General features: G+C 46.8%; 2 protein-coding genes across 2 annotated transcripts; one reads left to right on the top strand and one right to left on the bottom strand.

Annotated features, from left to right (window-relative positions):
• Window positions 1-33,113: 33,113 nt before the first annotated feature.
• Window positions 33,114-39,650, top strand: ADA2B (ADA2 2B). Its single transcript, XM_087329539.1, has 14 exons — window positions 33,114-33,255; window positions 33,865-33,920; window positions 34,001-34,173; window positions 34,393-34,458; window positions 34,586-34,711; window positions 34,791-34,866; window positions 34,963-35,035; window positions 35,816-35,871; window positions 36,652-36,789; window positions 36,873-37,107; window positions 37,698-37,917; window positions 38,202-38,295; window positions 38,397-38,470; window positions 38,828-39,650. Exons 1-14 carry the CDS (start codon window positions 33,212-33,214, stop codon window positions 39,047-39,049), a joined length of 1,653 nt encoding a protein of 550 aa, XP_087185665.1. The 5' UTR covers window positions 33,114-33,211; the 3' UTR covers window positions 39,050-39,650.
• A 5,116-nt stretch (window positions 39,651-44,766) lies between these two features.
• On the bottom strand, window positions 44,767-46,853 carry LOC147856524 (F-box/kelch-repeat protein At5g15710-like). The gene has a single exon (XM_087329761.1). The coding sequence runs from the start codon at window positions 46,820-46,822 to the stop codon at window positions 44,957-44,959; it is 1,866 nt and encodes a 621-aa protein (XP_087185887.1). The 5' UTR covers window positions 46,823-46,853; the 3' UTR covers window positions 44,767-44,956.
• Between the last annotated feature and the right edge of the window lie 25,236 nt (window positions 46,854-72,089).

Below are 72,089 nucleotides of genomic sequence, written 5' to 3'. Positions count from 1 at the left end.
TGAAATAACGAAACTTAAAGTAGACAACACGAACCTTCAGAAACAAGTTAAGGACCTTGAGACATTTAGGGAAGATGGTGAAATATCTTCCCTAGAGGATATTAAGGACGAGATAAAAAAGGTTAAGGAAAAGGTTAAAAGCAATATGGAATTAGCAAAAACTGGGTGGGTTGATGTGGTAAAACGTAATATTAAAAAGGAACTAAAGGATGAAAATATTGTAAACACTACTATTACCCATTCCTTTGGGTGAACACCTTCGATAGATCTGCGTCTATCGGTCTTCAAGGGTGTGGTACGTGAAGGCTCGTAACAGAGGCGTCGAGAGAGATACAGGGCTCAGAGAGAAAACACTAGCGAGGTCTTGATAGACGTGGCGGCGTAAAACGCATAGGTATGGATCAAAGCACACACTCATGCAGCAAAAATAGGCACAAATCAGATATATTACTATGACAGAAAAGATTACAGAACACAGCCTATGGTCGGTGACCTTACGAGTTTATCTAATTACGAATGACTAAGCTAGTGCTTCTGCCCATAGTTTTCTTCTCCCCCTTCTCTGAGGTACTGGTCCTCGTTTAAATAACTTTTCCCCTAATACACAGCCGAGCCGTCGATGGCCTGTGATACTTGGACTCGGCGTTTGCTAATTTCCTAATTTTACATTTCTGTCCTCTGGACAACACCTGGCACGCCCGTGGGACAGGACCTTGTCCGTCGGACCCATGACTTACAAAATACTAACAATATTACAAAAATTGCCTTTTAGGCGTGATCCTCGTTTCATTCCTCCTTTAAGATGTCGAGGATGCTTTTGGGGTTCGGGGTGGTGGCAGGGTGGTCTGGTTGGACTGTCGGTGCGGGGGGTTGAGTTTGGTCCAGGGGTGGCATATCTTCTCGAACGTCCGCCTCAGGTGCAACCGATTCTTCTGGTGGGGGTGTGGGTTCGTGGGCGCGGACCTCTACTTCGACAGGCTCTGGTACTGTGTGGGCGTCCATGGGATGTCTGTTGGCCGGGGCAAGTTCCTCTTGTGCCGTGTCCGTGATCTCCTTGCTGGGAGGTTCTTCTTTCTGCTCTGTGGCCGTTGGAGGGCTGGTGGGGATGGCTGCGAGTCGTTCTCGTTCGAAGGCTTCTGCTTCCAGGCGAAACAACATCTGACCGTCATTGAAGTCCTCCATTATTTGCTCGATTGCTGCGGTGTGAGATTTTGCTAAGGACTGGTAATCCTCGGTTAAATCTGCACGCAGATTTTGTATGCTGGCTTCGTCCATTTTGTAGAAGCCGCGGCCCTCCTTCCGTCGGTTCTCGGCGTCAGCGCGTAAAATATGCAATTCGGCAGCTTGGGCTGCCCATTCGTCTCCTGCGCGACTTAATGTTTCCTCGACCTTTTTGGTAAGGTGCTGGCGCTGTTTCTCGATCAGTATTCAGATGCGTGTCTCATCCATGCCGGGCTGTGCTCGGATCGCTTCTAATTCCTATTTTAAGCCGTCGACCTCGGCCTAAATCTTCTGTGTTTTGAGCTCATAGATGGCCTGAGTGTTCTTTGCATCCGCGGTTACGAGCTGGAGAGCCTGCTCGTAACGCTTGGTGAGTTCTTCAGTGGCCTGCTCCCGTTCTTTCTGACACGTGGCCCGGATTTGTTCCCGTTCGACGATTCTCTCTTCTTGTAGGGCGAAGTAGGAATCCGATAAGGCGTCTTTTTGCTCCGAAAGTAGCTTGCATTTGATGAAAAACTCGTCAGCCATCTCTTTAAGGGTCGTACGCTGACTCTACAGCTCAACATTCTCCGCGTTCATCCTCTCCTCCCGTTGGCGATTTCTTTCCTCCTGCCGCTGGTTCCAGTCTTTTGCATTGTCGAGCACGGCCTGTAGGTCTAGAACCTCCTTCTCTTTCTTCACCACTGTGGCGGCGTATTCCTCCAACTTGCTTTTGAGTTCGGCTTCCTTGCCCGCGGCTTGCGCTTGTACCCGGCCCAGTGCTTCATTCTGCTCGTGTATCCTTTGGTCGGCCTGGGCTCTTATCTCGGCCATCTACTTGCAAGCTTCTTCTTTTAGACGAGCCATCGCCTCTTGATGCCGTTGTTCGTGTCTCTCGGTTCGCCGTTGTTCTTCTTTAAGCTCCGCACGGTAATCCTGGAGCGGGGGTTCTGTCTAGGTTGCCACCTCCTTGGGTGCACGAGGTGGTGGTATCTCAGTCTTCTCCGTGGGTGTGGGCGCCTCGGTTGTTGTGCAGGCATCGACCATTTGTAACGAGTCCAGTTGTGTACTGGCCTGCACCTTCAAGATTGAGTCGGTGATGGTGCTTGCATCCATCATTATTATGCGTGGAGGCGCTGGGAGGGCCTCGGTGGTCGTTACCGGAAAGCTCAAGAGTTGTTGTTCCGGCTGGTTTTGCTCCCAGGCTGCCAGCTTCTGGTTCGCAGCGTGCCATAGTTCTGTGGCCATCTTAGCCTGTTTTTGGGCTATTTTTATCTTTCAGGCCATGTCTTTGGCTGCCCGCGTAGTGCGATCCAGGTCCCGATAAGCCTCGATAAGGGCTGTGTTCAACTCGGGGACCTCCATGAGGAGAGCGGCCTGTTTTGCCTGCTTCTTCCTCCTGATCTTTTGTAAAGCCCTTTCCTCCTGGGGCTCAATTTCTCCTATTAGCGCGCGTTGAATCATTTTTGTTTCGGCGTGCTCCTCCGCCATTCGAGCGGTTGCCGCGACTTGGGCTCTGGCGAGGAAGTCGACCAGCTCGAATGACGTACCGAGGCGTAGGAGCGCACTAAATTCGTAAGCCTCCACGGGGAGGTCCTTATACCCGAGGACTTCATCCTCCGAGATCTGTGTTGTCTGCCCATGCTCGATCGTTCCCTGGTTCAGCGATGCCTCCTCAGGGGTGATGGCCAGGTTGCTCTGTCTGACCACTAAGGCTTGCTCCTGTTGTGGCTCTTTTTGTTCTTCCGAGGACTCGCGGTTGAGTCGTCTTCTCTTGCTTGGCTGTGTTTGGGGTTCCAGGGCCGGTAGTGTCATTTCCTCCGCCTGCTTCCTTTTCTGGGGTCGTGGTGGTGCAGCCTGCTGTGTGTTGGGGCGTGGGCTAGGTCTTGGGGACGTTACCGAGGGGCACGACGTTGGCTGTCGAATGGTGACGTCATCGGCCGTGTTGTCTTCCGCGGCTACCTCCTCCCCCCATTCTTGGCAGGTCTCGGAAACTACCCTTTTTTGTTGGGTTTGGGCGGGTGGTGGTGCAGATGCGGTTTTTTGGTCGGCGGCAGGGGGTGAAGGCGATGTGGGCTCCTCCCATGCTTCGTGGCTGATGGTCACGAATTTCTCTCTCTGCCTTCATGGTGGTGGTGGGGACGTGAGTGTGCGAGGGGAAGGAAGCGAAGAGGGTGGGTATAAAACCATCAAAAAGTGGGTAAGAACAGACAACATCTTCTTACCAGACTGAAATGAAGCTAAGGCGGCGCAGAGTCCCTCGCCTGTGATGATTCCCCAATCGATTCTGTTTCCTTCATACGCGTTGATGATGATGGCTGCCTTGTTCTGCGGCATGCTCGTTGGGTTCGTATGCACGAACGCATATTCCATTAATATACGAGCAATCTCCCCGAAAGCTTTGTTGGGACCGCCATACGTGCGATATGCCTTCCTTGTGGCTGAGTACTCACCGAAGTACGCCTTCATCTTTGATGCCAGGGGTATGTCGACCTCATGGTCCCCTCCCCGTTGCAGATCCAAAACAGCCCGAAGCACGTTGTTGGTGATGGCTTCGGGACTTACACGTTTAGCCACAGTTTGGGCATCTGGGTGCGCGGGGGCATCGATGATCTTCAGGTAACCGCCCATTCCTCGTTCTTGGAGCCAGGCGCGGGTTTCTGTTGAGGTGGTAAGAGGCATGGTGGAGATGGAGACGGGGTTCGACTGTGTGGAAGCGTGAAGCAAAGTGATGAGGCGAGGGTGAGCCACAGGAGGAACAACAGGAAGGGGAAGTCCAACAGAGAGGTTATGAGAGCGAAAGAGGGCTTGAGAGCAAGAGCGCTTAGCGTGATGAGGGCGAGACGGGGTTTCTGATCTTGAGCGAGATGGAGATGGGGAGCGATAATGGTCTGTGCTGCGTTTTGGAAACAGTTTTAGTAACTTTTTCCTAGGATTTTGTGCCTGAAGCGAATCCTGAAGATTCTGAGTCGTGGGTGCCATAATAAGTGACTAGCACCACGTGTCCTGAAGGTGAGTGGGGTGCTTCTAGTGCTTTGCATGTGTGAACAACTTAAATAGGTACTAACTGAGTGGTGCTCCTAAAATTGTGGGTGCTTAGGTGGGTGGTGTAGGTGTAGCTAATCAGTGGCTAAACTATGGTTAATCCTACCTACTACTACTTTTATTAATTTCAAGAAGGTGGGTGAGTCCTTATTCACGGGGACACGTGGCGTCCTTCGTGGTGATCTCCCGAGTCTTGTTTGTGCTGTGTGGCTCGGTAAACGGGTTGGGTGGTGTAGTCCCTCGATATGGTTGAAGTAGAAAACCATTGGCCCAGCTTTTGACCGTGTCGCCGGTGAGTGTGCCGAGCTGGAACGTCCCGTTGAACTCGTCGATAATTCAGAATGGACCGGTCCACCGAAATCTTAATTTTCCCGGCATTGACCCGAGTCGTGTTTGGAAAAGAAGAACTGGTTTGCCGATGGTGAGCTCCTTCTCCAGCCCATGTCGATGTCGATCCACGAAAGCCTTGCGTTGCCGTTGGCGTTGTTCGAGCTGGGCCATACTCTCTATCCTATCTTCCCCGAGTTTGAGGAGTTGTTCCAGTCGGTATTGCTCGGATTCGGCCTCGGGGAGCCGTGCTTTGACTTGAACTCGGAGGCTCGGGACTTGGAACTCGACGGGCATTACGGCTTCTAACCCGAACGCCATTCGAAAGGGGGTCGATTGGATGCTTGTTTTGAAAGTCGTACGATACGCCCACAACGCGCTCTGGAGTTTGTCATCCCAATCGGTCCTGTTTTCATTGACGATCTTCTTCAGTATGGTTTGGAGGATTTTATTGGTCGATTCTGCCAAGCCGTTCGCCTGCGGGTAGTATGGTGTGCTTTTCTTGTGCACCACCGCGTAGTGGTGTGTAAGCTCACGTATTATATGATTGATGAAGTGCCCACCTTGGTCACTAACGAGCTCAATTGGACATCAATAACGGCACCAGAGGTGCTCGTTCACAAATTTAGCCGTGGATGCCGCTGTGTTATCTCGAAGTGTCTTAGCCTCGACCCATTTGGTGCAGTAATCTGTGGCAACGATAATATACCTATTCCCTGTTCGGGCCGCGGGTGGTTTGAAAGGGCCTACACAATCCAAACCCCATTTTTGAAATGGGTCCAACGGAAGAATCGGCTGGTGTGGCATCCGTGACTGTTCCATTGGTTGCCCCAGACGTTGGCACAAATTGCACTGCTGGCAAAACTCGTGAGCGTCTTTCTTCGTTGTCGGCCACCATAATCCACTTTGCCAAACTTTCCTTGCCATGGAATCCCCGACGTAGTGTCCCCCGACTACTCCCTGGTGGGCTTCCTGAAGAACGGTGTTCTTGTCGAATTGCCGAATCGCTCGACGCCATATGCCGTCCGAGCCTTTGTGGTAGAGAATGTCCGAGACGAGGCAAAAATTCCGGCTATGCACTGCTAGGCGTTTTCTCGTGTCAAGGGTCATGTGCTCGGGAGGTACACCGGTAGTGAGAAAATGGGTCATCTCCGTGATCCATTCATCTCCGTTATCGTCTGGTACCGTGGTCAGGTTAAATAGGCTGGCGTCCGGTAGCTCGTCGTACGTTGTTTTTGCCGGTTCTCCTGACTCAAGACGGCTCAAGTAGTCAGCGACGGCATGTTGTACCCCGGGTCGATGCTGAATCTGAAAATCAAACTCTTGTAGTAGGAGCATCCACCAAGCCAACCGTCCGGTGAGGGCTTATTTATTGACAAATAAAGAAGGGCCGAGTGATCCACGTGAAAGGTAAATTTTCGGCCCAAGAGATAATGCCGAAATTTATTGATGTTATAAATCATACCGAGGGCCTCCCGCTCGGTGGTGGAGTAATTCTTTTCCGCGGTCGAGAGCTATCGGCTGGCGTAGTACACGGCCCTATACCAATTCGGGGGTGTGCATTGCATTAGGGCACTTCCGATGGCGATGTCTGAAGCATCTACGAAGACATGAAACGGTTTGGACCAAACCGGAGACTGGACCACCGGGGCATGTGACAACATTCATTTCAGGGTCTGATAGGCCGTGTCCTCGACTGACGTCCATTGGAAAGGAAGGCGATGGACTGCCGCGTGTAAGGGTGTCACGAAATCGGCCAGGTGTCGTATCATTCGGCTGTGCCACCGGATCTGTCCCAAAAAACGGCTTAGTGCCTTAACGTTCGAGGGTGCGGTGGCATTCAGGATTGCCTTTACTTTATCTGGGTCCATAGCGATGCCTTCTTGACTGACAATGTGGCAGAGAAGGTTGCCGCTGGTGACTAAGAACGCGCATTTCGCCGGGTTTAAACTCAATCGAGCTTGGCGACATCGGTCCAGGCAGAGTCGTAACTGGTTCATGTGTTCCTGTCGATGGCCATACACGGCGAAATCATCGAGAAAGACTTGCATGAATGCCGGGATGTAGTCATGAAAGATTTCGGTGATGATGCGCTGGAACGTAGCCGGCGCCGTTTTTAGACCGAACATCATAACTTCTGCTACAAAAACACCCCATTCCGTGACGAAAGCGGTTTTCTCCTGATCCTCCGGGTGCATTCTTATCTGGTTATAGCCGCTGAACCCGTCGAGGAAATTGTAGCATTCGTGGCCGGCTACCGTGTCGAGGACGCTATCCGTGAATGGGAGAGGGAAACCGTCGGTGACTGTTGCCGCGTTAAGCTTCCGATAGTCGACGCAGACGCGGATTTTTCCGTTCTTTTTTGGGACTACTATGATCGGGCTCAACCATGTAGCCCATTTAACAGGGCGAATGAAGCCCACTCGGAGTAGTTTGTCAATTTCCTCTTTGACTTTAGCGGCGTAGTTGGGGTTCATCCTGTAGCGCCTCTGCTGAACCGGCCGAGTGTCGGGTAAGATGTGAATTTGATGTTGGTAGTATTGAGGATCCAACCCCTTCATATCGGTGTAAGACCAAGCGAAAACATCCTTGTAGTCGGTGAGTAATTTTACGAGGCATGCCTGTTCGCCGGTTGGTAGATTATTGGCAATTTGTACCGTACGGGGATTCTCGTCCGAACCGAGGTTTATTGTTTCCAGGGTTGATTCTTTCACTCGTTGTGAAATGGCGATTTCGCGTTCGAAAGCCTCCCTAGCATGACGTAGCTCGGCAACTGTGGTTGCATCTGGTTCATCCTGGGGTGGTGACTCCTCCGTGACTTCCTCGTTTTTAGATGGCTCGATGGTTGGTAAGGCATTGATTTCGAAGAGAGGGATGATCGTGGGGTGATCCTCTAGGAAGTCATCGACCTCCTCATCGGCCAACTCGTCGAGCATATGGACCCCTTCCGCGTATAATGGCAAAGTGTTGAGGGCGACGGGGACTCGTTCTTCAGTGATGATTCGGATTTTTGTCTTTCCTCTTCGGAACGAGATCATATTGCATTGCCAATGTTGCTTGATATTCGCTGTACACAACCATGGTCGACCTAGTAACATTGGGTAGGTGCCTTGTGTCTCCAGTCGTAGCATGACGGCCGAGATCGTGAACATGTGGCCTCCGAGTGTGAAGTCGAGATGGCGGATTAAACCAATGGGGCGAACGGAGCGGGTGTCGGCCATCCGAAGCCAAAAGGGGCATGGCTCCCATTGATTCAAGCCTAGGTTGAGACACGTTGACTCGCTAATAACGTTTACGCCGGATCCGCCGTCGATGATGCATCCGTGCAAGTCTTGTCCCTTAATGATGATTCGCACAGTTGGGTTCTGAGAATCCATGAGTGGTGGACCGGTTCTTGCTTCGGTGAGGTGTACTGGTGGTGTCACGGCCTTAGTATTGGCTTGGAGTGCCGCCAGGGTGTCTCGAAATCTCGGCATGAGTGGTAGCAGTTTATGTAGGGGCAACGATGTCGTGAAGAAAACCGTCCCTAGGCGCAAACCGTGTATAGTGTGTGTGAACCGGCCCTTACACGTGGGCACGTCCCTTGTCGTAAAGTAGATAGGTAGGCGCAAGGGTTAAATCCTAGGTAGCAATATTCTAAAGGGGAAATCGAGGAGTATCTTTGTCCGAAAGGACAGGGAATTAATGTGATGTAAATGGGTGAAACGGCCTCCCTCCTTGAGCTATAAAAGAGAGGGAGACGAGGGGGAGAGGGGCATCGCGCACTAGAGGGGACGAAGTGCTGTCGGACTGGGACCGAGCTCTTCTCCTCTGTCGTTCCCCATAGCTTTCTTTACGCAGGTTCTCGAGAGGCTGATTCTGCTTCGTGGAACGCCTATGTGCTTCCGGCAGAATCCCATCTTGCTCCTCTGTGTGCGTGGGTGATCAAGTGTCGACACCCGTCTCGCCGACCTGATCGGCTGTAACCGTTCGAGTCATCTGCATACATATACTTTTATACGCGTTCTTATACTCTATCTCCTGCCCGACTTGCGTCTCTTGTGTTGGTTGGGTTGCGTTCCCGCACGCTTCTTTGTCTATCCGTGTGTGAGCGTGTCTCTCTCTCTCTCTCTCTCTCTCCTTTCGCTTCCTCACCTATTCCTCGGTCCAAGACCCTAGTGGTCCCGCCTCGTTCTCCACGCACGCGCGTAGCAATGCGACATATTTGGTGAACCCGACGTGAACAGGCGGCAGAGGAGTAGAAGATAAGGGGGTCGAACCTTGCAGAAGCCATGGCTTCGGCTGTAGACCGTATAGTGAGTGCGCGCGAAGGCACCGGCGCCCTTGATAGGGCTATCGAGGCGGTTGTCTGTACAATCGGCCGGTTTAGTGGAAAGGATGCCACGAGCTACTTGGCGTCCTACCGGGTTGAGATGGTAATGAGGGACATTCCGGAAGAGAGGCATCTAGCCGGATTCCCTCGAGTGGCGATGCCGGGTATCCATACGGAGGTGCTCGAGGTACGGGCCGAGAGCCGGATCTGGGAGGAGTTCGAAGGTCGGCTCCTCGAAAGATACGGGCTCGAAGATGCGCTTCGACTTTCGAAGCGGGACTTCATGGAGTGGGTGGAGACCCCCCACAAAGGAAGGAACACGTCAGTGCTCCTTCGGGAGTTTGAGGAACGCTTCGCGCGCCTCTCGGGGCTTGACCGGACCGTTCTGGACACAAGCTGTGTCCTATTGTTTGTTAAGTCGGTTGACGAGCGGGATCGAGAGCAGGTAGGCCTCCTATTGGAGACTGATGACGGGCTGACGGCCGACTGGGCCGTGGTGAAAAGGGTCTGTGGCCGTTTCGACAAATGGCGGGAATGGGTTGACAAAGGATCGACGGGGGCGGGCTCTGTCGCAGCAAAGAAGCTCGAACCAACACCACCAACGCGAAGGGAAGAGACCCGAGATTGGCTCGAGACCGGGTCGGCTTCAACCGACGTGGTCAAGGGCTCGTCTGGGGGAGCAGCTCTGGAGGAGCTGACACGGATGGTAAGGGATCTCCAGATCGCCCAGGCACGGAGGGATGGTGGCGAACAGGCCCGTGACCAACGACCTCTGGCTGAAAACAGGTGCATGTGGTGTGATGCGGTTGGGCACATCCGAAAGGACTGCGGGGACTTCGCCGAGGCGATGAGAAGCAACGTGGTGTACCTGTGGAACGGTCAGGTGCACGTCAGCGAGACCCGGAGGGCCCTGAACCTGAACGTCGGGCGAGGGGGTATGAAAAGGCTGATGGAGGAGGCGGCGGCTCGTCACGCGGAGACCGTCCACTACTCGGCATCAGCTGGTATTCGGGTCGGAGGAGGCGAGGCCCCAAAGACGAACAAAGCCGGGTTCTGACTGACGATGCTGGAAGGCGTCGCCGGCGCACGGCTGAGGAAAGAAAAGGTGGACCGTGCGGAAAAACGGGTCCGGGAGGTAACCGGGTGGAGTGACCCAGTGGAAGAAAAGACGGGCTTCGTCGAAGCCGCTTGTCAGAACTACAAGGCTCTGGTGGAGGAATAACGGGTAGGGAAAACCGGAGGGGCCGGGCCCTCGCAGCGATATGAAACTCGATTCGGGCAAAGACGGAATGAGGCCGTTGTAACCAGCGCCTAGGATAATCCCAAGAAGGGCTGGTACCGGCTGGGCACAGAAATCGAAAGATCCACGGACCTGCGAAAGGTCCTGGAAGAACGAATCCTCGACAGCAAGGTGGAGCTATCGCTGAGGGAAGTGCTCGGGATCGCCAAGAAGGAGTTCCACGACTCCATCGTAGACTTGGTGAAGAGGAAGAGGCTGTCGATGGAGACAAAACTGGAGAAGCCGGTGGAGGTGCGGACGACGCACATAGAGGACATGGCGCTAGAAGACGAGTTGGTAGAGAGCCACTATTCGAGGCCGCACTGGGCCAGAGCGACCACGGAGACCCCCGTGAAGATCAAAGATGTTCATGAACCGGTGGTGGCGTTGGTGGACCACGGTTCGGAAATCAATTTGATGTCCATGGACTTCTATAAGAAGGGGAAATGGCCGATCAACACCAAGCACGGGTGGAAAATACGGGCGGCAACGCGTGCCACCGAGGAACTGCGTGGAGCCTGCCCGAATGTACGAGTAAAGATCGACGATGTCGAGATTGACCAGCACTTCTTCGTATAAGAGACGTCCTCACATCCAGTTATACTCGGAGAACCGTACATCACGGCAGCACGAATGGAGACCAAGGTGCTGGACAACGGCTCGGCCTATGCAAGGGTCAAGAGCCAGGATGGGCGCCACTCGGTCCAGTTCCTGACGGTGAGACCGAACCATTAGAGGAACCGCGAGACCCTCGGGGGCGAGAGCCGGGAGGAGTTTTGAAGAGGGCTATCAAGGCGTGGGGCCGCGATAGTCCGGACACTCCGGGAGAACCCCACAAGTGTAAGATAGCGAAGAAACCCTGTACTATAAGTAGGAAATTTTGGTTCTCCGACAACGGAGGGTGTACGATAGTTGACGTTGTTGGACGGAAGAAGAAAAGGGCGGAGGAGTGACTTCGGGCATGTGGCGTCCTCGGCCTTGGAGAGGAAATCAACGGAGCCGTGGAGACGGTCTCTTTCGACGATACCTTGGGGGAGCTGCGAGAGGTAGTCGGAGGAGTCCTTAAAGAGGACTGAACGATTCGGGTATGTTCGGAAAGGGTGTACGAAGTCATCGCGGACTTCAGTAGAGGGCTCGAGTCGGGTCGGACGGCCCGGGTGGACACGAGATACAAGACTGTGGACCGGAAGGTGAGGCCAGTCGCGGCTCCCTTGCCGGAGGGCAGCGAGTTGTGAATAAAGGGGGTTGCGTTGGACCCGAGTTTACGAAATCCGGCCCGCATAGGACACACGTTCACCGACATAACGTTGCGCGAGCTCAAAATCGGTGGGGGCGGCTTCCTACTGTTGGCAGAAGAGGACCGTTTTCGGGAAATGCTCGGAAGGCACGAGAAGGCTTTCGCATTCTCACCAGAGGAGATCGAGTGCGTAGACCCGACGGTCGTAGAACCGATGGTGATATTCACGGTACCGCACATGCCGTGGAGTCTCAAACCGATTCCAGTACCTAGAGCTCACATCCCGAAGCTGATGGAGCTGTTAAAGCAAAAGGTCAAGATGGGAATCCTCGAACCGTCGAGTGCCCCATACTCGAATTGGTGGTTTACCGTGCCGAAGAAGGACGGCACGCTGCGCTTTATTTTAGACCTGCAGCCGGTCAACAAGGTGACCATTCGAAACGCAGGAATCGGACCGACAATAGACGAGTTTGCGGAGGCCTTCGCCGGAAGGTCGATTTACTCGGTCGATCATCTCTACTCGGGGTACGATCAGTTCCAGCTTGCCGTGGAGAGCAGAGATATCACGACAATGCGAACTCCTCTCGGCCTAGTATGAATGTGTACCCTGCCGCAAGGAGGGACGAACTTGGTGGCTCACATGGTGAACGCAATGAACAAGGTGCTGAGGGATTGTATCCCAGACATCACCATGCCGTTTTTGGACGACGTCCCAATCAAGGGATGCCCGGTGGAGGAAAGGGACGAGGCGATCGGACCGGACGGATGCCAGAAATTCATGGCGACGCACATCGATGACTACGAGAAGGTGTTGCAGAGGTTGGAGGGCGCGAGGCTCACCTTCTCTTGGGAAAGTCGGCCTTCGGGCAATCAGAGATAATGGTCGTCGGACACCTATGCGGGCTGTACGGCCGGAAACCGTCTCTGGCTAAGGTAGAAGCCATCTCCGCGATGAAGAACGACAGTAGCTCGGTCACGGAGGTTTGGAGGTTCTTGGGAGCGTGCGCATTCTACCACATATGGATCCCGCATTACGCTCACGTCGTGGAGCCGTTATACGGGTTGCTGGAAAAGGGGCGAAGATTCGAGTGGAGAGACGAGCATACGGAGTCTGTTCGGAAGATGAAGGAAGCACTTGCCGCGGCTCTGGCGCTCCGAAAGGCTGTCTACGGAAAGAGCACTCCAATTTACGTAACGGTAGACACGAGTCTGACCGGGATCGGATGGGTCGTCAACCAGGAGGACAAGGACGGCATGCGTTCCCCGATCCGGTTCGGTGCGAAGGTCCTCAGCGAGCGACAACGAGGATACGCCCAGGTTAAACGCGAGCTTTGGGGTATCGTTTCAGCGGCAAAGGCCAATAAAGACTACCTGATCGGGGCAGAGGTAATTATCGAGACGGACTGCCTGCCAATTCTTGGCATGGTTTCCGGATGCGCAACACCGGACCTGGCAATGCTCAGGTGGATAGCATACATCAAGTCCCTGAATCCGGAAATACGACACATTTCCGGGAAAGACAACGCCATGGCCGACATGCTTTCAAGGGCGAGGTTCGAAAACGACGGCGGCATGGTTTCAGAGGACGAGGAAGTCGGCGTGGACTTCTTCGAGGCGGCTTACGTGACAACCAATGGGGAACACTCTCCAACATTTAACGACTTCGACGAGAGCAAGTACGATGGGGAGTGGCTGCAGATCGACGGGTTCCTGAAAACAATGACACCGGACGCGGCATGGACAACGGACGAGGCCAACCGTATTCGGAAGAAAGCCTACCGATTCTTTCTCCGGGACGGATACATCTGGAAGCACCCGAAGAAGAGGAACGACATCCCGCTCCGAGTGGTGGCGAAGGAGGATCAGGAGGATTTGCTGGTGGCATACCACGATAGCTCGTGGGCTGGACATCGTGGAACGTGGGCCACGTTCGAAAAGCTAAAGGGGAAGTACTGGTGGTAGGGACTATACCGGGACGTGCATCAGTTCGTGACGACCTGCGAAAGCTGTCAGGTGCACTCCATGATCCGACATCGGGACTAGCTTCACCCGACCTACCCTCCGACTGTCCACTTCAAATGGATGGTAGATTTGGTGACGATGCCAATGGGGGTAGGACAGATGTGGTATCTGGTGCTGGCTCGGGAAGATCTAACGAACCAGGTTGAAGGTCGAGCCCTGCTGAACAAGACGACGGCAGCCGTGTGCCGGTTTTTGATTGAGGACGTAGTATGCCGATACGGGTGCGTAGGGAAGATCGTGGCTGACCGTGGTGAGTTGGACGCAGAAGAGGCCGAAGAGCTGTTCGACCGGCTAGGAGTCAAACTTTCGCTCACCATAGCGTACAATCCGGAGGCGAACGGGAAGGTGGAGCGCAGACACGGGCCAATTGTCAAAGCGCTAGTACGGGCGTGTGGAGGCCGAGTCGGGGACTGGCCACGGCTACTACCTTATGCCTTGTGGGCGGACCGGACTACGCACAGTTCGGTAACCGGGTTCATGCCGGCCGAGCTGATGTTCAGACAGAAGCTGATCATGCCAACAGAGCGAATGATCTCCTCGTGGGCCACGGTGGACTGGAGGGATGAGATGAGCTGGGAGGAACTGTTGGCGGCGCGGATTCGACAGCTCGAGCGGAGGCCGGAGGACGTAGAGTGAGCCGCGGAGAAATTTCGGGTAGCGAGGGTAAGGAACAAAGCCCGGTTCGACCGAACACACCGGCTCCGGCGAAGGAAGATCGAGGAAGGCGACTGGGTGCTAGTCTACGACAACAGCCTCGACAATCAGCACAGGGCCACGCGGAAGTTTGCGAGGAGGTGGTTCGGGCCTTACGTAGTAACAGGCGCCAACGGCAATGGGACGTAGCATCTCGCGGAGCTCGACGGTACGAGAATGGCGATACCGGTAACGGGGAAGAGGATCAAAGTGTTCAAGAAACGGCACGACGGGGAGCCGAGGCTAGGGGGCATGGACAACGACGACGAGTAGCCCGAGGCGGAGGATGAACCGGTAAACGAGGAATAAAAGCAAGGACCGGTTTTCTCCAAGTAGGAACCCAATTTTGGCGTATACCGGTGGATGCGCGGTTAGGTGGGGGCGGATGTCGTGAAGAAAACCGTCCCCAGGCGCAAACCGTGTATAGTGTGTGTGAACGGGCCCTTACACGTGGGCACGTCCCTTGTCGTAAAGTAGATAGGTAGGCGCAAGGGTTAAATCCTAGGTAGCAATATTCTAAAGGGGAAATCAAGGAGTATCTCTGTCCAAAAGGACAGAGAATTAATGTGATGTAAACGGGTGAAACGGCCTCCCTCCTTGAGCTATAAAAGAGAGGGAGACGAGGGGGAGAGGGGCATCGCGCACTAGAGGGGACGAAGTGCTGTCGGACTGGGACCGAGCTCTTCTCCTCTGTCGTTCCCCATAGCTTTCTTTACACAGGTTCTCGAGAGGCTGATTCTGCTCCGTGGAACGCCTGTGTGCTTCCGACAGAATCCCATCGTGCTCCCTTGTGTGCGTGGGTGATCAGGCGTCGACACCCGTCTCGCTGACCTGATCGGTTGTAACCGTTCGAGTCATCTGCATACATATACTTTTATACGCGTTCTTATACTCTATCTCCTGCCCGACTTGCGTCTCTTGTGTTGGTTGGGCTGCGTTCCCGCGCGCTTCTTTGTCTATCCGTGTGTGAGCGTCTCTCTCTCTCTCTCTCTCTCTCTCTCTCTCTCTCTCTCTCTCCTTTCGCTTCCTCACCTATTCCTCGGTCCAAGACCCTAGTGGTCCCTCCTCGTTCTCCACGCACGCGCGTAGCAACGCGATAGCGAGATGCGGGAGTTGGTAAGAACATCCCATAGCTGGTCGTCCTCCGACGACGTGGATGGTGCCGGGGTTTGTGGTACTTCACTGGGCCCGTCCCTCATGTCAGTTTGCATGCGTGCGGCATTATTTTTATTGGCCGTGTCGACCCATTCTTTTGCTGCTTGTCGTACGTCATCCTGGATTTGCCACTGAGTAGTCTGCGCTTTACTCTGGGTAGTGACCGTTTGAACATCGGCCATGATACTGTTCACCGCGAGTGCCTTGCCACGGTTGGTTGTCGGACATTGCGTGGCGTAGTGGCCTGGTTGATTACATTTAAAACATTGGCTGAGCTGCTGGTGTCCGCTCAGTCTGTGTGTGGAAGCTGTTGTTGTTGATTCTCGGTCTCGTTTGGTGGTGGGTTGTTCCGAGGTGCGTTGGAGTTGCGCTGGTCATGTTGAGGAGCGTCCCGTCGGCAGTTGTGATTAGGTCTTCTATTGTTGCGTGTGTTGCAGTTGCCGTTTCGCCGATCCATGCGTGAGTTCCTTCGGTCATACCGATCATTGCGATCGTCATCGTATCGAGCATAATCGTCGTGCCGGTCATCGCGATAATAATCACGGCGATTATCACGTTGGTAGTCGTCGTTTCGGCGCCATCGATCCGGGGATCGCGGTTGGTCGTTATCCTGGTCTCAGTAGATATATCGCTCATCCTGTCGAGAGTATGTATTTCGTGGCTCGATCTGGCGGACCGGTGCCGCCGTTGTGCGGTTCAGCATATTATATTCGCACTGCTCGACCGTGTGAGCTCGAGAATGACAGATCGGACACTGTGGTCGATGGGGACATTTGAGGGCCAGGTGCCCTGATCCTGAACACGCAGTGCATTGGAGGGCTTGGCGAAAGCGATTGTCCTCTTGGGGAAGAGCGTTTTGCAAGGATGTCATCGAGAAGGCCGTGCCGTGCCGGTTCCGATGGAGGGCGAGAACGCGCGCTATGACTTGTTCGATAGTATGGTTGGCGAAATTTGTAAGTGTGAGAGTCGTTCATAGAGGCTCTCGTAAACTGGATAGGAAAGTGTCTGGTATATGTTGTGCCGAGACATCATCGACCACTTGTCTGTAGAGATCCTGGAACCGGATCGTGAACTGCGCGACCGTTTCGTGCGGTTCCTGGCATATAGAGAAGAATTGCCGGAGCAATTCCCATTTAGGCACCTCGCGATGAAAATGTTCAAGGAACTTTGTGCGCACGATTTGGAAAGTGGTGGCCTCTCCTATTTCGAGGCGAGAGTACCATCGTGCGGCCGGTTCATCGAGGGAGAGTGTGAACTCGACAATCTTCGAGGCATCGATTTCGGCCGGCGTGAGGCGGTGCGTGGAGTGGTTAGCCTGCCACGTGGATATGAAGGCACGGACGTGTGACTCCGCGTCTGGTCCGTCGGTATATCGTGGGTATGGGTACGACATGATGTCGTACTGTGGGTCTTCTGGTAGCACCGGAAAAGGGTTTAGTTCCGGTTGATTGACCTCCGGAGGGCTCGACGGGGGTTCTTGTGGTGAATCAACTCGCGATCGAGTGTCCGGTAGCGAGGATTGCCCTGGACAAGCCCCCGATTGATCGGGAAAGGATTGGTCAGTGACCACCGAGCCGGAAGTTCCTTCGACTGGCTCAGGGCGTCGGGCGGGTGGCCGAGACCTCGTGGTGCGAGAGGGCGCCGTAACGGCGGCTGGTGGTTACCTTCAACGAAGTTCGCTGTGCACTCACAGCTGTAACCGGGCGTGCCAAATTGTGGAAAATGTTGGGGTACGAAGCCCTACCAATCACTAAAACTTGGAGGGTAGGACGTGACACCACTAGGAAAAGAGCTTTGGTCCTTCAGTTTAAGGATTTAGAATCTAGAATCACATTTTTTAAAAAGAGACCAATTCTTCGAGGATTGGGCAGGGACCCTATCTACCTCGATGAAAACCTGACCAAGATGCAAATTGAGCATCATAAAACTTGTATGTCGTGAGTCATACAAGCTCGTAAAGAGGGGCATCGTGCTTTTTACCGAGACGGACGTGTGATAATAAATGATCGCGCTGCCAATTGACGACGTGTAGCCCATGTGACAGACAATAAACTGTAACAGTGCACTTTGGACACACCTTGGCCGTCTAGAGGAGATTTTGAAGGTATTTGACATACTTTATTTAGTAGAAACACATTAGAGCCCAAATCGAGGATTGCCACAAGTTGACGGTTTTCATTGGGAATCTGTCTTTAGACAAACCTCACGTCGACATATTGCTAGAGGGTCTGGAGGGGTTGCGATACTATTTTTGAGAGAGATACATAATAGGATTATTAGAAATACTAAAGAAAGACCCAGAAACCCATTTTATGTGGGTGAAAGTCCTCACTAGCAAGGATCCAACGATAGTTATTGGCGTGTGTTACTTCCCCCCGAAAGGATCTCGGTATAATATGGCTGGAGAGGCGAGTATACTTGATGAAGGAACGCTGCATGGGCCTTTTCCATACAAACCTTTATTGGATGACATAATCTGATATTCTTCTCAAGGGGAAGTCTTCCTTGTAGGAGATGTCAATGTAGGAGATTTCAATGCACAATATTTCAGAAACCTCTAAATGGTGAATGTCGACCCATTAGACTTAGACATAATGTGTACATTAAAGGATCAAGGTGCGGACACCACAAGCTTTGGCCATCATCTACTTGAACTTTGACATCTACTCTCGACATGTTCAAGCCCGTCTCTCCTCTTTTGATTCTTCCTTGCCTTTAGAGAACCTCACTACAGAACTCGCACACACTGTTCACTCAGCATCAATTAGTAGCTTCCCATACACGAAACACTCCAATCATAGTAGAATAGGGTCTATGCCACAGAACAAGTGGTATGATAAGGATTGTAGAGAGTTGTATAGACAACTTAAAGTGTCGTGACTTAGTGGTACTATTTCCTCAGTACAGGCTCGAAAAGAGATGCGCAAGATGACACGTTGTAAAAGAGGAGCTTGGGAAGCATCCTAATATTGGGAACTCTACCATATGCTCATGAGTAGGTATTGCGCCCTTGCATGGAAGAGACTACGGGAACCACGACCACAAACACCCATCGAGGATCCCAATATTTGGTACACATATATTGAGAGACTCTACCATGTCTTGAACCAACCACCCATCCCAATGCCTTCCACACCCCCACCTAACATGGGGACACTTTTCACGACCTTTAGGGTCACGAAGGTCATAAATAAATTACAACATAGGAAATCCATGGACCACACAGGATTGCGAGCCAAGCACATCATATATGCTCGAGAGTGCATAGCCCCCTTTCTCACTCTAATCTTCAACCATGCCCTCGCCGAGGGTTATCCACCACAATTGACCATGAACACAGTGGCCCCTATACATAAAGGAGGGAACCCAATGGACCCAAATACATATAGGACCATTATGATAGGCCATACGCTCGGTAAACTATATGGTGCGGTAATGGAAGCGGAGCTTAGCGATTATATGGAAACATTAAGTCTTCGAGCACCTGAGCAGGTTGGCTTTAGACGAACTTTCTCCACTATTGACCATATCTTCACACTTAGGTGCTTAATTGACCAGACGAAGGCTCGTAAGAAGAAACTATATTGTTGCTTTGTGGACTTCCGCAAAGCCTTTGACACATTTTCTAGGGAGAAGTTGTTTGATAGACTTAAGAGCTTGGAGATACCAAATGACATGATCTGGGCCATTTATGCCCTATAAGAGCAAGTCTCTGGGTGCGTAAGATGCCCAGGTGGCCTATCCGATTGTTTCACTAGCACCATTGGTGTAAAACAGGGTTGCTCCCTATCATCGACTCTTTTTGGGATCTACATTGATGAGATCACTGATTTTATTGCTCGTAAGGGAGGCAAGGGAGTAGCTATTGGGGATACGCAAGTTAGTCTCTTACTCTACGCAGACGACATTGTCTTGCTCTCGGAGTCAGAACAAGACCTACAAAAGCATCTTAATTCCCTAGATGACTTTTGTACACAACGAGAATTGGTAGTGAATCTAGCGAAAACTAAAGTCCTTATCTTTCATACATCGTCCCGAGTTAGGAGTAAATGTCACCTAATCCTCTCTCATAAACTAGTTGAGGTATAGTTGGATCATATGTATACTTGGGAGTCACTTTTAGTGCTTGCTCAGGTAAATTCTCGATGACCCAGGCAACCAAAGATAGGCTAACGAGAGGGTATGCATTCCTCTCACTCTTAGAGAGACAATGCCACCGGGCATACTTTCAAGAGCCACGGACTAAGGGATGGCTCTTCGACTCATTAGTGACCCCTTCCCTCATGTATGCATCAGTAGTACGGGCTCCAGGTCTACCATCTTTCATGTGGACGCAATTAGAGAGACCTTTGGTAACGATGTTATCATGTCCATTCCGAAGCAAATCAACAGTACCACATGACATTATTAGAGCAGAGTTCAGTCTGCCCCCATGTTAGTAGAAGCACTGTTTCAAGTGGTAGTTTTTATTCATTGGATACATAGCCAACCACAAGATAGGATATCCCGTCGAGCCTTTGAGGCATCTCGATCCCTACATGTGTCTGGAGACACTAGCTCTTGGTATAACACTGTGGTGAATTGGTTACTTGCAAATGGCATAGACATTAATAACCTACCCCCTGCTTAAGTACAACCATGGGACTGACCAAACTCTAATATCTCATGAAGACCGTAATAAAGTGATATGCCAAGAAATATGGCAAATTTACACTCGATGTAAATGGATCACCCCACGAGAGCCACTCCCATCTAAAATATTGCACTATAAGGAACACTTCTTGCACTTCTCTTAGTTAGGTTTTATTACACGACCAAGATATCTAGATACATTCTTATCAAATGTACTAAGGGTTGCCATTGGACAACTTAGGATATCATCTCACCAACTTGAGATTGAGAATGGTCGGGCTAATAGAGTCCCTACGGAGGAAAGGCTATCTAGGTTGTGCCACATAGAGATAGAGGATGAGTATCACTTCACATGCAAGTTCCCAACTTATGCCGAGATACAAGTGGAATACCAAGACATATTAGGACCCTCTCCCACCCTCTCCAAACTATTAGATACCCTGGATGTAAAGAGACTAGGTAGGTATATCTTAGAGCTAAAACAACATAGGGAGAATAAATGATGAATGTGGATACACTTACGCTGCTCGGCCTCTCTCTTAAAGAAGCCGAAACACAAAGAACAACCAAACACCCTCGGATGTTGGGCTTCAAAACAAGTCAACACGGAGTAGAAGGATTAAGAAGATACAGGAACGTGAGCTACATCGACTAGAAGCTATGCTTGGGGCACCTTTTACATTGGGGCCACGGGCCACATCCACATCGAAACCCTTTGACCTCCCGCTTCTCTTCGAGAGACTTGGATGGAAATGAAATTAGGCCTAGTATAACATCATTTTATTGTAGAACATGTTTGTTATTTTATTTTACTAGAACTATTTATCTTAAAACTCGATTTTTATTTTTATTTTTTACTTTCGATCAATGGGTAAATATCCCAATTTTTGTTGTAAACCATTTGTCTCATGGGCCAATTTTGGCCTTAGAAGACGTTAATATATCTTTCTTTCTTTCTTTCTCATTCTATGTAATAGGGTTAGCTATTGTAAATTCTGATGCAATATTGATTTCATTTACACCCATGAATTTATTGTATCTTGTGCATAAATTATAATCACGTTGCAATCTTAACCTAAGCGTGTTCCAAAAAGATTTGTAAATTTCGTTGGAACCACATTTTGACAGGAACTACACGCTCCCAATGAACAATGCTCGGCCACAACTGAGTTTAGAATCAAAACACAGAAAAACGGGGAATGAATGCACGACACAATGGAGAGAAGAGAACACAGGATGTTAACATGGAAAACCCAAACTAGGGAAAAAACCACGGTAGCCCACAGACTGCAAACTATCACTATGTCAGAATGTACAAATGGTAAAGCACCGAAGCAACGACCTCAAGCTTTCTATCTTCGCCACAGGCGGCGGTTACAACAGAGGCAACGACCTCTTGCTCTCTCTCACTCTCTCTGTACACAGTTATGCACTCTAATCTTGCGCCAACAAGAATGACAACAATAACATTATACTAAGTTTGCCCTAAGTCATATTTATACTAATATGAATTTTCGGCTATTTACAAATATAGCCCCGATGGCCTCTCAGGAAACATATTTACGAATATGTCCCTTCATCCGATGAGCACTTCTCACCGGGTCTTCACCATCCGGCTCTTGCCGGGTACTCCTCATTCGGTTCTCACCGGGTCCTCCGTAGCTGGGTACTCCTCATCCGGTTCTCACCGGATCTTCCGTAGCTGGGTACTCCTCGTCCGGTTCTCATCGGGTCTTCCGTAGCTGGGTACTCCTCATCCGGTTCTCACCGGGTCATCCCATCCTGAGGGACCTGTTTCCTAACAAACTCCCCCTTCACTCCGGCATGGGATGTCTTAGTAGTCCGGACCGCTTCCGACATGCATCCAGCTTGTCAGGTGTCAGTACTTTGGTCAGCATATCTGACATGTTCTCGGCCGTGTGGATCTTTGTCAGCGCGAACTCCTGGTCATCTACTCTTTCCCGGATCCAATGATACCTACGCTGGATATGCTTCGTCCGGGAATGGTAGGCCGCATTCTTAGCAAGGTGGATGGCACTTTGAATGTCGCAATAGAGCCGATATTCATCTTGCTAGATACCGAGCTCTCCGATGAAGTCCTTCATCCATAATATTTCCTTGACGGCTTCCACAGCCGCCATGTACTCCGCTTCCGTGGTTGACAACGCAACCGTCTTTTGCAGTCTCGACTGCCACGAAACAACTCCCCCTGCATATGTCATTACATACCCGGATGTAGACCGGCTGGTATCCACGTAAGCCGACATGTCCGAATCGGTAAAACCATCAAGTTGAGGTTTTCCGGAGCCGAATTGGAGACACATATTTGAAGTGCCCTTCAAGTACTTGAGTATCCATTTGACCGCGTTCTAGTGGTCCTTGCTAGGATTGCTCATAAACCGGTTCACCACTCCGATTGCGTATCCTATATCCGGTCAGGTACACACCATTGCGTACATTAAGCTCCCGACGGCAGAGGCATATGGAACCTTCATCATATCAGCCTTCTCTACTTTCGTCTTCGGGCTTTGCTTACCGAATAATCTGCAGTTTGCAGGGACTATCGATCTGACCGGTTTCGCTTCCAACATGTTGAACCGTTGAAGCACCTTTGTCAGGTACTTCTCCTGTGATAGCCACAATTGCTTCATTGACCGGTTCCGGATGATATGCATCCCCAACATCTGTCTTGCCGGACCCAAGTCTTTCATTGAGAAGGTCCGGTTGAGGGCCTTCTTCAGCATCCGTATTTTGGCTTGGTCCTGTCCGACGATCAACGTGTTGTCCACGTACAGAAGGAGTATCAGGAAGTCGCCTCCTTCGAACTTCTTCACAAACACGCAGTGATCGGCCTGCGTCTTGTGGTACCCTTGATCGGTCATGAAGGAGTCAAACTTCCGGTACCATTGCCGGGGGGCCTGCTTCAACCCGTAGAGGCTCTTCTTCAACCGGCAAATCAAGTGCTCCTTCCCTTTCTCCACGAATCCTTCCGGTTACTGCATGTAGATCTCCTCTTTGAGGTCACCGTGATGGAATGTCGTCTTCACGTCCAGCTGCTCTACCTCAAGGTCCATGCTTGCCGCTATACTCAGCACCGTCCGGATAGAGGTCATCTTTACTACCGGGGCAAATATCTCGTCGAAGTCCACGCCCTTCTTCTATTGGAACCCCTTCACCACGATCCTGGCTTTGTATCTCGGGGGGTTGCCAGCATCTCCCGATTTCAACTTGTACACCCACTTATTTCGGAGTGCCCGCTTTCCTTTCGGCAACTCCACCAATTCGTACGTATGGTTCTCATGCAGGGAATCCATTTCATCCTGCATGGCACTTAACCATTTTCGTCTGTGGGTGTCATCCTTCACTTCTACGAAGCTTTCTGGCTCCCCCTCATCGGTTAGCAGCACATGCTCTGCATCCGGAAATCTCCGGGGGGCCCTTCTCTCTCTGAGAGGATATCTCCGTCTTTGGGCTTCGGTAATCGGGCCCTCCATTTGCTCTTCATCCGAATCCGATTCGGGGTCTTGGCCGGCTTCGGTTTCAGCTTCCTCTACTTCTTCTTCTACTGGTTCGGTATCCTCACCGTAACCGGCTGGTTCCTCGAGTGCTAACCGGTCTCTTGCCGGTTGGGTCTGCTCATCGTAGAATCGGTCCTTACCGGTCGACTCGGAGTTCATTATCTTCTTCTCCAACTCCCAGTCGGCGAGCGTCTTGTCCTCCATGAAGATAATATCTCGACTCCGGAATACCTTCTTGTCGACCATGTCCCACACTCGGTAGCCAAACTCATCGTCGCCGTAATCGAGGAATATGCATGGTCGGGTCTTTGGATCCAACTTTCCTATCCGGTCCTTAGCAACATGCACGTACGCAAGACACCCGAATACCTTCAGATGCCGGTAGGACACTTCCTTACCGGTCCAGACTCTCTGTGGCGTGTCTCCGTCCAAGGGTACTGAGGGTGATATGTTTATCACATATGTCGCCGTCGACAGTGCCTTAGCCCAAAACTTCTTGGGTAGTTTTGCATGCGCCAACATACTCCGGACCCTCTCCATTATGGTCCGGTTCATCCTCTTGGCCAGCCCGTTTAGTTTCGGCGTCTTCGGCACGGTAAATTCGAGCCGGATTCCCTTCGAGCGACAGTACTCCTCGAACTGCCCCCGGTATTCTCCTCCGTTATCTGCTCGAACCGCCTTCAGCTTCCGGCCGGTTTCTCTTTCCACTCTCGCGTGGAGCTCTTTGAAGACGGATAGCACTTGATCCTTCGTCTTCAACAGTGTGGCCCACAGCTTCCGGCTGTGGTCATCTATGAACGTCACGAAGTACTGCGATCCTGCATGTGACTTCGTGTCCACTTGACACACATCAGTATGCACCAACTCCAATGGTGCATTACGTCTCATTGGTGGCCTTGGTCGAAGGGAGGTCCGGTTTTGCTTACCGGCCAGACAATCAGTGCACTTCTCCAAGTGCACGTTCTTCACTAGAATGAGGTTGTCTTCTGCAAGCCTCTTCATCCCCTTCTCGCTCATGTGACACAGTCTCTTGTGCCACAGCTCACCGGCAGTGTCGGATGCCATGTTCACTTCTTTCGGGCATAATTTGGCATTCATCACGTACAACGTGTTGACCTTCTGGGCCCAAGGCACAATCATGCTTCCTTTGCTGAACTTCATAACACCGTTCCGGATGCTACCCGTGTAGCCTTCATCATCTAGCCGACCGGCTGATATTAGGTTCAGACGAACCTCCGACACGTGTCGGACATCCTTCAGCAGCAACTTGCATCCGATTGGTGTTGCCAGCCAAACGTCTCCTATGCCGACAATTCGGCATGTACCTTCATTCCCCATCCGGACACAGCCGTGATCACCGGCTGAGTAGGATGAGAAGCATTTCCGATCTGGGGTAAGGTGGAACAACGCTCCGGAGTCGACCACCCAGGTCATCTCGTCGCCGCAAGGTTTAGCTCACTCTCCTCGGTGATGAGCATCAACTCTTCTTCACTTGCCGCGATTGCCGTCGTTCCCTTCCGGTTCGGCCCCCTCCGGTCATTACCGTTCCAGTCCGGTGTCTGTTCGAATCGGTACCGTCGGTTTCCTTGTCTTTTCGGAAGTGCCAACAGTTCTTCTGGAAGTGTCCCGGCTTGCCGCAATAGAAGCAAGTAGGTCTCCCCCTTGACTTTGACCGTGTCCCCGACTTTTCCCGATTTTAGGAACTACGGTTCTTTTTCTTCCGCGTTCTGATTCGGTGAGCGCTTTGGAGTCGGAATTCGTATCCTTATCTTTTCGGTGTGCCTCCTCATCTAGTAAGCTCGACTTCACTCTTGCTAGGGATAACCGTTTCCCTTCCGGCCCGGCGTTGCCCAAAGTGACAACCAATGTCTCCCAGCTATCCGGGAGGGAATCGAGCAGGAGCAGCGCTAGTACCTCATCGGCGAGAGGTACTTCCAATGATGTTGCCTGGTGTATCAGCCCCTGGAAGGCATTCATGTGCTCCGCCATGCTGGAGCCATCTTGGTACCAGAGTCTTACTAGCTTCCGGAATACCGAAACCTGGTTAACAACATTTTTGTTTTGAAACATAATGCCGATCTTCTCCCAGAGCTCATGAGCCTTGCTCTCTTCATTGAAGTTGTTGTATAGACTCATGTCGATGAAGCACCGTATGTATGCCGTTGTCTTCATGTGCATCACCTCCCATATCGTGGCGTCGATTTTGTCCGGTCTCTTGTCCCCGAATTGAACCAGCAACCAAAGATCTTTAACCACGAGCATGTCCCTCATCTTCGACTTCCATACCGAATAGTTGGAGCCGGTGAGCTTGAATATGCCTCCCAACGAATCGTCCATTTTCTGTGTCGTTTCGCTCTGATACCACTTGACAGGAACTACACGCTCCCAATGAACAACGCTCGACCACAACCGAGCTTAGAATCAAAACACAGAAAAACGGGGAATGAATGCACGACACAATGGAGAGAAGAGAACACAGGATGTTAACGTGGAAAACCCAAACTAGGGAAAAAACCACAGCAACCCACAGACTGCAAACTATCACTATGTCAGAATGTACAAATGGTAAAGCACCGAAGCAACGACCTCGAGCTTTCTATCTTCTCCACAAGCGGCGGTTACAACAGAGGCAACGACCTCTTGCTCTCTCTCACTCTCTCTATACACAGTTATGCACTCTAATCTTGCGCCAACAAGAATGACAACAACAACGCTATACTAAGTTTGCCCTAAGTCATATTTATACTAATATGACTTTTCAGCTATTTACAAATATAGCCCCGATGGCCTCTCAGGAAACATATTTACAAATATGTCCCTTCATCCGGTGAGCACTTCTCACCGGGTCTTCACCATCCGACTCTTGCCGGGTACTCCTCATCCGGTTCTCACCGGGTCCTCCGTAGCTGGGTACTCCTCATCCGGTTCTCACCGGGTCTTCTGTAGCTGGGTACTCCTCCTCCGGTTCTCACCGGGTCATCCCATCCGGAGGGACCTATTTCCTAACACATTTTACGATTCAAAGTGTAAGAATTTACACTAAGAGATAAACAACAAATATTCTGAAACACAAATAGAAATCAAACTACACACTGTTATGTGGAAAATCCCAAATCAAGGATAAAAACCATGAGCACTCTAGCCAACAAAATTTCACTATGAGTGGAGGGTACAGAACAAAATAGATTACAGAGCTTTCAGCTCTCTGAAGGAAAGATTCAAGTCTGAGAGTACAACAACAATATGAATCTCACAACAAAAATGTATGCAATGACTAAACCTGTTTAGGTGCCAACGCAACAGATTGGTGTCTAAAACCACATCTAGGGTTTGGGCAAGTTCCACAAAAATTTTCCTACCCTTGATGTCTTCTTGTCTTCTCTTTGTCTTGCTCACACGAGTTAGCTCAACACATCTTTTCTCTATCTCTGCACCTTGTCTTTCACACAGCTCAGGTTGTTACTCAGTCTCACTCACGCTCTCTTTTTGCTCTTCTCTCGCGCTCTCTCTTTGTTCTTCTTAACTCTCATTTGACTTCTCAACTGATTTCGACCAACCGGCTGTCATTCGGCCTCTCAGCTGATTCACGGCTTTTTAATTGTCTCCCCCATTAGGTGGGACAAGCGTCCATATCAAACTCCCCCTTCACTCCTGTATGGAGGGGGGGAGTCTACCAAACCAGTCTTTTGCCGACAAGCAATGAGTTTTTGCATAGATAAATTTTTTGTAAGCATGTTTGATCCTTTATCATCGGTATGGATATTTGCTAAAACAAACTCATTTTCATCCACTCTCTCTCGTAACTAGTGATACCTTCTTTGAATGTGCTTTGTATGAGAGTGATAGACAACATTTTTGTCAAGGTGGATGGCACTCTGATTATCGCAATGAAGTAGGAATTTTTCTTGCTTCATTCCTAGTTCACTTAGAAAATCCCTCATCTAAATCAATTCCTTTTCGGCCTCCACTGCGGCCATATACTCGGCCTCTGTGGTCAACAAAGCCAAAGGCTTTTCCAATCTTGATTGCCATGACACAACTCCCCAGGCATGGGTCATCACATACCCTGATGTGGATTGGTTGGAATCTACATCACCCGACATATCAAAATCTATGAAACCTTCAAGCATAGGTTTCCCGGAGCCATACCTAAGGATACACTCAAAGTACCTTTTAGGTATCTAAATATCCATTTCATGACTGCCCAATGCTCCTTTCAAGGATTGCTCATGTATCGACTAACTATCCCAACATCAAATGCAATGCCCATCCTATTGCAAACCATAGCATACATTAGGCTCCCAACAACCGAGGCATACGACACCGTTCTCATCTCAACCTTATCTTTCTCAGTTTTGGAAATTGATTAGAATTTATCTTACAGTTCACCGGCAATGGAGATCCAACAGATTTTGCATTATACATGTTAAACCTTGGCAAAACTTTTGTGACATATTTCTCTTGTGACAACCATAGCATATTTTTAGTCCTATCCCGGACTATATGCATTCCCAAAATCTATTTTGCTGGACCTAAATCCTTCATGGCAAAGGATTTGCTTAAAGCTTTCTTCAAGATAGCAATCTTCTTAGCATTCTGTCCAACAGCTAACATATCATCTACATACTGTCAACAAGAGAATCAGAAAATCACCTTTGTCATACATTTTCACAAATACACAATGGTCGGCTTGTGTTTTGTGGAACCCATGATCCAAAATGAAGGACTCAAACTTCTTATACCATTGTCGAGGAGCTTGCTTCAAACCATACAAGCTCTTCCTCAATCTACATTTCAGATTCTCTTTTCCTTTCAACTCAAAGCCCTTTGGTTGCTACATATAGATTTCCTCTTCTAATTGACCATGCAGAAATGTTCTTTTTACATCCAACTGCTCAATCTCCAAATTCATAGTGGCAACCTTTTTCTGTTGAAACCCCTTCACCACAATGCGGGCCTTATATCTGGGTGTACTACCGTCTTCTCTAATTTCCAACTTGTAGACCCATTTGTTTCTAAGTGTCTTCTTTCCCCCAGGCAACTCCATTAGCTCGTAGGTGTGGTTCTCATACAAGGAATCCATTTCATCTTGCATTGCATTATGCCACTTCTCCTTGTACACATATGTCATGGCTTCTTCATAACATTATGGCTCACCTTCATTAGTCAAGAGAACATATTGACTGGATGGATACCTAGAGGAGGTCTTCCTTTGCCTGAGTGGGTATCTCTTTTCTTCAGTCACTGACTCAAATTCAGTTTCTTCTGCCAGCTCATCTTTCGACTCAGATTCATGTGCATTAGCCTGATGTTGTGTACCAACCGACTCAGATTTGGTTTCATCGGCCGATTGTTGTCTGTCAGCTAGCTATGTAGAAATGTAGTGAGCTAGTATTGAATCTATAGTGGTAGTGGTCGACTGAGAAGACGATGGTTTATGTTGTTTCCAGTCTTCAATTATCTTGTCTTCGATGAACACAATATCCATACTCCTCACCACCTTTTCATCAAGGAGATCCCACAACCTATAGCCAAACTCATTGTCTGAGTACCCCAAGAATATGCATGGCTTGGACTTGCTGTCCAACTTTGACCTCTAATCTTTTGCAACATGCATATATGCTAAGCATCCGAACACCCTTTCCATTATGGTTCGATTCATTCTCTCTGCTAGACCATTAAGCTCAGGTGTCTTCGACACTGTACACTCAAGTTTGATGCCTTGAGTTTTGCAATACATCTCGAATTGGCCTCTATACTCACCACCATTATCTGTTCGGACAACTTTTAGCTTCTATCCAGATTCTCTTTCTACCCTCACATGAAACTCTTTAAAGACCGACAACACTTGGTCTTTAGATTTTAGCACGAGGGCCCACAACTTTATGTTGAAGTCATTAATAAATGTCACAAAGTACTATCCACCACGATGCAATGGGGCGTCCATGTAGCACACGTATGTGTGGACCAGTTCTCGTTAGAGGCATGGAGTGAAAGGCATCTCTGTTCTGATTTCCAACAGCCAAACAGTCCTCACATTTTTCAAGATGTATTCCTTTCACTTTTGGGAGGAGATCCTTTTCAGGAAGGATATGCATTCCCCTTTCTTTCATGTGACCGAGCCTTTTATGCTACAACTCACCATCTGAGTCAGCCGCTACATTTGCTTCATTTCGGCACAACCTTGCATGCATTACTGTCACAGACATGACGCCAGTTATTTCAAGATTTGAACTCTTGACCTCTTGTATTATAGTCAAGTGTTATATTGTAACCAACACATCCAAGTACATAATCTTGTTGTATATCTTCATAGATTATCTATTCACGTTCTAAGAGTTTTTAGAAAGTTCTAGAATATTCTCCAAAATATTCTCAAGAATATTGTAATGCATGTACTTCAACTCACAGTATAAATACTTGTAACCTCCTTGGTCCCTTTTAAGGAATTCAACGCCAGTCATTGACACATCAATCTAGTATTCTTGTTTCATTCCATCTTGTTTCCTTGATCTTTATCTCTATCTTAATGCTCTTGTGTCATTCCTAGCTTCTCAAGTTCCACACTCTTAGCCCCATCATCTGTGCTCCATCCGAGTCCGTGCTTGGTGTATCCCATCATCCGAGCTCCGTCTGAGTCCGCGCTAGGTGTGTCCGTGACAGTTTGAATCCCTTCCAACTTGAAGCATCACCCATCTTCGTCATTGCCCTTGCTTCTAGAGTTACCATCATCACAATCCTTGCTTCTGGAGTTACCCTCATCAACATCTTTGTCTTCAACGTCAATAACACTAGTTGTCATCATTTTTAGGTATAATTTTGCATCATAGTTTTGGTGAGGAGTGCTTTCGATCGCTCACCTTCCCGGTTCCGGTGGGGGTCACAACCGTTGACTTTCCTAGTGGGGATCGGATTATTGCTCACTTGCATTGCATTTTTGTTATATAGTTCAAGTCTCGCGCCACTTTCTGTTGGCGACCCCCTACACCGTACTTTCGAAAAGGCAACCGTAAAGGGGAGGATAATGTCACAGACATGACAACAGTTATGTCAAGATTTGAACTCTTGACCTCTTGTATTATAGTCAAGTGTTATATTGTAACCAACACATCCAAGTACATAATTGTGTTGTATATCTTCATAGATGATCTATTCACGTTCTAGGAGTTTTTAGAAAGTTCTAGAACTAGAAGGTTTAGAGAGTTCTAGAATATTCTAATGCATGTACTTCAACTCACGGTATAAATACTTGTAACCTCCTTGGCCAAGGGATTCAACGCCAGTCATTGACTCATCAATCTAGTATTCTCGTTTCATTCCATCTTGTCTCCTAGATCTTTATCTCTATCTTAATGCTCTTGTGTCATTCCTAGCTTCTCAAGTTCCACGCTCTTAGCCCCATCATCTGTGGTCGGTCTGAGTTCATGCTTGGTGTATCCCATCATCCGAGCTCCGTCCGAGTCCGTGTTGGTGTGTCCGTGACAATTACATACAAAGTGTTCTGTTTTTGTGCTCGAGCCACAATCAGACTTCCCTTACTGAACTTCCATGCACCATTCGGAAAGCTACCAATGTAGCCTTCATCGTCCATCCATCCAACCGATATCAGATTCAATCTAATATCCGGAACGTGGCGTATATCCTTCAACATTAACCTGCAGCCAATAGATGTTACCAAGCATACATTTCCTATACCCACAATCTTGCATTCATCGTCGTTTCCCATCCTTACATAGCCATAGTCACCGACTGTGTAAGATGAGAAACATTCTCTTTTGGGAGTTAGGTGAAACGATGCACCAGAATCAACTACCCAAGAGCACTCAACATTTGCAAGATTCACACTAGCTTGTTCACAAATGAACATCTCTTCCTCGGTGGTTGCAATGGTTGAAGTGTTTTTCTCATCAAGAAATTTTCTAGGTTCAACATCGTCATCAATGTCTTTGTCCTTCTTAAAGTGTGGACAATTCTTTTGGAAGTGATCAGGTGTCCCACAATAGAAATATGTGAGTCTTCCTCTGGACTTTGACTTGGCATAAGACTTGTCTCTATTTTCAGGACTTCTATGTTTACTTCTTCCTCTACCAAGGTTTTGTGCCACATTCGCTTCCGATTAAGACAAGGCACTTTTATCCATTCTTCTTGTATCTTCGTTCAGAATGCTTATCTTTACTACTTGTAAAGACAAATTCTCTTCTTTACAAGAGGCACTAAATGACACTACTAGGTTCTCCCAACTGTCCGGTAGAGTACATAGTAGTAATAGGGCTTGCATAACATTATATAATGGAAACTTCGCTGATGCTAGCTGGTTTACTAGTCCCATGAAAGTACTGATGTGCACCACAAGGCTATCACCATCTGTGTACTTTAGCCTCACTATTTTCCTCATCAGGGAAGTTTTGTTTAGAGAATTTTTCCTTTCATACAAGGCAGAGAGTTTATGCCACAACTTGTAGGCATTTGTATCGTTTGCAACATGTTGTAGGACTCTCATGTCTACACATTGTCTAATGGTTGCAATAACCTTTCTATTTAGGATTTTCCATTAAGTCCCGATTACCCCTATTGGTATATCCTTCCTATCTATCGACTAATACAAGTCTCTAACTATTAGAAGATCCTCCATCGTGATCTTCCAGTCAGAATAGTTGTGAGAGTTTAGGACTATCATTCTTGGAAACCCATTGACACTTCCTTCCATCTAGGACCTAGTGCTTAGATACCAGTTTGTAAGAAGTTACACTCAGAAATAAACAACAAATATTCTAAAACACAAACATAATTCAAACTACACACGGTTTACGTGGAAAATCCCAAATTGGGGATAAAAACCACGACCACTCTAGCCAACAAAATTTCACTATGAGTGGAGGGTACAAAACAAAACATATTACAGAGCTTTCACCTGTATGAAGGAAAGATTAAAGTCTGAGAGTACAACAACAATATGAATCTCACAACAACAATGTACGGAATGACTAAACCTGTTTAGGTGCTAACACAACACATTGGTGTCGAAAACCACTTCTAGGGTTTGGGCAAGTTCCACAAAACTTTGCCTACCCTTGCTGTCTTCTTGTCTTCTCTTTGTCTTGCTCACACGAGGTAGCTCAACACTTCTTTTCTTTGTCTCTACACCTTGTCTCTTACATAGCTCACGCTGTTACTCAGTCTCACTCGAGCTCTCTCTCTCTCTCTCTCTCTCTCTCTTCTTCTTAACTTACGCACATAGGTAATACCTACATCAAGAGGAAACCTAACACATATATATTTTTTCGACCATTTGGCCGACTCTCATTCGGCTTATAAACCGATTTGGGCCAACCGACTCCCATTCGGCCTCTCGGTCGATTTCGGCTAGCCGATTCTCATTCGGCCTCTCGGCCGATTCACGACTTTTCAGCTGTCTCCCCCCATCAGGAGGGACAAGCTACCATAACACAAAGAGTGTCCATGGGCATATGATGAATATGTATGTATATTGTATACATATGTACCCCCAATCTTGGCCATGTTGCTAATGGTAGCAAGAGTTTGTTGTCGATAGATATAGATAGAGATAGATATACATATAAATTATAATGTAGACGCTGAGGAAACAGGGGAGGCCGATCCCACAGAGAGACAGAGAGAGAGAGAGAGAGACAGAGAGAGAGAGAGAGAGAGAGGGCTGTTGCTTCTAAGAGTTTGTCTGTATGCACTAACGAAAAAAGGGTTTGCACGACAAACAGGTTCAGCTCTGTCCGACACTCAGAAAGAGACAGTCTGACAGACAGAGCCGTAGAATGGGTCGTTACCGAGCTCCCAGCACAGCCGCAGAAGATAACAGGTCAGTGCATCAATGGGAAAAGATTGCTATTATCTCTCCATTCCTGCCTGACCTTTCTTCTTTTGTTTCCACTTTTTCTGAATTTCTCTCGTTGAGCTCCAGATTTCGAGCTCAATTGAGAGTTCACCGAAAGGAAGCCATAATTTCTTGTTGTTGCATTTGTCTTGGATCTCTGTGTGCGATCAAGAGATTGTGATATGTTTTTCTTATGCCTCCAATTCTGATGTAATAACTTCGTTATGAACGAGTTCCTTTCAAGGAATGGGGCACAGTTGTAACACAGGTTTTGGTGATATTCAATCAACATGAAATCATTGTGGAAATGCTCAATTTTTTCTCCCAAGTTGCACCTTTTTGAAATATACAAAAATATTGAGGAATGCATCATGCAAGAAACGTATTGAATGTACAGTTTTAGGCATTTGATTTTGAAGACTGATGAATTTATTCATGGAGTAATTGCCAGGGAAATGAGAAACTAGACATGGCTACTTTAAATATAAGAGAAATTTGCAAATTTGCTATTATTATTTGCTCTTTCTACTTTTGATTTTCTTGGACATGTATGTGCTTGTAAAATTTTCATGACGGACTTAATGCAATGCATAGGTCAAAGAGACGAAAGCTTGCTTTGAGTGGCGAAAATACAGATACTGGGGCCACAGGTGAGCCATCCAGCCAGATACACCGTTTTTTTTTACTATCTGTCATAAAAGTGAATAATGAGATTTTATCCAAATTTCAGGAAATCAGGAGACTAAGAGAGCTTTGTATCATTGTAATTACTGCAATAAGGATATATCAGGCATCATCCGTGTCAAATGTGCAAAATGTCCTGATTTCGACCTTTGTGTGGAGTGCTTCTCCATTGGGGCAGAGATTACCCCTCACAAATGCAATCATCCCTATAGAGTCATTGTAATTAAAGCTTGAACAATCAATTCTCATAGCAAGGAAATTTGTTTCATTGCATATTTTTTTGCCTCCTGATCTCTCAATTCTTTCCCCATGCAACGATGAGTAGAATCATCTCTCCATCTATCTATCCTCATCACTTAGCTTAATGAATATTAATTATTCTGCATTTCCTAGTATTTTTTTAAAGATCCAATTAATTTAGTTAACCTTATTTGGCAGGATAATCTTTGCTTTCCTCTTATTCAACCAGACTGGAATGCGGACGAGGAAATTTTACTGCTGGAGGTTAGATTCTCATAGCTAGTAGCGTGATGCGTGTGAATAACACATAGATTAACCGCGTACCTGAATTTAGGACAATCTTTTCTTGTGACAATAATGCCTTTGGATAATTTGTTGGTTTAATGTTTAGGGTGTCGAGATGTATGGTATAGGCAATTGGGCAGAAGTTGCTGAACATGTAGCTACAAAGACGAAAGCTCAGTGTTATGACCATTATATGCTAGCATATATGGACTCACCATATTCGCCACTTCCGGTAAAAAGTTTGGAAGTATCTTCTAAAAAACTTTACTATATTTATTGTCGTGAAATTTATTTATTCATGTATTGCATAGGATATGGCACAAGTTCATGGGAAGTCAAAATCAGAGCTCTTAGCCATGACAAAGACACCAAATGAGGGAAAGAAAGGTGAGATGGTATAATGCAGAGATGCTCGACCCTTTCAGATTTAGTTTTCCTGGATTTTGAGGTCTTATCACACCAGGCATTGGTTAAACTTGTTAGGTAACATAGGAGATACAGGGATTGGATGGAAGCCTCCAAAGCAAGAGCAATTTGTTTCACCACCAAGGGTCAAGTAAGGGTTACATGGAGTGATATGTTTTCGAAAAATGGTGTGCATCAATTGCCTAAATTATTATATATATTCTAGGTGGCATAATGATCAAATTGCAGTACTTAGTGAAACCATATAATTGTATATATAACACAATGTGCACACACATGAACAATTTCATGCACTACATAATTTCTGGATACCAATCATCTAGAAAAGGAATGCAAGGGTTTTCTGGTTCAGGTCAAGGAACATATGGTATGGGATTGAAGAGTCCCTAATGACTTGAAGAACATACTTAGATAATCAATACTCATATCATAAAGAGAAAAGGACGGGAAAAAACTGAGCTACCATCAACGGTGCCCTTGATATGGATGCAATTACTATCTACACTCATAACCGTGGATTCTTAGGAAAGCAATACATGTCAGATACCAATGAGAACATGGATGAAATTGATGCTTTGCAGGCCAAACAAATTGCTTTTCAAGTTTCAGCTATTTATTTGATTGTAATATTAATTTTTTAAAATTGATTGCAATTGATTGTTTATTAATGCAAGTGCGATGCATATGTAATATGCAGAAAGCACCATCTCTCAGGTTTCATCTACAGGAATGATAAATTTCTGATTGAGCATATAAAAAAAGCTGATTTACAAACAGAAACACCATGCTCATTTCATCTTATTTGAACAAACCACATGTGGCTAATTCAAACTGTTCTCCAGTGGTGTTTACTGTCTATTATATACATTATTATACTCTTGATTTCTATTGTGCTTTTCTCTTTCTATAGGGTTGAAGAAAGGGATGTTCTACGAGATGGAAGATCTCCGTCGAATTCTACACCTGGTATGATTCTATTGACATATTATGTGTTCATACATAGGACGATCTTGTGTCACAGTTTATGAGAGTGGGAAAACTAGAATATGTCATATGATCTTTTTGTATTTAATTCTGTTCCTCTATAAATCCAAGTACTACATAGAAGGATTTAGGTTTCTGCTCAATGGCTATTTGTGGACTCTATTTTGCTTGAAAGCCTTTCAACAAAGAGATGGAAAGTCTCAGATTTGCTGGAGGCTTCAGAATGGCAATAATTCATATACAGAAAAGGCAGGCATGAATTTGTAGTGTATTGATACAAAATGTCATATTTGATACGAAAAGACCTTCAAGGACTTCTATATAGAGATAAACATTAAGCACGTACAAAACACTCATCATAGGAAGTTATCACACACGACCTATGTGTCATTGTCCCCTGAATCATCTTTGTTTAGAATATCTCTGCTATGTGAAAGGCAGAGGATTATCAACGGCAATGGTTCAACTCAGTTCAATTTGGTTTGGGATTACTCAAACTCTGTTAATTATTTTTTGAAATTTGAACCAAACCAAATCATGAAATTAAATGATTCAAGAGATGCTCATTTATTTATTTTAGTTTCTGTTTGGGCTTCATAATTAATAATTTTTTTTTATCAATATATTAGCTGTAATTCAAATATCAAAGTTTGATGAGAAATAACACAGTGCCCATTTGTGGTCATGACATACCACACTATTTCCTAAAGCTTAATGCTAATTGTTGATTGTATAATAAATGACACGATTAGTTGATTCCAGGTTCTGGAGCAGGGGAGAAGGGGGAAGGAAGAGGATTTGGATGTAAATCCTTGGCTTCAACAGCAGGGACCGAGAAGAAACCGAATGTAACTGTAGGGCCTGAGAAAGAAGCCTCTCAGCCCTCTGTAGGATCTGAAGGTTAAAACATTGATCAAATTTTTTTATATTCGCTTACAATGATATGCAAATCATATTGACTTGTAGACATGGGCTGGCTACAGATGGAGGGCAGAGCAATCGTAGTATTGGTGGAAAAAAACCAAAACCATTGCTGGAAGAAAATAAGGATGGAATGGCATATCTGGAACACAGTGGTTACAATCCAAAAAGGCAGGAGTTTGATCCTGAATATGATAATGATGCAGAGCTTCCTTTGGCAGAGATGGAATTTAAAGAAATTGATACAGAGACAGATCGTGAACTCAAACTGCAAATGCTGCACATATATTTGTTAAGGTTAATATTTGTAGAAATGGCGTATTCTTTGCACATTGTTAACAAGTTTGCTAAGAAAGTAATAAATTGCCCAATTTTGTTTTTAGTTTGTAATCTTTTTGTATTATCATTGTATTGTGGCTACAACGTCTAGTCATATTTTCAGAGGGTTTTAGCAATGTTCTTTGACTCCTTTTGACCTATATATTGATGACGTTTCTGATTAGATTGATAGATACATACATTATTAATGTCTATGGCAGGTTGAATATGACCTTAGGCGACCTTAGAATGGAGCTGAGCCCATGGTGAAGATAAAATTGGGTTCTCTCAATCTTATGAATTTTAGAGAAGAGGTAGACCAGTACAACATGTAGGCATCTTTAATATTGTATGCAGAAAAGATTATATTTACTATTAGGTTGCAGAGACTTATGAATGCTTTATACACTTGTACACAAGACAAGTTCTCTTAGTTAATGTTGGTGAATGCAAGTTTCATGGTCTTTGACATGGATCAGCATCCATTTTCACATATGGCCAATAGATGAAGAGCAGACACTTTGTAATAACAAGAGCTTACAAGTTACTGAACTAATTTTTTGCTACAGACTAGATGAAAGAAAACGTCGCAAGGAATTCATTCTTGAAAGAGGATTACTTGATGTGAAGAGACAACAAGAGATGGATAATAGGAGGTCGAAAGAAGAGAGAGAGTTGTATCAGGAAGCGCGTGTCTTTTTGCGCTATCATTCGATGGAGGAGCACGAGGCTTTACTTGGGGGTCTAAATACAGAGAGGAAGATCCGACAACATATTGCTGAGTTGCAGGTAGAAACTTTCAAACTATGGGTTCAGTTATTTTCTGATTTGTTCCTCAAAATATTTGGTTATGTTGAATATAATAACAGGCTTAATTATCTTTCTCTACTTAAGGAAGGTTCAATTCTTGGTTGTTGTGTTATCAATGTGATATACTAATAAAAGTCATTATAAATGCTATAATATAGTGTTCATGTATTAAGAAAAAAATCATTTGATTGACATACATTTTGACAATATTGAGGTATATATGCCTTACATTATTGGTATTAATCAGCAGTACATGTTTTTAGGAATGTCTTGCTGCAGGGTGCCGAACAATTGTAGAAGCCGAACAATATAAATCCGAAAAGAAAAAACAAGAGGCACAGTCAGGAGGCGGAAAAGGTATGTTCTCCTTTTGTGCAAAGGTGAATTAAAAGTCAGATGAATCCTTGGGATAATTCATGTGGATATTAATCTAAAGGGACCAGAGATAAAATTTTCAGGTGGAAACTTTGGCAATAGACCCAACATTTTCGATATCACAGGGTTACCTGGTACAGATTTATTGTCATCGACGGTAATCTCTTCTCTCCCCTTTGCATGCGATGTGCCACCTTTAATCACTTTTGAGTTTGACTTCCCAACAGTTTCAACCTTGACCTATCACTCCACACATTTCTGACCTATCATAATTTGCACTCTCGAACGGCAGCTTTCATTAGTAAAATTCTTTAACATTGAGAATCACTTTATCAACCCACACACAACATGAAAATGTTTCACTCTGGACCATAGCTCATATTTGATCTCTTATGGGGACAATAAAATCTATCCATCCATCTATCGATCTCTCTATCTCCTGTTGGACTGATCTATATATTATTATCACGAGTGACTTCTCGCTCTTTAACTTACATATATATCATCCCTGCAGGAACAACAACTGTGCTGTCAAAATAGAATCTTTCCTGCAAGTTACCTCAGAATGAAGGAGATATTGATGTTAGAGAGTCTTAAGAGCGGTCAGATCAAACGTGCAGATGCAAAACTACTTCTAAAGGCAAACCCAAACAAAGTAGACAGTGTGTTTAATCTTCTCCTGAAAATGGGTTGGATTCAAGGAGATTCCAACCCTACCTCCACACACAAATGCTAATATGGGGATGGAGCACCATGCTATTTGCTATTGTAATATTGTGTCATATTAAAAATCATTGATACATTATTTTGCAAATCCATCTAAACCTTAGGATATGCAGCAAGGTGTAATCAGAAATTTCATTGTCAGGCTGTTGTCTCTGTAACATTATTTAGTGTGCATAGAAACTTGTACTGCAAAGGAAGTTTTGAGTGTACCAGTTAAAGGCAACCACTATGTACTTCTAGTCACTTCAAATTCATTTTATCCAAGTATTTTACCACCTTATATCTTCATATTAGAAACAGATATTCTGTAGTTCAGGTAGGTTTGTATAAATCTTATTCTCCATATCTTTCATGGAGATGGAAGTGCCGTATGTTTTCATTATTGAATCTTGATGAGACTGATTTTTGCAATCATAGACATTGTACATATTAGTGAGAACAGACTCTTGTGCAGTGTCATTCACATTATATCAATAATTGCCAGTGTCTGATCCCCAATTGATGCTGGAATGCCCACTAAGTTGATGGGATATAAGTTGCTTCTTTTGTCTGGAATATGAGTCATTACTTGGGGGACACATTATTGTTTTTATGAAGACATTATGCTGAAATGGTTTTGAGTGTTCTTTTTCCAACTCTAATGGAATTAAAGTACTAGCAGTAAATAAGTAATAACCTATCATTTGTGGTAAAAGTTTTTTTTTTCAATCTTTTAGCTCGGTTTATACTTAAGACTTGGGTTCAGAGTCCAGACACGAATATATTGTAGATTTGTACTGCGTAAATTGTACACAAGTTCTCTAGAGTCAAGTTATATATAGGTGTAGCTCATGTTACTATTGTTCATGCTCTCAATTTGAAGCATAAGATTGTATAAGTAAACATTATAGTGTAACTCAGTTTTTTACTCCACTCGATTGTGAAACAGGACATCAAATTGAGGAGGTTGGATATCATTGTTATAGGTGCATAGTTCATGGAAATTACAAAAATGCAGAGACCCTCTTTTTTTATTAAGAAATAAAAGAAATGGCATATGTAGGCGGGCAAACATGTCAAGAAAGAGGGAGAGCATGTTGACTCATTAAGTTGGATTTAATAGTTCATTCACTAAGAAATTGGTAGAAATATTATATTTCTATGATGCGAATTCAAATGGGTAGATATATTACCAAGATCTATTGATGTAAAAGTTTTAAGATGACTATAATTAAGTTAATTAAACATCATCCAACAGCCTAAAATAGATTGTGGGTTTGACTTGGATGAAATCTATGCTTCTTAGATCTCTATGCACTAAGTTGAGCCTATTTGCAATGGTCGTAAGAAATCCAATTCAAAACGCTTTCTAGATGATTGAGAATTGGGATCTCCTTAATCCTAGTGCACAAGATAAGTGACTCGGTGACTAATGATTGCGGATCATGTAGATGGTTACATTCAATGCTCCTTGTGTTAGCATTGATGGAATTGAAGATATTGTGTGGCCATTGGTGGCAGAAAATCCTCCCTATCATTGTATGTGGTTCTTGTCCTTCTCATGTAAACTGATCTCTTCTTCTCTATTACATGGAACATTTGCCTTTTCCATCAAGCATTCCGAACCAATTTTCTCCTTCATCCTCGTGACGTTTGTTGCACCATGTACACCTTGAATGCTCTCACACCTTACTTATAAAGAGGTTAGGTTATGAAGAGGTAGGGGAATAAGGAATACTCATTAAATGGATATGGGCCTCCATAACAAAGATACAAGCATGCATGTGGCTAGCCTCCTTTTCCAAGCATGACGAAACTTGTTCTTGTTGTTAATAGTTGATGCAAAAGGGGGGGTGTTCTTGAAAAATGCATTCTTGCATAGACAATCAACAACACATAGAGATATAGTGAAGAGATTAGATTATGTATAGTAAGCAAAGTGTCAAAACTTGATAACAACACAAGGATGGAAAAATGAACCTATATTGTGATTTGCTTTGAGCAAGTTGATACCTTGAAGTGAAGAACCAACCTTAGGTATTCCATCTAGGTTAATTTTATGCATTAGGTTAATGTAATGGCTTCATGAACTAATGCATCAACTTCTTAAATACTCTATTTGGTGACCACGGCCAAAGTGTTTGTTTGTGCTTGTTCATAAAAACAATTGGTCTCAAGCGCATTATTTGCATAATCGGTATCACTTGGTTTCTTTGAACTCTCACTTTATCTTTTTTTAGTGAACTCCCTCATTCTTTATTCAATTGCTCAAATTCCTGCATCATTTGCTTCTCGGTACTCTCCTACTAGATTCTCTACAATAACACATTTGACACTAAGGAGCCCAAATTGTCAATGCTTCAAGCTTGCATCAGATTACTCTTGCACTCATTGATGACTAATGTAGATGACGTGAACATATAAAAATCAGTAGTCAACTGGATCTTTTTTGTAGACCCAACTCCATGTTTGATATTGAATTTATTCACGTAACTTGGCAAAATGCTACATATATACCAATTTATTCACGTAACTAGTAGATTACGAGGGATTTGGGGAACTAGAAGTAAATCTTCCAATAACTCATTCCATCGACTTGGGCCTTCACATAAACTGATCCACTCCCATGGATTAAACATTTATGGTTGTTCCCCACCATGCCAATGTGCCTTCAGTATCCCTTAGGTTCCAATACCCATGTCTTTGACTCTTCTTGTGTTGGCTCAAACTCTACTCGATCTCCATCTATATGATACACCGACTCTTCAATGGTGTGTGCAAACCCAGCACTCTTTTCTAGATCTACACTAGCCATAGTTCAAGTCTCTATCTAGTCTTCGGTTGAATCCATGAGAGCCCTCGAGTTGACTCTCAATTAGATGCATCAACTCCTTGGCATTTAAATTTACAATCCCACATTTGTGAGATGTCCACCGAATTTGTGTATTTCCTCCCTTCTCTCTTTGTCCCCCATCTGCAGTTGTTCATCTTGAAGTAACATGACATACTCCACCAAGCAAATGGCGGGATTTGTCATTTGAGATGTCGAAGCTCCGACCAAGCCATTGAGCTTCTTGCGAAATGTACGTATATATCTCTCGGTAAATCTTCTATAGAGTTCACTAATCAGTCATCAATGATTTAGTCACGAAGATATGTCATCCTCACGATAAAACAATCCTCTCCTCTTGCCATCCCGCTCAACAACTAGCTGATTTTTTATGTTTCTGATCCTGATCTTATTCCACGTCTCATATTGATTCCGTGAACATCTCTAAGCATCTACCGCCTTTGAAATATTGAATTCATTTCAACAACATGTATATAGGATGTTCGCATTCTACTTTCTCTATCCTTGGGCATCAGCTATGGTGACAATCAGATTCTTTGGATCTATATACTTCCCATTGGCTACCCATTTTATTACAAGCACAATGTCAAGAACTCTTATGCGCAATCGAAAATGGTGGTCATGTTCTTGAACCATCATAACATGTGGTTCCTTACATTGAGGTTTCCCTCTAGAGGAAGCCTATCATGTATATATTTCAAAAGCTGACTATCAGAAATATATAGATTTAGAACCTTATGTTGCTTCCAAAATAACATCAGCTATATAAATTCACTAACAAAGATATTACAGTCGATGTATCATCCTCATTTGTACCTATTCTGCTCTCATAATTACGTTTGGTATCTGATCTACAATGGGAGCATGCCTTGGAGGAAGATCAGGCAATATCTATTTGCTCATGACCATGGATTAGATCATCAGGTGGGTGGAGGCAATGAGCAAACTGAATCCAATTAGATTTGACATTTAACTATTGCGGACCATATTGACAACCGCACATTATGATTGGCAAAATGATCTCGACTGAGATCTTCATCCTAGACGAGTGAATGGATGGAGGTAAAAGAGTTCGTTCGTAGATATATTCCAGATCTTGATGGTCTAGGAGCACAATTGATGTCCCAATTTCACATAGACATGAGAAATCCCAAATATCTATTACTTTGATAGTTGGAGTTGTTGAATGCAGCTCTAAAGAAAAGGGGGGTTGGCACATGGGACAAACCACATGAAAAAGATTTCTTGAAGCTCAAAAAGCAACAATAAACTAACCTAGTTACCTTTTGGTTGAGGATTCCTCCATTAAAAGAGTCCCAAGTGTATGAAGGTGACAATGGTCCCAAGTGTTTAAAATGTAAATGTTCTTGTCCTTATTTGCAGTCTGCGTGCCCATTCACTCAGCCATTACACATCCAAACAACTTTGCCATAAGAAACCAAACATTATAGTGGACCTATTGTTGCTGCTATATTATAACTTCTAGCAAGTCTTGCTTTTTGTATGCCTCTCATAATCATACATTGCCATGTTCGACTTTATATCGTCTTTCCACAGACCAACTCTAGAGGAGCTTTTTTGCTCTTTCAGCCTTCAAAGTGTCCGAAGGTTTGATGCCACAAATTCACCATTGAGACAATCTTAGACCTGGTTCGTGACTAATGTTGTTTGCTTGAATAAATTTTCCTTTCCTAATGTAAAGATTGGAAGACTAAGGTAGTTCCAACATGATAGTCGTTCATATGAAACCTAATAAAAAGCCAAGACATGGGATGGGGAATTCAGATGACTAGATAATGGATGGTTGGGAGGAAAGTCGAATTGTGTTGTGTGTAAACTTGTTTTGTTACTATCTTACATTACCATCCCTTGTGTTTATTGAATGCATTGGATAGTCGGAGGAGTCCTCATACAACACAAACAAATCGGATGACTCCGAAGCTACACCATGGGCTCGTCGAATGTTACTCCCACCAGCAAAAAACTGTGGTTGTAGAATGGCATTACCCTACCCTAAGGTCTTTCATGTGGATAATCAGGGATTGATTGATTTGGTGAATCAAAACATTCACATCACTCCCAGGTTGTCAAGATGGGTGTTGCTTGTACCTCAGTTTGATTTGAGACAAGTCATGCACACACCAAGGGGTCAACATGCTATAGCAAATCATGCAAACTGATTGGAAACTTCGGAAGGGCATGAGATTTTGCCGGATCAACTACCGGAAGCTCCACATCAATAACCTACATGCAGAAATTGGTATGATCAAATGTTTGGGTATTGGAGATGTCTAAAGGCTGGGGTCTAGCAAGAAGGCATACCTACCTTATTGTTGGTCCTAGCATAGGATGAACTTAGGAACCTGTTCTTCACTTCATAAGGTTGACTCAACCTATACATGGACCTCCTAATGGTAATTAGTGGATCAAATCTGATGTTGCTCCCAAAGTTTATTGACTCATTCACCTTGTCCATCACTACTGCAAGGATGAATATTAGCCACGCTTGAACACACGAAGAGTCCATGGATAATGTCATGTTAACGATCTCATGCAGGGTGCAACAAGGAGGAGTTGGGGACGCAATTATTTGGAATGAAATGCAACATACATACATATATTGATAATTAGAATGAATTTTTTAGGAGAATGGCTGGCATTGATGGCCACATGAGGAGTTGGGGACACAATTATTTGGAATGAAATGCAACATACATAGATATATTGATAATTAGAATGAATTTTTTAGGAGAATGGCTGGCATTGATGGCCACATGAAAATAATATTAGCACGGGGTTACTACCTTCATCACTACATAGCCAGCCACACAGATACACACATGAAGCCTGCTACCACTATACATACACCCACAAAAGAAATATGCAGCCTTGATTTGAAGTTGTAACCTGTTATAAATGGTTTAGTGTTTCTTATACATTCAATTTTATAATATAATGATGAATCAAGTCAAAGAGTATTTTAAAAGCTTGGTTCAATTTTGGAGTTGGAATGCAATGGCAATCCAATCGCAATGTAGGAATTTGAACCAAGGTGCACCCATAGAGTGATGTAGTCTATCACATTCCTCAATCCACAGGATCAAGGCCAGGGCTGAAAGGCAGCAGGAGTGGGTGTGTCAGGAGAGGACACCCCCCCACCTGATGCCATGAATTCTCGATTGTATTATACACAAACCCTCGGTTGTAGAAATACCTCCCGAAGAATATGAAGTGCGCTTGCGCGGTGCAGTAGAAGCATTCGGACGGAGAGCTGAAGAACTGCTCGCAAATCAGCCTCGGCATCTTAGCCACCTCCCTCCACCGCAGGGTTGCCGGGTCGAGGCACCAAATGTAGAGGCCCAACACATATCTCCGCAGGGCCTTCCCGACCACGAGGATGCTCCCCCGGCACTCGAGCAGGTGCCGGAACTTGGAGTACCCCGGGATCCTCCCAGTCCGCATCTTTATCCACGCCCGAGTCTCGAGGTTGAACGCGAGTAGCCCGCTCGATCCGCTCCCGGGGCCCCTGGTCAGGCAGAGGTAGTAGCCCGAATACTCGACCATACATGACCGCCCGATGTCCACCTCGTCCCGGGGGAGCGACCCACAGTTGATCCATTCCCCTGTGGTCGAGTCGTACATCTCCGTGCTCCGCCTTCCGTAGGACGAGGAGGAAGAAGTCGCATCGGGACTGTGCAGATCTTCTTCCAACCCTCCGGCCACCAGGATTTTGTAGGTCATGGATGCTCTGTCCACCACTAGCGAGGTGGAGAAGGGCCCTGCCCTCCTGCTGAGCATGGGCGGGAGCTCCTTCCATTTCCTTGTCAATGGGTTGCACACGGTGAGCGTACCAGTCATACCGCCGCCTCCGCCGCCTGGGTATATAGCAGTACTGCTCTGATTGACCCCCATATTCATGAATGAATTCGTACCACCACTAGTGCTGCTGCTGAGGAAGCAGATCAAGCCCCCAGATGAGGCAACCGGGAAGTATGCTGCCGAAGGTAGGAAATCTAAAGGGAAGGAATACCACTTCCTGGAGACGGCTTCATATGCGGCAAGGTGTTGGTATCGAGATCGATTGAGGGCTAGAAAGTATGCACTGTGACAGCCATGATGGTGATGGTGATGATGCGGATGACTGTGTGGATGAGAATGGCGATGACGGTGATGGCGATGAGGGCCGTGTTCTATGGCACTTGACGTTGATAAAGAAGAAGCTGCGGTTTGGCGGAGGAGATCAAGGAAAGCCCGTGAGAAGAAGAGGCTCCGCCACGATTTGCAGACCTGGGTGAACCGGAAAATGGCAGGGATGGGTAGGAATGCGAGGATGTGCTCCACAAGCTCTTGTGGTAATTGGCTCCATAAGTGGGGCATTAACGTCCCAAAGAAATTATGGTCATGATGATGATGATGATGATGATGATGATATTGATGATGAGAGGTATATTTAGTCACGTACTGCAAGGAATTGTGAGTATTGTAATTAGGGTTAGCAGGCGGCAGTGGCATGAGATCGACTGTATTAATGGCGGAATAACTGGAGATGTGTTGAAGGGCATGAGGATGGAAGCCAGGCACATGATGAAGAGCATCATTAGCGGCGCCATAGTTATTGGTTATATGGTTACATGTACTGGCTGCGAAGTAGGTTATGTGGGTTTCATTTGATCCGCCGCCGGGATGAAATGCGCCAGTATAGAATGTGATGTGGTTGCAGGCGGCGGCAGAAGTGGTGGCGTTCGGCAATATACTACTGTGATGGTCAGATGCTTCAGTATTAAACCGGCTTCTGTGCAGATCGCTGGGATGGCGATGGATGTGGACTGTGCCGACTGATCTCGCTGAAATGCAACAGCGTGGGATCTTATGAGGGGGCTGATGATCCAGATGATGATGACGATGATTCAAATGATCAAAGCACGATGCGCCATGATCCTCAGAGAAGCTCATGCTACAGGGTCTTTTTTTCTTTTTTGGGGTAACAAAAACTTCCTCAGATCAGAGGAAAACACAAGGAACCCTGCTGCGTATTAAATCTCTGTGCTAGATCGATAATCTGAAGAAGAAAGGAAGGGGAGAAAGGAAGGGGAGAAAGAAGGAAGAAAATGAAGAAGAAGCAGAAGCAGAAGAAGGAGGGTTAATTTTGCAGGAGAAAAAGAAGGCGATGGCTTCTGCACCACATCATTCTTCGAAATTCTTTCTTTCTCTTCCTTCCTTCTTTCTGTATTCGTCTTTCTTCTGCTTCATCACCATCACCACCACCGCCATCATCATCGTCATCATCATCATCATCAATACCACCACCGCCATCATCATCATCTTGGCAAGCAACCCAGAAAAGAACTAAAAAAGGAAACTTGAGAAACACCATAATACTATATATACATAATTAGTATTCTTAGTAATTTAGCTTTCAACCATTCTTGCTTTCTGCTGTTCCTGCTGCCATGTCCTGTTCTGCTTTTTCTTTTTATTTCCAAATCACACACACACACACTCTCTCTCTCTCTCTCTCTTTCCTTTCTTTTAGGGTTTCCATTTCTTTTCCCCTCTCATTTTCTACTTTTTGTCGGCGATCTGATGATCTGCATAGACACACACACACACACACACACACACACACACACACACAGAGCCTGTGATTTCATAGAAAAAGAAGAAAGAAAAAAAAAAGGAAGAAGAAGGAGAGAGAGAGAGAGAGAGAGAGAGAGAGAGAGGCTTACCTTAACTATCGATTGTCATTATTTGATCTATAAAAAAACAAAAGAGCTAAAAGATCTATTGAATGATTTGTAACGGTTTTGCTTTTTGCTTTTTGCTTTTTGCCTTTTGCCTTTTGCCTTTTGCCTTTTGCTTTTTGCTTTTGTACCTCATGTCTTGCGCGATGCTCTCCCCCCATTGCCCATTGCCGGCTTTTGAGTTGTTCAAGAGTAGCGACGAGAACCCCCCTAGGCTGTAAAAAGATGCGTCCGCGAAAGGAGACGAGCCACGGGGCTTGGGACTATGTAGAATTTCCCAAGCATTCGGACCCTCAGAACCCGAAGATTTTCTTGCGTTTTGGCCCTGGACATTGCAACCGTCATCACGTCGAGGCACCATATGTAGAGAGGCCCGAACAAGTATCTGCACAAAGGCCTTCCCGACCATGCGATGAATGCTACGACAACCCTCGCTCAAGCCCAGAAGAAAGGAGATAACAAAAAAAAAAAGCGCAAGAAAAAACTGAACAAGCGAAAAGACAAAAGGTACCTAGTTAGCGAGACTCGGTGGAACCCTAGGAGTGTTATTTATTTATTTATCATTGTCGAAAAGCCAAAAAGCATTCGAGAGTTAAACTTAAAACGCTATTCATGATTTATTTTGTATGTGTATTCGAACCACTGGACAAGTCCGAGTGTCGACAAATCCATCTTCATGGTGTTTGTGCACAGTCTCGAGCTGCGATAAACCAAGCCGATGTCCAAGAGGCCATGCTACCATTCCACCTCCTCGACCCAAAAAACATCAACCCCTCCCTTCTTACCTTTACTAAAAGAACAAGAAAATAAAGAGAAAAGACAAAACAGAAGCAAATTTGTTTGCCTTTTCCCATTTAATCTTGAAAAGCAAAAGCAAAATAGATTCCCCTTCGTATGATGAACTTTCTCTTTAAAGGGAATTTAACCACCAATGTATTGTATGATGTGTGAAGCTCCCAAAGGCCTCTTGAATTTCAATTTTCTTTTACTTACCATGTCATTGACAAGACCATGGGATCGCTAATCGCATCCGGGGTAATGGCTGACTCCCATTTGGAATCGATTGCCAAATTATCATGAATGAACCTCTAAATGATTCATAATTAGCTCCAATGAAATACCATAATCATTCCAAGGAATGGTTAGTCACATCCATTTGAGCCCTAATTAGCTAAATTCAACACTCACCTCGAGTTCGATGCTAATCCCCCTTGATTGACTCCATAATCATGCCCACTTTAGCCGCTACAATGTGGATGGATTTTTGGGAAAATCGAGACTACGTTCGAATAGTCAACATTGGTAATCTAATCCCCATTTGAAACTTAGTTTTCGTCATAAGCTACTATGACCTCTTTGAATTGAACTAAGTTTTCATCATTAGCTCACCATTGCGCAATGGCCTTTCTCGCTCAATATTTTTACCTTGTCAATATGAAACATTTATACAAATTTCGACACATGTATGCATATGTTTTGGACGAAGTTGCAATACAATTGGGATGTTTGATGTCATTGGTTAATGGTATTGCATAAATTGGATACGCAACCTAGCTAACGCACGTATTCAATGAGTCGCCCAAGTATTTCGACTTTTATGTAGAGGAAGTGCTTGGACAGGCAAGCAATCAACATTTCATTTAAGTCTGCGCTCTTGCTCTCAACCTTTTATAATAGAATCATCGATTTTAAATAAAGGCATTTTTAGTTTGAATGCAAATAAAGTTCTTCATTTTTCACTACTACATTGTGGGGATTCTATTGCAATCCTCTCTTTCATTTTATTTGATCTTTTTTAAAGACACGCGATGAAATTGATGTACATATTCTACATTTGAGTTTTGATTCATCCTACTTCCATTGATATATGATTTACATTGTTCCCAAAATCCTGGTGTCAACATGAAATTCGGCATGCATGCATGAACAATAACTTAGACTCACCGTTCACAATTGTCGGGTTGAGGGTGTATAATAGTTCTCATGATGCATCTTGACTTGAACTATGTTTTAGGTAGATAAACATTTAGGGCAATGAAGTTTCAAAGGGTACATATTAGTTTTGATGATGCATGCTCAACTTTAAGGTTCACAAACAATTCAGGAAAAGGGTGTGGTCTTGAGGTAGCAAAACCCCCATAGTTTTGCTGTGAAATGCACACATCTCTATCGTGAGTTACACCCTTAATTACTTATGTTTCTACTCACTCAACCATATTTCTTGGATGGAAAATACATTGGTTTGTGTTTGTCAATATGAAGCTTCAAAATTTTTATTTTTCCCCAAATGCGTTCTACCGATTTCATGTTATTGGGTTATCTTCTACCTTAATTGATTAGAAACATGTGTCTTCCCTTTATGCTTTTAAGTGTGGAGAAATAGACATGTCAAAAGCATAACTGAAAGTTGTGAAAAATGCATTAGATACTATTTGCTTCACTTGGTGGACATGATTGTCACTCTTTGAAATTATAATTCTTCAATTCTTTAACAACATGTTAAAGCAACACCATCATGTATACATGTGTGTGTGTGTGTGTGTGCGTGAGCGTGTATATGTATGTATGTTTCTGTTCTTTTCTATGATTTCGTGACCTACCCCAAAGTGAGAGAGAGAGAAAGAGAGAACAAGCCATATGTGTACACTAAAAACTAATGGTGCCTAACATGTAAACTCGTAACAACTTTATAGACTTGCACTAAAGGCCACACAAACACCACATCCAACCAAAAGAACTTTAAAGTATAGGTAGCGCGGAAAATTGTTCTTATCAACAAGAACTTTGCAACCTTGAATAATGGTAGCAAAAAGAAAGCACTCACCTTTGGCCCTTGCTTACATTGTATTCTTGAAATAAAAGAAAAGGAGAGCTAGACAATTAAGCACATATCGATTATCTCGCTTTTCTATCGATCCCCACTTTCGACCCTCTCACGCCCTTTGATGATGGACAACTCAACTTCGGAATAATAATTGTGGTAAGGACTTTTGAACCTTTGTCCTCTTCTTACTTTTCTTTGCTTTCTTCTCTCTCTCTCACCTCCTATGCAAACCATAGAAACGTAAATGAATGAAATATTAATGCATTAAAAAATGCACGTGGGGAAGTCCCCATGTTGCAACAGACCCCATGAAATTGTAAACAATCCTCGAATAGTTCACCAATATCTATCCCTTTTCAACCTATTGTCCATTGCTTTTGGACCCCACATGTAAACCTAAAACTTCCAACCACCATGTGGTTGAGGGTCCCTACTTGTCGTACCTTAATCCCCAAGTGATAATCCAAATGATGATCCTTGTTGTTGAAGATGTTTATAGAGTGTAACATAGTACCACATTACAAATGATTGTAGATTCTAGTACCAAAACCTTGCAAATTGAAAAGTATTTTATCAAATCTCGAGGGTCATTAAGGAATCATCATCATATGTACTTTAGCACACAAATACAGTTGGGTTACAAGATTGAATGTAAGCTCTCAACTTCCCAATTTTGCAATTTGCTCATAATTCTAAACTAAATTGTCTGACCATTGTTAAAAGGTGCATTTGGCTTTATTCAGCCCGACCTTTTTTATTTATTTATTGCAAGTTGCATCCATGAAGCTTCAAAAAACAACCCTTTCGAAATACACATGCTATTGACTTTTATTGAAATCTATGGCATAGGTTTGTATGTACATGCATATTTAACATGCTAAAGTTTTCCGAGATAGTACGTTTAACATGCTTACGTTTGTGGAATAGTATCTATGTGCAAAATTTGGAAGTTATTCTTGCTTATCGTGGTTTGTCTCCAACATCAAAAGTTTTTCCTTTCTCACTTAGGTTAAAGATGCCTAGAGTCGATACTTATATCAAACTCATCCTCAATCTACCTTAAATACACAAACACACCATATCAATGTTTACAGTCCATTCCTAAAGTTGATTGAATTTGGCACTCTAAGGATATCTTTACATTAAATACACAAACACACCACAACCGGTTTTACTAAAGTTATTTGAAACAAGCACTCAAAGATATCCTTTGCATAAACATTTTACGCATTTTATAATATTTACATCTCTGATCCTTTATACCAATTTATTTTCTCCATTATGTTTGTCTTATTGATTGTCTTTGCATATTCTATCCCTTGCACAATTATTAACATTAAGGGTTTGGTGAAGGAGATTCAAGCTAAGAAAGCACCTAAGGTTTGTGAATGTTTGGCAAGTAGCCGAAATGGCATTAACAAGTGGTAATAGAGTTGAAACTTCTAAATAGAAGAGGTTGTTATCATCACATATATGTATATATATATTCAAAGTACTCAAATTAAACAATGACAGAATGTGAATCTCATTAAATATGGTTATAAGATTACAAGTAGAAAGATTTTCTCATGTTAAATAGGTTTTGAGAAGTTGAGATTCTAGAGGAAAGATGCCATTTCATATGCTATCTTCTGACCCTTCTTAATAGAAGCTCTGCATATTGTCAATTCACACTCATTATATACATGAGCATATATAAGACAACCACAAAATTGTTGTCCATAGGCCAGAAATATAAAAAAACAAAATATGTAAACTCTCTGGTAGGTAGAAAAGTAGTTGAGGAAATAGGTAGAACTAAAATAGTTGAGTTTTGAGCCCTCACAATCAACCGACGGCTCAGCTCTATGTAAAGAAGAAAACTATATAAGCCGAGACCTGCATACCTCGAGAGGGAGAGATACATAAATAATTTAACAGGATTAATATCGTAGCACGGAGCTCTACACAAAACTGTTTCCGGCCGAGAGCCGTGTACTGTAATCAATGTGAGCTTTCTCATCTAATATAAATCTCGCTCTTACTGTTCCTTCATGTGTGTATTCTCCCCGTACTCGTAAACCGAGCTACGTCTACGTCTACCGGGTTGTAGCCCGTGTACACTCCTCGTTCCCATAACGTCTTCTCAGTGTAGAAGAGGGCCCGACGTAACACGACCCCTTGATATCGATAGCCTGTGGGCTCATCGAAGGTGTTTCCCCCAGAAATGGTTAACACAATTTGGCATGCCCGGTTACAACTGTAAGGTCACAACGAACTACATAGGAGGCAAACCTCAGCCGCCATTACGACACCCAATCGCATCACGCGGTCTCGGCCACCTGCCCGATGCCCTAAGCTAGTCGAAGTAACTTCTGACTCGGCGGTCACTGAACAATCTTTCCAGGAACTATCGGAGGCTCACCGATTGCAATCCTCGCCACCCGATACCTAGTCGTGAGTTGATTCCACACCGATCTCCCCGCCAAGCCCTCCAGAGGTCACCCAACCTGACCCTAACCCTTTTCCGGCTTTACCTGAAGACCCGGATCTCGATACCATGCCTTACCCTTACCCACGATATACAGACGACCCCGACACGGAATCGCACACCTGTGCTTTCGTATCCACATGACAGGCCAACCACTCGACGCAGCGGTTATCGGCTACTGAAATCGAGTCCTCTAAAATCGCGGAATTTGCTCTATCCCTCGATGGCCCGACTGCTCGATGGTATTCCGGCCTCGATGTGGGGGAGATCACAACGTTCTAGGATGTCCGAACAAAGTTTCTAGAATTATTTCACAGCGAAGTTTCGAAGCGCAAACTGCTCTGACAGTTCTTTTCCATGAGCCAAGAACCTCACGAGACGGTCGCTCAGTTCACGATCCGGGTCCTCGGCTTCTTCAGCCGATCCGGCTGATGTTGAGCTTGTCTCTCAACACTCCTCCTCAAGCTCAACTTGAGGCTCCTCGGGATCTTCGGGCTCACAGCTCCGGTTCCTCCTGGCTTCACGCCTCGCTTGCGCTCCATGACCTGTTCGACTCCGCACGCTTCGACCCTTCCGGTCGGCTTGTCTGCTCATGTGGCCCTTATCAGCTCTTCTGCTGTTGCGGTGTTGACGCTTCTCCTGCTGCCTTTTCTTCCGCTTGGGCTTCGGTTGATTCAGCGTATTTGAATCAAACATCCGAACTGACTCGGCTACCTCCGATTGGTTTTCGCTCTCGTCCGAGTTGGCTGTCTCCAACTTGTCTTCGGTCTTCTCACCCTCGATGGCGTCATCTTCCCCATGCGTGGTTGGCTTTGGCTCTCTCCTTCGGCTGCTCCCCTTCTGTCCGCTTCCGGACTTTTCCGTGGGTCCGCCCTTGGCTTCTTCAGCCGATCCGAGGTCGAACTCGACAACCGAGTCAACCGACTCGGTGTCGCGGTCTCCACTCCCTTCCTGCTGCCTTGCTTGGTCGTTCGGGACTGTTCTCCCCCTCAAGTTTGGCACGTCGAGGTGACGCAATCCGAGCGCACCTGAGAATTGCCGCAACTTGTCCAGACCAAGAGGCTTGGTGAAGATGTCGGTAGTCTGCCGATCTGTCGGAACGTACTGAAGTTCGACTTCATCGGAAAGGACACGCTCACGGACGAAATGGTAGTGCACCTCAATGTGCTTGGTCCGTGCATGGAAAACGGGGTTTTTCGCGAGCTGGATGCTGCTGAGGTTGTCGCAGTAGATTGTCGTCGGATCTGACACCTCCTCTTGCAGGTCCCTAAGCAGCCGTTTGAACCATATGGCTTCGCATGTCGCGACAGACGCTCCTCGGTACTCAGCTTTGGTGCTCGACAGTGCAACTGTCGGCTGTTTCTTACTACTCCACGTGATCGCGGCACTCCCGAGGGAGAACGCGTATCCGGACGTGGATTGGCGATCGGCGGCGTTGCCAGCCCAATCAACATCGGTGTAGCCGACTAACTGCGCGGCTGCACCGGTCCGATATAGCAGTCCCCGGTCGTTAGTGCCGTTGACATACCGAAGTATGCGTTGCGCACACTGGAGGTGCTCCTCGGTAGGTCGCGCAATGAATTGACTGATCACTCCGACTGGATAACTGAGGTCGGGTCGGGTGATGGTCAAGTATATGAGGCTTCCGACAATTTGTCAGAACCTCGTCGGGTCGCATACCTTTCCCGTATCGGGACGAAGCTTGACGGTTCTGTCCAGAGGAGTTGAGACGGACTTACAGTTGGCCATCCCGAATTTGAAGAGCATACTCAGCACGTAATGACGTTGGCTGATCAATATGCCTTCGGGGGTACGGATCACTTCGATCCCGAGGAAGTAATGAAGGTCCCCCAGATCCTTCATGTCGAACGATGCCGCAAATTGGAGCTTCACGCGGTCGATTTCACCTAGGTCGGCGCCGGTGATGACCAAGTCATCAACATATAGTAAAATACTAACCGGTCCGAGTCGACCTTTCCGGATGAACAGGGAAGAGTCCGATTTTGACGTGACGAAGCCCATCTGATGCAGTTGTTGCGTGATCTTCGCGTTCCAGGCACGCGGGGCTTGCTTCAGTCCGTAAAGGGACTTCTTCAGTCGGCATACTGCCGAGGAGTTCGTTCTAGAGTGAAATCCGGGGGGCTGTACCATGTACACCTGTTCCTCAAGGTCACCTTGCAGGAACACATTCTTTACATCCATCTGATGTAAGTGCCACCCCTTCACCGCAACTACTGCGAGCAAAACACGGACGATCGTCATTTTCGAGACCGGCGCGAACGTCTCATCGTAGTCGATGCCGTGTTTCTACGCGTAGCCCTTTGCCACTAGCCGAGCCTTGTACTGGTTGACTGAGCCATCGGTGTTGTACTTGACCTTGTACACCCACCTACACCCGATCGGTTTTACCCCTGTTGGTGCGTCAACCAGGTCCTAGGTCTCGTTCTCTGCCAATGCGTGCATCTCTTCCTCCATCGCGGCACGCCAATTCGCGTCTTTAGCCGCTTCTGCGTAGCTCTCCGGCTCGCGCAATTCCGCTACACGGGTCATGTACGCATAATGATGCACCATGTACTCGTTGTATCCGAACCGCAAAACAGGATTCTTCTGGCGGGTAGATCGGCGTAATATCACATTAGCCGATGTCGAGGCCTTCTCGGTCGACGCGGACTTCACCTTTAAAGACCCGTCACCGGTTCCCTCGGAGTCGGACTTGCGTCGGTCTGACTCGTTCCTATCCATGCTGGAATCCGACACCTTCTTCTTCCCTTTCTCTTTGCGCGTAAGCCGTCTCCTCGACTTCCTGCGCGGGGAATGCACGGCCGAGTCTCCACTACTCGCCGGCTCTTCATTGGACTGATCGTACCAACTCAGTCGTCCAATCGGTCCACTTAAACGGAGTGAAATCGGACTCTCTTTGCGGGTCTCGATTTCGGGCTCATCCGGAGGCATCTCGACCTCGCTGACCTCATCGTCAGAACTCGGATTGGAGTCGGGGTTTGGAGTCGGGAGCTGGTACCAGGACGCGGACTCGTCAAACACAACGTCACGGCTAACACACGCTTGTTTGGTGCGAGGGTTATAGCACTTATAACCCTTCTGCACGTCCGAGTAACCGACCAAGATGCATTTCTTGGTCTTTGCGTCCAGCTTCCTCCTTTTCTCCTTCGGTACATGCACATACGCAATGCTACCGAACACCCTCAAGTGTCGCAAGTTCGGCTTCGTTCCAAAATATAGCTCGTGTGCTGACACTTTGTCTCCGATCTGGTTCTGGATGTATACCGCGGTCCTTATCGCCTCGGCCCAGTAGAATTTGGGCAAGCTCTTCTCCTCCAGCATTGCTCGTGCCGCTTCCACAACTGACCGATTCTTCCTCTCGGCCACGCCGTTCTGCTCCGGCGTGTATCTACAACTGAATTCGCGCCGAATTCCCATTTGTTGTAGATAACCGTTGAATTGACCAGAAAAGTACTCCCGGGTACACACAACCGTTCGGAACGCTCTGAACTTCGACGCCAAACCTCCGAGACAGATATGGACCATCTCGCTCTCCTCGATGTTCACCTCTATGGAGGCGAGGGAGTCGCAGATGTCCTTGATCTTCGAGGTATAGTCCACCACCGACAAGTCGCGTTGTCGTAGGTTGCTCAACTCCTGTCGGAGCTGAAGCTTCCTGGCTGTGGTGCTCGCGGCGAAAATCTTCTTCAGATTTTCCCACGCACCCTTCGGCGTCTTTGCATCCCGAACATAGCTCAATAGCTGTTCGCCCACACACGATGCGAAGCAGTATAAAACCCTGCTCGCCGATTGCTCCCACGACGGGAAGTCTCTGTGTGTCGATTCGGGTGCCGTGTCATTAGCTTCTTCGACATAACTCCAGTAGCCGTGCCCGAGCAGGTACTGGTGCATCTTGTAGGACCAAGACGCGTAGTTGGTTCTGTCGAGCTTCTCTGTTGGAAGCGAGCTCGCCATGCCTCTATCCATCGTTCTTCTTGTTCTTCTTCGTCAAGCTGTGTCGGCTGCAGAGAGGTTCTCAACCCTCGCGCTCTGATACCATGTAAAAAGTAACGTGCGGAAGCAAGTATGAAGACCAAACAGAAGGAAGAAAACTCAGGTTTAATGGAGAGCTTGAGCTCACGCAGTATACGCGGGAGAGACAGAGAGAGTGAGAGAGGAAAAACACAAGAAGTATATTCAAAAAAATACTCAATCTCTATTCACCACACTCTATACATATGTGTGTTCAATGAACACTTTTATACAAGTCATAGAAGGACTGACCGAAGTACTGACAGTACTTCAATGCTCATTAAGAGCTCCTACACTAACTCCCAAATATATTCCTCACGGAATATCTTTCCTAGCGGCCTCCCGGTTTACGCACCGATCCGGCCCTACCTACGCACCGGTTTACGCATTTGGCCTAACCAATCGGTCCCAACCGATCCGGTCCTCGGCTTCTTCAACCGATCCGGCCGATGTTGAGCTTGTCTCTCAACACAGGACCTCTACTGACAACTGGCCGACGATGTTTTCGCACATCACATTTCGGATACCTTCCTTTCCAGTCTTCGGGAGCCTCTACGGACGACTCTAACACTTACCAATTTCTCTAACCAGACAATCGAGCAAGTCATCGCACGCGTCCTCGCCATTGATCGGACACAGCATAGCACGACTTTCTCCATGGGCTCTTTGCAAAGCACCCTTCCTCAGGAGGACAATCGTTTTCGACAAGCCCTCCAATGCACAACCTGCTCGGGCTCCGACCATCTGGCTCTCGAGTGCCCTCACCGGCCACATTGTCCAATCTGTCAGTCCCGATCTCACACGATTGAACAATGTGAATACAACATGCTCAACCGCACAACGACGGCTCCGGTTCGCTAGATCGAGCCTCGAAATACATACTCACGGCAGGACGAATGTCAGTCATACCAACATCAGGATAACGAGCGACCACGATCCTCCGATCGTCAGCGCCGCGACAACGACCACTACCGCCACGACAACCGCAGGAGATCGGACGACCGCCGTGACCAATACCGCAATGACCAATATAGAGCAAACGATGAGTATGACCGGTACGATGACGACCGAGATGACTGGTATGATTAGCGGTATTCACGAAACGATAGAAGAAACTCTTACAGAGGTTCGCGGAACAATCGACGGCATAACGACAATTGTCGTCGAAACCCTCCTCCAAACGTACCGCACAACTCTCTTCCCCATAATGTGCCACGGGCCAACACGCCTACACAAGCGGCCGGGAACTGCTCACACCCTCTCCCACACACTGAGCACGGTGACACCAACAACTCGACAACGGTTACCTACTTTAAGTGTAACCAACCCGTCCACCCCGCTACCCAATGCCCAACCACGGACCGCGACAAGGCTCCGACCGTGAATATTATTATGGCCGACGTTCAACACGTCACTACACGCAGCAAAACCCAGGCCATCCAATGGCAAGTACAAGATGATGTCCGACAAGCAGCCAAGGAATGGATTGACACCGCCAATAAAAGCAATGTGGAGCGGATGCACACAGTGATGCAGGACGTGACCATCGGAGACCCACAATCCGTAGGACCATCCACCGTGGCAGAAGATGACCATCTGTGGGAAGCCCTTACCAGTTCTAGGATCTCGTTGCCATTGCATAAGCTTTTACCGCTCATGCTGCGCTTTCGGGATACCTTGGCTATGCTCACGACTAACGACAAATCGGCCGCACTCCCTGTTAACCTGACAGAGCTAGGGACGGGCCCACCCATCATGGATTCCCAAAATCCAGCCGTGAAAATCATGATTAAAGGACGCGACCTTCAGGGATGCATAATCGACGGTGGCTCCGGCGTGAACGTCATCAGCGAGGCCACATGTCACACACTTGGTCTGAACTAATGGGAACCTTACCCCTTTTGGCTTCAGATGGCCGATATGCGATCGGTTCGCCCCATAGGGTTAATCCGCCACCTCGACTTCACGTTAGGAGGCCACATGTTCACTATCTCGGCAGTCGTGTTATGCCTCGATGCTCCAAGCGCCTACCCAATGCTACTTGGACGACCCTGGCTGCGCACGTCAAATATTAAGCAACATTGGCAGCAAAATATGATCTCTTTCCGCCGGGGGAAGACCAAGGTACGGATAATAACAGAAGAACGCCTAACCACACCCTTACACGCGGAAGGGGTACACATGCTCTACGGGTTAGCCGACGACGAGGTGGATGACTTCCTGGAAGATCATCCCACTATCATACCCCTCTTCGAAATAGACGCCATCTCGTCCTTTGGCACACCCCCAGACGAGGATGTCATGGAAGATTCACTTCCCAAGGATGAGCCAGATTCCATAACTATCGCGGAATTACGTCACGCTTGGGACGCGTTTGAACAAGAACTCGCCATCTCCTAGCGAGTCAAAGCATGAACGCTTGAGTCACTCAACCTCAGCTTCGACGAGAACCCGCGTACACTACAAATCGCTAACAACTTACCAACCGACGAACGGTCAGCCCTCATACGCCTGCTCACGGAGTATCAAGATGTATTCGCATGGTCTTACACTGATATGAAGGGATTGGATCCCCAATATTACCAATACCAAATACACCTCCTGCCTGAAGGTCAAAGAGGATCGACAAGCTCCTCTGAGTAGGTTTTATATGATCAGTAAAAAGAGCCACATGGTTAAGCCCAATAGTCGTCGTCCTCAAGAAAAACGAGAAAATCCAGGTGTGCGTTGATTACCGCAAACTCAATGCCGCGACAATCACGGATGGGTTTCCTCTCCCGTTCACGGATAGTGTCCTCGACATGGTGGCTGGTCATGAATGCTATAGTTTTCTCGATGGGTTCAGTGGCTATAACCAAATTAGAATGCACTCGGACGATCAGGAGAAAACAACGTTTGTCATGGAATGGGGTGTTTTCCTGGCCGAGGTAATGATGTTCGGATTAAAAACGACACCGACCACATTCCAACGCATCATCACAGAGATTTTCAACGAGTATATCCCATTGTTCATGCAAGTTTTCCTCGACGACTTTGCCGTGTATTGCCAACGGCTGGAGCATATGACCCAGCTACACCTCTTTCTCGATCGATGTCGACAAACTTGGTTGAGCTTAAATCCAGCAAAATGCGCGTTCTTGGTGACAAGCGGCAACCTGCTCGGGCACATAGTCAGTCAGTCAGGTATCGCCATGGACCCGGATAAAGTGCAAGCCATTCTGAATGCTCCCGCGCCCTCTACCACGAAGGCACTTAGCCGATTCTTGGGCCAAATCAGATGGCATAGCTGGATGTTACGACACCTGGCTGATTTCGCGTCTCCATTGCACGCCCTTTTTAGTCTTGCAACGGTGCCAGAAGAAAATGAAGATGAATGGATCACGGAGATGACCCATTTCCTCAGCACCGGCCTTCCTCCTGACCATCTAACCCTCGACACTTGGAAACGACTAGCTGTCCGGAGCCGAAACTTTTGTCTAGTCTCCGACACCCTCTACCACAAAGGCTCGGACGGCATATGGCGCCGTGCAATCCGTCAATTTGAGAACCACGCAATCCTCTAGGAGGCACATCACGGAATCACGGGGGAACATTATACTGGAGAGGCTACGACAAGAAAAATATGCCAGAGTGGCTTATGGTGGCCTACAACGAAAAAAGATGCTCATGAATTCTGTCGACAGTGCAATTTGTGTCAACGCATGGGACAACCGACAGAGCAAGCCCGGACACCGCACCAACCCATTCTCTCGTTAGAACCATTTCAAAAGTGGGGGTTAGATTTTGTGGGACCTTTCAAACCAGCCGTGGCTCGCACCGGTAACAAATATATAATAGTGGCCACAGACTATTGCACAAAATGGGTCGAGGCTAAGCCACTACGGGACAACACGGCTGCATCCACGGCAAAGTTCGTTTACGAACATCTATGGTGCCGATATGGATGCCCAATCGAGCTCATTAGTGACCAAGGCGGGCATTTTATAAACCACATAATTCAGGAGCTCACTACACACTACGCGGTCGTAAATAAGAAAAGTACACTGTACTATCCTCAAGCAAACGGATTGGCGGAATCTACTAATAAAATTTTGCAAACAATCTTGAAAAAGATCGTCAATGAGAACCGCACCGATTGGGATGACAAGCTCTAGAGTGCATTATGGGCGTATCACACCACATTTAAAACTAGCATTCAATCTACACCCTTTCGGATGGCCTTTGGTTTGGAAGCAGTCATGCCGATCGAATTCCAAGTTCCGAGTCTCCGAGTACAGGTTAAGGAAAGGCTACCCGAGGCCCAATCAGAGCAATATCGGCTCAAGCAACTCCTCGAACTCGGCGAACATTGAGTGGCCAACATGGCTCAACTGGAACAATGCCAACGACAATGTAAAGCCTTCGTTGATCGTCACCGGAAAGGTACGGAGAAAGCACTTACCATCGGCAAACCGGTACTGGTCTTCCAAACATGACTCGGTGCTATGCCGGGGAAATTACGATTCTGATGGACAGGCCCCTTTTGGATAATTGATAAGTTTAACGACACATTCCAACTTGGGGCACTTGCCAGAGACATCGCCAAAAACTGGGTAAATGGATTCCGACTTCGACCTTACCAAGGAAATACCCCAAATAATCCCTTCGCCGAGTCTCATGGCATGGTGTCGTGGAGAAAACCGTCCCTAGGTGGAAACTGGGTATAACTTGCGTAAACCGGCCCTTACACGTGGGCACAAGTTTTGTTGTATAGTACGCAGATAGGTACAAGTTGGGTGAGGTGAAATCCTAGGTAGCACGCATTCATTAGGAGAAAATCGAGGCGTATCCCTGTCTGAAAGGACAGGGAATAAACATGATGTAACGGGTGGTAACGGCCTCCCTCCTTGGGCTATAAAAGAGAGGGAGAGGTATTGTAAAAGATATCGCGTTTAGTAGAGAACGAAGTGTTGCTGGACTGGAACCGAGCCGTTGTCTTCTCCTCTGTCATCCCCTTTAATCGTTTTGTGTAGGTTTTGAGAGGCTGACTCTGCTCCGCGGGACGCCCGAGTGCTACCGACAGAGTCTCCATCTCGTGTTGTGTGTGTGTGTGTGTGCGGGCGTCGGAGCCTATCACTCGCCGGCTTGCCCGTTGTAACACCTTGATTTATATATACATAAGCATTCGTTCTGTCTCCATCTCGCGTACTGTAGTTAGTTGCAATTCCTGTGATTCTGTGGGTCTAAGCGCATGAGAATTACATTGTTAGTTTCCTTCCCCTCCCCTTATTCGGCCATTCCTCGGTCCGAGGCTCCCGTGGTCCCGCCTCGTTCTCCACGCACGCGCGTAGCAACGCGACATATTTGGTGAACCCGACGTGAAACAAGCGGTAGAGGAATAGGAAGATGAGAGGGTCGGATCTTGCAGAAGCCATGGCTTTGGTTGTGGATTGGATAGTGAGTGCGCACGAAGGCACAGGCGCCCTCGATAGGGCTATTGAAGCAGTCGTCGGCATGTTAGGCCAGTTCAGTGGGAAGGACGCCACGAGCTATTTGGAGGCTTACCGAGTCGAAATGGTGATGAGGGACATCCCGGAGGAGAGGCGACTGATCGGATTCCCACGGGTTGCGATGCCGGGCATCCACGCAGAGGTGCTTGAGGTATGGGCTAAGAGCCGGACCTGGGAAGAGTTCGAAGGTCGGCTACTTGAAAAATACGGGCTTGGTGACACGCTTCGACTATCGAAGCGGGACTTCATGGAATGGGTGGAGACCCCCGAAAAGGGGAGAAACGCATCTGTGCTCCTTCGGGAGTTTGAAGAACGCTTCGCACGACTTTCGGCGTTGGACCGGACCGTACTGGACACAAGTCGTGTCCTATTGTTTGTTAAATCAGTGGACGCAAGGGACCGGGAGCAAGTGGGCTTCCTGCTGGAGACCGATGACGGCCTAACAACCGACTGGGCCGTGGTAAAGAGAGTCTACGGACGTTTTGACACACGACGTGAGTGGGTCGATAAAGGCTTGACGGGGGCGGGTTTTGTCGTGACAAGGAAGGTTGAGGTACCCCCACCGACGCGAAGGGATGAGACCCGAGATTGGCTCGAGACCGGCTCGACTCCGACCAACATGGTCAAAGGCTTGTTCGGAGGAGCCGTTTTGGAGGAGCTGACTCAACTGGTGAGGGACCTCCAGATTGCACAAGCACGGAGGGACGACGGCGAACAAGTCCGTGACCAAAGGCCTCCGACTGGGAACCGGTGCTTGTGGTGCGACGCGGTCAGCCATGCTCGAAAGGACTGCAGAGATTTCGCCGAAGCAATAAGAGCTAACGTGGTGTACCTATGGAATGGTCGGGTGCACGCTAGCGAAACCCGGAGGGCCCTGGATCTGAATGTCGGACGAGGGGGTATGAAACGACTGATAGAAGAAGCAGCGGCTCGCCATGCGGAGATCGTCCACCACTCGACGTCGGCTGGAATTTGGGTCGGAAGTGATGAAGTCTGGAAGATGAAGGAAGCCGGATTCTGGCCGTTGGTGCTGGAGGGCCTTGCCTGTGTACGACTGAGGAAAGAGGAAGCGTACCGTGCGGAAAAACAGGTCCGGGAGGTAACCGGGTGGAGTGACCCGGTCGAAGAAAAGACGGGCTTCGTTGAAGCCGCTTGCCAGAACTATGAGGTTCTGGTGGAGGACAAGCGTGCGGGTAAGACCGGAGGGGCCATACCCTCACAACGATATGAGACCCGGTTCGGGCAAAAGCAGAATGATGCCAGTGTGGCTGGCGGACCGGACAAAGACAAGAGGGCCGGGTACCGATTGAGCACGGAGATCGAGAGGACCATGGACCTGCGAAAGGTCCTCGAGGAACGTATCCTCGACAACAAAGTGGAGTTGTGACTGAGGGAAGTGCTCGGAATCGGCAAGAAGGAGTTCCATGACTCCATCGTAGACCTGGTGAAGCGGAAAAGGCTTTCGATGGAGCCTGAGCCGGAGAAGCCAGTGGAGGTGCGAACAACGCACCTAGAAGACATGGCTCTGGAGGACGAATTGGCGGAAAGCCACTACTCGAGGCTACATTGGGCTAGGGCCACTACGGAGAACCCTGTTAGGATCGGGGACATCCAGGAGCCGGTGGTGGCGTTGGTAGACCATGGTTCGGAGATCAACTTGATGTCCATGGACTTCTACAAGAAGGGAAAGTGGCCGATCAACACCAAGCACGGGTGGAAGATACGGGTAGCAACGCGCGCCACGGAGGAGCTACATGGAGCCTGCCCGAATGTACGAGTAAAAAATGGCGATGTCGAGATCGATCAACATTTTTCGTGCAGGAGACGTCCTCGCATCCGGTGATACTCGGAGAACCGTACATCACGGCGGCGCGCATGGAGACAAAGGTGCTGGACAACGGTTCGGCATATGCGCGAGTCAAGGACTAGGATGGGCGTCACTCGGTTTAGTTCCTGACGGTGCGACCGAACCATGAGCGTAACCGTGAGACCCTTGATTCTGAAAATCGAGGGGATTTTTAGAGAGGGCAATCAAGGCGTGGGGCCGCGATAGTCTGGACACCCCAGGGAAACCCCACAGATGTACTATAGGCAAAAACACCTGTACCATAGGTAGGAAATTTTGGTTCTCCGGTAGCGGAGGTTGTACGATAACCGACGTGGCTGGCTGGGAAAAGAAGCGGGCGGAGGAGCGACTTCGGGCATGCGGAGTCCTCGGCCCTGAAGAGGAAATCAACGGAGCCATGGAGGTGGTCTCCTTCGACGACACCTTGGGAGAGTTACGGGAGGCGCTCGAAGAAGGCCTTAGTGAGGACCGGACGATACCGGTATGCTCGGAAGAGATATGGGTAAAAGCATGTGAGTGGAAACACTATTATAGCTAATTAGCTACTAAAATGGCCATAGCTAATTAGCTATTTGTTTAGCTAGTCTTTTTTGTGGGAAAATCAAATATTTGAAAAACTAATTTATGAAAAAACTCAAATATTTGAACTTCTGTTTCAGACGTAGTGGAACTTGGGGAATAACACCATCATCTAAGGTCGACTTCAATGTCATCAATTTCCTGTTTAGCCTAAGTCTGATTTTGAACGCAGATAGAGTACTCAGAGCACGAACGCAGACGTAGCTCCCGCAACAGTAGAAAATCGACATTGCAGATTGAGAGCTACAACACAGAACTCGCTCGATCATCGTCCAGGTATGTTTCAGTTACAGAAACCCCAAACATTTGTTTTTTCTTTTTGACTACTGTTTGAACTTTGGTGCCAATTCATATTTCCCCAAAATCGAATAGGGCGAAGTCCTTGGAGTCCCATACAAGGATGTCTCGCAAATCGGGGAGTAGCAACAGGTGTGTTTATATTACTTTTTTTGTGTTTAATCCTGTCTTTAGTGATGATTGGGGTTTCTGATTGAAATTTCTGATTAGGGTTTTTGTTTATAAATTTCTGATTAGGGTTTGTGATTGAAATTTCTCAGTAGGGTTTTTGATTGAAATTTCTGATTAGGGTTTTTGATTATAAATTTCTGATTAGAATTTCTGAATAGGGTTTTTGGTTACAAATTTTGATTATAGATTAGAATTTCTGATTAGAATGTCTGAATAGGGTTTTTGTTTATAAATTTCTGTTTAGGATTTCTGATTAGGGTTTGTGATTGAAATTTCTGATTAGGGTTTTTTATTATAAATTTTTGATTAGAATTTCTGAATAGGGTTTCTGGTTACAAACTTCTGATTATAGATTTTGATTAGGGTTTCTGATTTCAAACTTCTGATTACAGATTTTGATTAGGGTTTCTGATTTCAAATTTCTGAATACAAATTATGATTAGGGTTTCTGATTTGCTAAGTTAAAGATTTTGCACCACTTTTGTTGTTGTTGATTGGGGTTTCTGATTCTCACATATTCTGATTTTGCACTATTTCTGATTTTTGAAATGATATTTCAGATGGCTCGTTCCTCCGTATACGAGAGTGCTAAACTTCGCAAAATTTTGCGAGACAAAGGAGGACTTCCACAACACCTATGGTCTGTCACTCGAGGGTGTTGACCCTGCTGTCCTAAGTGATAAATTGATCAGTGATGTAGACTGGATGACAGTATATACAGTGCCTAGAGTCAAAGGCAAGGTCAAGCTAAAGCATGTACGAGCCGACTTGTATGATGACTGCATGAGGCTGCACCAGAAAGTTCATCAGGAGATCCCAGTCAACAATGAGTTGTCAATTTCATTTGCTAAAGCATTTGCATATGAGTACTGCAAAACAACGAAGGAATCGAGAGACCCTGAAATGTATAGGGTAGCTTGGGCAGTCTATGGTGAGGCATCGGTAAAAAGATGCCGAAAGATGAGGACCTTGGCACAAAAAATAGACAGATTTTGGAGCATGGCAGCTGTTGATGCAACTACCGACTCCCAGCAAGACTGGGGGCATACACCACACCGACACCCAAGGAAAGCCAATGTCGATGATACAGGTGAGACATTGGTTAGCTATATGCTAAAAAATGTACATGAAGCCTGTGAGACATTGGCATTTTTTAAGACTGATTTAGAGAAAGCCACAATGGCTTCTGCAATGGAGAGCAAAGTTACTTCCGCTGTTACAACGATTAGAAATAAGATTCAGGTAACTATCGTTTTGCTGGTATGTGATTGTGTTATAAATAACTTTAAGGGTAAAATGTGCTAATCAAGCATTATCTAGAATAGGTTGCGCAACAGGAGCTTGAATTAGAGGGGCCACTGGATCCCCAACGTAAAATACAACTGCAAATAGAGATCCAGGTTCTTTCAATGAACCTGGACCTTCTAGGTGTAAATATTGTTGCAGATTACAATTTGGATAAGCTTCAAGTAAGTTAACGATTCCTGAGCAAAGTTGGTGTATCTTTCAACAACAGGAATAATTAATCGGTAAATTTCTCTATTGCGTTGAAGGAACAATACATTCATCAAGAACAGGTAGTTAGCTGCCTTAAGAAGCAGCTACATTTTGTGGAGGGAATGGTAAGGACCAGACAAGATTTGGACCTGAACATTCTTGCTCCCTTACCAAATGAAGCAGAACTAGAAAATGATTTATTGACAGTTCAAGCACGTTGCATCGCTTGCGGGTTAGGTGTGGAGGACAAAACTGCGTCTTTGTTGGTTCACCTACAACCATGCAACCACACATACCATTGCTTTGTTTTCAACATGCCTGTCGAATTGCTACATTCTGTTTGGGAGATTGTAGTACAGCTCTACCAAATGAGTGGAGAAAACTAACAGGTATACCATACTGTAGCTAATAAGCTTAGTCTTTTCTAATTACCTAAGCCGTAAAAAGTATGGAAACTATTTTGCTGCTATTGTTGTAGCTAATTAGCTACTACCATAGTTGATTAAAGCAGCTAATAGCTATCCTATTAGTTAATTAGCTACTGCCATAGTTTACTACAGTAGTTAATTAGCTAAGTGGCAGCTATTTAGCTACTAGCTAATTAGCTACCCTACTGGCAGCTAATTAGCTACTCATAGCTAATTAGCTAGCACCATAGTTGTGTAAAGTAGCTAATTAGCTATCCTACTAGCTAATTAGCTACTGGCAGCTAATGAGCTACTAGCTAATTAGCTATCCTAGTAGCTAATTAGCTATGGTACTAGCTAATTAGCTAGTACCATAGTTGTGTAAAAAAGCTAATTAGTTATCCTATTAGCTAATTAGCTACTGGCAACTAATTAGCTATCCTAGTAGCTAATTAGCTATCCTACTAGCTAATTACCTACTGCCATAGTTGTGTAAAGTAGCTAATAAGCTATCCTAGTAGCTAATTAGCTATGGTACTAACTAATTAGCTAGTACCTAGTTGTGTAAAAAAGCTAATTAGCTATCCTACTAGCTAATTAGCAAATGGCAACTAATTAGCTATCCTACTAGCTAATTAGCTATCCTAGTAGCTAATTAGCTACTGGCAACTAATTAGCTATCCTACTAGCTAATTAGCTACTGCCATAGTTGTGTAAAGTAGCTAATAAGCTATCCTAGTAGCTAATTAGCTACTGGCAGCTAATTAGCTATCCTAGTAGCTAATAAGCTATCATAGCTACTACATAGTTGAGAAAGTAGCTAATTAGCTATCGTTGTAGCTAATTAGCTATCCTAGTAGCAAATTAGCTATCCTAGTTGTTGAGCGGCAAGCTCAACCGGAGCCGGATCGGCTGAATAAGCCGGAGTCGGTAAGCGAGACGGATCGGGCGAAACGGATCAGTATGACGGTGAGCAACCGAACCGGCAAGCAATGGAGGCCGGGTGCAATCCGTAACCGGAAGTCCAATCGGAAGCCTAGTATAGGATAGACTACTAGGTAGCTATAGTCTCGTAGTAAGTGTCAGATGCTCGTGTGACCATTGAAGTACATGGTACTTCTGTTAGTCCCAAAAGGACTTGTATAAATAGTGCTACTTAGCACAGTGTGTATACAGAGTCTGATATAATTTTGAAATTGCGTTCTGCTCTCTCTGTCTCTCTCGCTCTCTCTCTCTCTCTCTCTCTCTGTTGTTCTCTGTTTTACGCTTCCGCAAACACTTACGTTTACATGGTATCAGAGCGCGAGGGTTGAGAACCTCTGCTGCAGACATTTACTCTTGAGAAGAAAACCCTAACAGGTCGAAAACAGACACAGTAGAAGACATGGATAGAGGCATGGCTACGTCGCTCCCGGTGGAGAAGCTCGACAGGAGCAACTACGCATCTTGGTCTTACAAGATGCACCAGTACTTGCTTGGACACGGGTACTGGAGTTATGTCGAAGTAGCGAATGATGCGGCGCCAGACTTGGCACACAAGGACTTCCCGGTATGGGAACAGGCGGCAAGCAGGGTGATGTACTGCTTCGCGTCCAGTATCGGCGATTAGCTGCTCAGCCACATCCGTGACGCCAAGACACCGAAGGATGCTTGGGGGAGCCTGAAAAAGGTTTTCGCCGCAAGCACCACTGCCCGGAAGCTGCAACTCAGACAGGAGTTGAACAATGTTCGACAGAAGAACATGTCCGTGGCAGACTACACGGGCCGGATAAAGGAGATCTGCGACTCGCTCGCCTCTATCAATGTTACCATAGAGGAAGACGAGATGGTGCAGGTATGTCTCGGAGGCCTGGCGTCCAAGTTCGGAGCGTTCCGGACTGCGGTGTGTACAAGGGAGAATACCCCCTCATTCTTCGACTTACAGTCGATGCTCCTTGTAGAGGAGAACCACACCGGTGCATCTAACAGTGCATCCCCGGACAACCGAATGCTGTACACGGGAACGGATCGGCTCCGTGGGCGTGGTGGAAGTGGTGGGTCGGCACGCAATGGAGGCGGCCGGCAAGAGCAGGAACGGAGGCACTATGAGCATGCCGACAGCAGTTCCGGGACTTCCACAAGCAGGGGGAGTCAAGGCGGTGCCGGAGGCCGGCAAGACAAATCCGCTATGGAATGCTGGTACTGTGGCAAAAAAGGCCACAGGGAAAGCGAGTGCTGGAGAAAGCGTGCCGATTCGGACAAATCCGGATCCGGCAAGACCGGTAAGGATGGCCGGCAAAACTCGCACTACGCAAACGGATCAGGAGGATCTGGAACCGGAAAGGCCGGTAAGGGGCCAGCCTTGGTGATGAATCACAAGGCAAACTCAATGAAGAAGACCACTTCCAAAACGGAGGCTTCAAGCGGATAGGCCACGTCAACTATCGGAGGCTTCAAGACCTGCAAACGAAACAAGTCGTTTTCGGTTTGCCGAAGTTCTGCGGCCGGAGAGCTGAAATTTGTGAAGCTTGCCAACTTGGGAAGCAACATCGGCTTCCATTCCTTGCCAAACGGAACCGGAGCCGTAACAAGCTCGATCTCATCCATTCGGATGTGTGGGGACCGGCACAAAGTGTAAGCCTTGGCGGGAGCCGATACTTCGTCTCCTTCATCGACGACTATACTCGACATACTTGGATCTACCTTGTTGAGCGGAAGAGCGAAGTCTTTGACTGTTTCCGGAGCCTCCAGAAGATGGTGGAACGGGAATCGGAGAGGAAGATCAAGTGCCTTCGGTCGGATGGCGGAAAGGAATATTTTTCCGGCCAATTCACTAGTTATCTGCAGCAGAAGGGAATTCGGCGGGAGTTCAGTTGCAGATACACACCGGAGCAAAACGGTGTGGCCGAAAGGAAGAACCGGACACTCGTCGAAGCGGCAAGGGCAATGCTTGAGGAGAAGAGCATGCCCCGGTTCTACTGGGCGGAGGCGGTCCAGATGGCCGTCTACGTACAAAACCGCATTGGTGACAAGGTGTCAGCTCATGAGCTGTATTTCGGGCGCAAGCCGAACTTAAGACAACTTCGGATATTCGACAACATAGCGTATGTGCATGTGCCGGATCAGAAGCGGAGAAAGCTGGATGCAAAATCAGAAAAATGCATCTTAGTCGGCTATGCTCAAGAGCAAAAGGGGTATAAGTGCTATAACCCCCGGACGAAGGAAGTCCAAGTTAGCCGGGATGTCGAGTTCGATGAATCGGCATCCTGGTACTCCGTACCGACTCCGACTTCCGATCCCGACCCAATGCCGGAAGATCAGGCCAGTGAGCCTGAATCAGCCCTAGCAGAGGATGATGAAGCCGAGACTCAAGATGAGAGTCTGGAATCGTTACGGTTGAGTGGACCGAACGAGCGACTGAGTCGGTTGGACCAGTCGGATGAAGAGACGGCAAGTGGTGGAGACTCTGCCGTGCTCTCCCCGCACAAGGAACCGAGGAAACGGTTCACGCGCAAAGAGAAGGGGAAGAGGAAGATGCCAGAATTCAAAACCGGCAACGATGAGTCGGATCGGTGCGTATCCGACTCCGGAAAGGAGAAAGGCGGATCTTCGGCAATGAAGACCGAACTGGCCAAGAAGGGCCTCAAATCAGGTGATGGTGCGTTGCGCCGATCAACCCGCCAGAAGGATCCTGTCATGCGGTACGGGTACAATGAATACATGGCGCATCATTATGCGTACATGACGAAAGTGACAGAAGTGCGTGAGCCAGAGAGCTACGCAGAAGTGGCAAAGGACGCAAATTGGCATGCTGCTATGGACGAAGAAATGCGGGCACTCGATGCCAACGAAACTTGGGACCTAGTTGATCCTCCCCGTCACTGTAAACCGATCGGATGCAAGTGGGTGTACAAGGTCAAGTACAACGCCGACGGTTCTGTTAACCGGTACAAAGCCCGGTTAGTGGCGAAGGGATACGCGCAGACCCACGGAATCGACTACGACGAGACCTTTGCTCCTGTGGCGAAGATGACGACGGTTTGTGTGGTACTGGCGGTTGCTGCGGCAAGGGGGTGGCATCTTCACCAGATGGATGTGAAGAACGCCTTCCTTCAAGGCGAGCTTGAAGAAGAAGTCTTTATGACTCAGCCCCCCGGATTTCAATCGGAGATGAACAAGTCGGCAGTATGCCGACTGAAGAAGTCGCTTTACGGCTTGAAGCAAGCCCCCCGAGCTTGGAACACGAAGATCACGCACCGGTTGCGTAAGCTGGGGTTTGCTGTCTCTAAGTCGGACTCTTCGTTGTTCATCCGGCAAGGCTCTGACGGTCCGGTATGTATACTCTTGTATGTGGATGATTTAGTCATCACCGGACCGAGTCTTCCAGAAATCAACCGCGTCAAGTCCCAGTTGTCGGACGCATTTGAAATGAAGGACCTGGGGGACCTTCATTATTTTCTTGGGATCGAAGTGATCCGGACCCCCGACGGCATATTGCTCTCACAACGACATTACGTGTTGAATATGCTGTATAAGTTCGGCATGAAGGATTGTCGACCTATCTCCACACCCCTGGACCGGAACCAGAAGCTCCGTCCCAACTCCGGACCGGCCTGCAATGAGAAACGGTTCCGACAGGTTGTCAGAAGCCTGATCTACTTAACCATCACCCGACCCGACATCAGCTATCCGGTCGGCATGGTAAGCCAGTTCATGCAGAAGCCGACCGTGGAGCACCTTCAGTGCGCGCAACGAATATTAAGGTATGTCAGCGGCACTAAGGACCGGGTACTGCTATACCGGCGAGGTATACCCGAAGAGCTTGTCGGTTACACAGATGCTGACTGGGCCGGCGATGCGTTTGATCGCCGCTCCACTTCCGGATACA

Source organism: Azolla caroliniana, unplaced genomic scaffold (genome assembly GCF_043228905.1).
Source record: "Azolla caroliniana isolate FFs.n. ecotype wild unplaced genomic scaffold, voAzoCaro1.0.p SCAF_13, whole genome shotgun sequence".
NCBI classification, from domain to species: Eukaryota; Viridiplantae; Streptophyta; class Polypodiopsida; order Salviniales; family Salviniaceae; genus Azolla; species Azolla caroliniana.
This window is presented reverse-complemented; position numbering and strand designations above follow the sequence as displayed.

Bases quoted from the DNA above. Each gene is read 5' to 3' on its own strand.
- ADA2B (XM_087329539.1), top strand. From the start codon at position 33,212: ATGGGTCGTTACCGAGCTCCCAGCACAGCCGCAGAAGATAACAG. The intron at 34,459-34,585 runs GTTAGATTCTCA...TTTAATGTTTAG, and splicing joins AGGAAATTTTACTGCTGGAG to GGTGTCGAGATGTATGGTAT. The intron at 35,036-35,815 runs GTAAGGGTTACA...CTCTTTCTATAG, and splicing joins GTTTCACCACCAAGGGTCAA to GGTTGAAGAAAGGGATGTTC.
- LOC147856524 (XM_087329761.1), bottom strand. From the start codon at position 46,822: ATGAGCTTCTCTGAGGATCATGGCGCATCGTGCTTTGATCATTTGAAT.